Here is a 72,089-nt window from a genome sequence, read left to right as displayed (position 1 = left end):
AAAGTCAACTGGCCTAGGGTTGAGGATGATAGCAACCCTAAATCTATAAATAGGCTCATTTAACACTTGTTATGAACAACTTTTCATATTATTAGTTTCCTTTGTAAAATTTTGTTTTCAGTCTATTTTTCTTTCTCTTTGGGTCTAGACTTGTTTTCAATTCTTTTCATTTGTGTTCTTTGAAGAACTTGATTTGTAAACACAATCAAACATTTGAGGATTTCAGCACTTTATATATATCAAATACAAGCAGGATTCTATAAACTCTACTCTTATTTTATTCTTTATGCATATATTCAATATCAAGTTTATAATGTTTATTAATTCCATGAGGAACTAATCCTTCTATGGGGGACTAGCGAGTGGAGGTATGATCTATTAACTATTTTATAGGGTTACTAAATAGATCAGCAGTTTGGGAAAGGAAGAACTTAAACCCTAGGCTTGACAACCCTAAGAAGTCATCAAGGTGGGAATTAACCCAAAATTGGTTTGGCCTATCCATGAACACCTTCACCCCAAGCAAGTCTGGACTGTGAGATCGGAAGATAAGTAGTTCTTGCCGACTCGTTATTTTAGTAGAAGATTAGAAGATCCTACTAGGATAATGACTAGTTAATTAATGAGGAACCTGAAGTGGCAGTTGATAGGAATTGCCGAAACGAGCTAATCATCCACACTCAGATTTGATTAAATATACCTTTCAATCTCTTGTTATTTATTTCTTTATTATTATTCTACTTTTATAAAAATCCCAAAAATCCTTTTTATTTATGTTTACGTACTATAATTAATTTAAAATAATAATTAGATCTATTAGCGTTTAGATTAGAATTAATTTAGTATTCACCTCTCTTGGGTACGATCCTCGGAGTACTCACCTACTTTTTTGTAACTCTATTACAACTTGACTCGTATTTTTGTGGACACCGCCTCAAATTCCATATATTTTTTAGTAGTATTCACACTCTAGACGTTAGTACATTCGAAAGCATTCAACGAGCTAGCAGAGGGATAGATTAGACATATGCAATTGAGACTCAAATGATTTATAATTAAGTTCCAGGTTTTTGCTTATAAACTATAAACTCATTTAGTCATGAAGTTATTCCAGTATAGTATCATGACTGAGCTCTCCCCAATGGCATACCATTTCGAAAGCAACTCGATCAATGCTCATTTAATGACTTTATCATAAGTGTGTTACCCTCATAAAATACCCTTAATCTCTTTGGGATAGTATACGTTCTCCCAATATGATCCTATTTTATCTCATGCTATCCATTACATCTTCCTTCATGAAAAGACAATCACTATCAAATAGTGATCAAGTCATCCATCACAAAGGCAAATGACCCATGGCCACATTTACTTTTCATCAACCATCTGATGCCAATGAGAGGATATCATTTACCCATGTCTCTGACTATGAATTCCACTATTGTGAATAACACTACATACTATAGAAGTCGTACACTCAACACCATCTTTCAGTTCCTTATCTGAACTCAAGCTTTTACTTACATCAATTATATGAGTTACACATACATAGTCCATCATCCACTCAGGATTTAGGTATGTCACACTATGAACGTCACAAATGAATATATCCATAAATAAATTCAGGATCTATTCTTCTTGGGTCCATCCTGATATATTGTCAGTCTAGTCAATTACATCTATGTCTCTATCTTCTAGGAGTTATCCGCTCCGATGCCTAAGATAAAGCATCTCCCCAATTGGACTTGATAGAAGACATATTAGTTTTTTAATCAGTTTGCTCATTTTCGATTAGGCTAAGGAAATGTTTAGTTTACTAATATAAGCTAATTTTCTGTATTACGATCCGACCACGTAATACCACTTAGTATTAGTTTAAACATTAGACAACCAATAAGCAACATTTTCTTCCATTTTTCTTTACGTACAAAAACCATATAAGGAAAATTATAAAAATTATTACAAGTTTACTAACGAATATACTACACTCAGGGCACCAGATCCAACAGCTTCGATAATAGAAAGTGATATCTTACATTCAAGTCCACCGTCTGGGTTGGGTATGAGGTGCCACATTCCTCAATTTGCTTAACCATGTTTGTACTATGATTTAGTGCTTAAATGGACTTTAATATGGTTTTAAAATTATTTTAGAATTATTACATTATGATGTTTGAGGGATGACTTGAAGTGTTTTAGAACCAATTTCAAGGTCCCCTATATCAAGTCTCGAGACTAGGCCTCTCTAATATCGAGATTAGCATGTTAGTAGCCAAAAATCTATAGTAAACCACCTACTCTTGAGGCTTCGGATCTATGTGTTTAGACTTAAGCTCTAAGTTTTGAAACATTGTACTTATGCAACATGCATTTTTGGTCGTTTTAATCCCGAAGACCGCTTTTATGTTTTAAGCATGTCTAAACACCTTAAAAACAATTTAAAATGATTTTTTAATTTGTACCTAAAGCTTTTTAAATATTGAAAATCATTTTAAAGAATTGTACTAAAGTGTCAAATTGGTGTTTTACTAAAAAGAAATTTGAAAAGGGGGTGTTACAGTTAGTCAAGCTTGCATTATGGTGGAACAAATAAGGGAAAGTTTTGATATCAAGGATAGGGAAAATAGTGTACGATACTCAAATTAACACAATGTCACTTATAAACTCCTAACATAGTTCTTATAGTGTGTATATTTCCTTGGGGAAAAAATGAATTGTGGGATATGGGGTTGTTTTTATCATTAAGGACAACAGTGAAACAATTATGGCACAAGCAAGCTTTTCAACTATGCACATTGACAAGTTGTATTCCAAGTTCTACGTCTTGAGAGAGGCACTTCTAGTTGCAAGGATGAAGAACATGACTTGGAATTTTCTTCTTAACAGTAGTATACACCAATCCAAGAATTTTAGTTAGGAAATTTCTTTGGAGGAAGCTTGCTCGCTTTGCACCCTCATCGAATGCTGCTTAGTTCTTGGGGGGAAACTTCAATTCTTTTGTTGCTCAAGATGAGTGAAAGAGAGGAGCAGAGAGGAGGTGCAGAGTTAGTGGCTTGTTTAGAAGCTTTATTTTTTATATGGGTCTACATGATATCGATTATATAGGACCATCTTTTACTTGGGCTTGAGGATCACTTCAGTAGTGGTTTGACCAATGAATTTGTAATGATCAATTATTGCTAGTTTTCACTAAGTCACATGTTCAACACTTCGAAAGAATTGGATCGAATCATAGGCCAATGTTATTGCACCTATACCTTACATTGCAACTGCTTGGGAGAAAACCCTTTTGATTTACATGCTAAATGTATGTGTTTGATGAGGCTTGTGGTTGTTTATGTTAGTAAATATGATGGATGGCATGTATATTTAATGTATGAAATATGATTAATGTGTATGACAATAAATGTGGTGCAAATGTGTAACTTGAAAGTAAGTTAGCAAAGATGATAAACAAATATGAAATTGGTGTGGAATGCCATATGAAAGCATGATAGATTGAATAGGTGATATGTTGACATTACAAAGTCATAATTTAACCATGAATATCTATGCTTTGAATAATCAAATGTGTCATGTTGCATGCCACGAAGTGGGTCTACATGTCTGAGAGTTTAAGAGTGGAAAATGGCTTGGAAAATAGCGTAGAAATTGTCCACACGGTTAGACACGTAGGCATGTGTCTAGGCCATGTGTGACACACGATTTGCCCCACGGACGTGTGAACCGGCTATGTGTCCCCTGCACCCTAATTATGCAAAATAGAATGCCCAGTAGTAAACACACAGGCAAAGACACGGCTATGTGTCTCAACCATGTGAGGGACACGATTCAGGACATAGGCATGTACCCAGGCCGTGTAACACCCTTCGCCCGTATCCCTCGCCGGAACAGGGTTCGAGGTGCCACCAGATTTAAACTCAACCATTTATATAAAACCAGGCTGTAAAAAAATTTTGATCAATTTTAAACTTTTCATACACGCGTATATTATCCTTTAATCGGGCTTACAAGGCCCCAAAACATTCATGAGGTATTATTAAATATTTACCAATATCTTAGTCTTGTATCATTTACTTACTCAACAATGACTCACAATTCAAATTCTAAATATAAATGTTATTAACCACATCACAGGAGATAATAACATACAAGCATATGAATAATCAAACTACCTTAATAACAAGCCAAAGTCTTTGGCTTAATCATAATATTACATACTCAACTTTACAACCCTATACATGCCATAGACTCGAAACACTAAGATTTACTTATGCAGATAGCGTAGACTCGACTATGTGATAATATCTCTGACAGCCTCCAACCCGAGCTAACCTAGAAACCCTAGGGAATATGGGAAAGAAAAGGGGAGTAAGCTTTACACTTAGTAAGTTCATAAGAAAACAATAAGCAACTCATTAACAAGTTTTATCAAAGTTTACAACATAATCACAAATTCACTACAAGTTGACTTCCTGAGCAATAGTCACTAAATTATTTATAACTGGAGCTACTAAACTCCAAATCAATTTCTGTTAATTTTCTTTGAAAATAGACTCATATATCTTCTATCCATAAAATTTTCAGAATTTTTAGTTTGGCCAATCAATACCAGATTTTTCTTAAATTTTCCCCTGCTTCACTATTTGACTAATCTGACCACTCTTCAGTACGAATCAAATTTCTCATTGTACAGAATTCAAAATATGTTCTCGTTGATTTCATTTGAAAATATACTCATTAAGGAGTCTAATAATATAAATTTTATCTTATAACCATTTTTTTTACAAATTATAATGATTTTCTAAAAACAGAACAGGAGACCCCAAAGTCATTTGACTCTGTCTCACACCACTTCAAATATCTCATTATCAGAAATTCTTTTGCTTACACGGTTTCTTTTATAAGAAACTAGACTCATTAAGATTTAATTACATAATTTATTCAGCTTCTAAATCAACTCCCACAATTTATGGTGATTTTCCAAATTCACATTGCTGCTGCTGTCCCAAGCAGATCTATTACAAATTTACTCTTTCACACATTCTTTGCATTCAAATTATTTAATCATGTATATCACCAATCAATTTCATCACATATCTATAATTTCACTTAAGCATAATCTCAATACAATACATCATGCTCAATGATTCGCACACAACCGTTCAAATTAGTAATTATAAGATGGTTTCGCACATAGCCCACCCTTATCGATAATTTACGATGGTTTTACCCTTACTCACATTTATGACATAGGCATTTAAATACTTCAGTGTCAACTTTAATTCAACCGAATTCAACCATTGTACCATTTCATAACCACAGTTACTTTCGTCATTCATATCTAAATGGTATTTCACATAATTCATATAACCTTTCACCATGACCGAATACACACATACACATATGACATCTTCACCTATGCTTCTCATTTCACATTCATGATTCAATTCTAATCGATCTAACATGTATAAGTATATATCACATACCTAGCCAACTTAATGTATTGAACGAATTCAATTGCCGATTTAACACAAGGTCTCATAGTCTTAGACTTTTATCAAATCACCGACATTTAGCCTGCTAGGTTTTAAACCCGAATTCATCACCGGCACGAAACCTGCTAGACTTTAAGTCTAAACTCATTCACCGGCATTTCGCCTGCTAGGCTTGAAGCCCGATATCATTTCACCGGCATTATAGCCTGCTAGGCCCAAAGCCCGATATTATCTCACCGGCATTATAGCCTGCTAGGCCCGAAGCCCGATAATATTATTCACCAGCTTAAAGCTTACTAGGCTGAGGCCCGAATATCACATTTCGATAAACAATTCACCTGTTCTTTCATACTTTCATAACTTATACTTCAATTGGATATACCAAATCAATATCATTTAAATCATAGCCATCATTCAATCATAAATTACATACAAAAATTTTCATAACTATTCACATGCGTACCTTATTACGAATTAATAACAATTTAACTCATACTTGGCTTTACACTCATTTTTAACTTGTTCAATAACACATCAATTCTTAGTCACGAAAAATCATACCAAATGTTGCTGCTAGAATTATAACTGAATCATATCACCAAAGAATATGCCTGCTAGGCTTTTAGCCCTATGTTACAATCATTCACTACTTAGCTCATTGCTAAGAATACACATAGTATGAGTCATAACACAACTACTTTGATACACATCAATTTCATCAATCCTTTCATTTGAAAATACCTTCGGCACCTTGTCTCAATGTCTATTTCAATTCAAAAAGTATAGCCACATTCGGCTCAATTTATTTATTCAAACACACATGCAGCACATTATATTTCTATATCTATATCGGATTAATAATTTAGCCACATTTGGCTCTAATCATTTCTCCAAACATATATCCACCACATTATATTTATACATCTATATAATCAAGCATTTTACCTGACTATGTTTATTTAAATTCTAAGCATACTGAATTGAATTTAAATTACTTAAGAACTTACCTCGACAACTTCGTACAATAGTGTCGACTACTCGGCTAACTTCGCCTTTCCCAATCCAAATCTCGGTTCTTTGGGTCTTGAGCTTGAATTAAAGTAAAGCAACTATTTAATCGATCAATTGATCCACTTAACATTACCCTATAGATTATATAAAATAACACAACTTAAAATTAATTCGCATAACAGCCCCCTTTATAGAATTCAAACATTAACAATTAAGCCTTAACATCCTTAACATGTAATTACTCAACATTCTATCTATTTCACTTCATCCGAATATTCCTTACTATTTTCAAGTCCTTACAAATTAATCTAAGTTCATGCAAAATAACAAGAACCAAATTTGTCAAAGATACTCTTAACCGAATGCCATCTCTTCACATACAAGTCCCTCCAACTCATTATTTTACCATTTAGTCACTTATAATTATAGATTCATAAATTTCTCTCCTTAATTAAGACAAACAACCAAATTTGATTCAATTTCCTCTATGACCAAATGCACATACCTCAACCGAAATCAAAATTTCAACATGGGCTTTAACACTAATTAAACAAGGATCACACATCTATTAAACATTAACAAAAACTACATGAAATTTACCTTAAATGTTTAGCTTGCTACATTACCGAAATCCTCAAAGCATATTTCTTCTTTCTTTCTCTAACATTCGGCAAGAACAAGGCAAGGATGTATGGCTTTCTTTTCTTTTATTAATTTCTTATGTTTATTATAAAACATTTAATAATTATATTTCTTATATATATAAAATGCATATATTACAAATCATCATAATCATGGCCGGCCACTAACTTTAAATTGGAAAGGATCCACAACGTTTTTCATGTTTCGATGCTTCGACGTTACAGATCTGATCCTTCGCACATAATAAGTCCCTCCGAGGTTGAAATTCAAGCCGATATGAGTTACGAAGAAGAACCAATTCGTATCCTAGCTCGTGAAGTGAAAGAGTTGCGAAACAAAAAGGTTCCTTTAGTAAAAGTGTTATGGCTCAAACACGGGATGGAAGAAGCTACTTGGGAACTCGAGAACTCTATGAAAGAACGATACCCAAACCTGTTTACATGTAAGATTTTCGGGGACGAAAATTTCTTAAGTGGGGGAGAGTTGTGACAGCCCTAAAGTGACCCTAGTCGGAAAGCGGTTTCGGGACCGCTAAACTGAGTCACCAAATTATTTGAATATGGTAATTATTGTCTAAAATATGTGAATATGAATGTGTGAAAGTTTTAAGCTTTGATTTAGTTAATTGCATGTGAATTTAGTTAATAGGACTTATGTGTGACACTTTTGAAATGTGATAGGTTAATCTATAAGGATCTATTAGTGCATGTAATCAAAGGGGTGGACTTGCATGTCAATTTCCCCCATTTAATTAGTAGTGGCCGGCCATGACAAAGGGTGATGGGCAAAACATGTCATAAACATGTTGTGTTAATGGTTTATGTTAGAAATGATAAAATAATAATGGTTAGTAGGATGATGAAAAAAAAAAGAAAAGGTTCTCATTTGTTTCTTCTTGACCGAAAAATCAAAGGAAGGAGGGGAAGAAAAGGTTGAGGAGGTTCGGCCATACTTGTATCTAGATTAAGGTATGTTTGATGATGTTCCATGAGATGCATGCATGTTTTAGTTGTTAGCTTGAGTTCTACCTAGCCCATGGTTTAAATCTTTGCTATGTGATGGAGATGATATTCAGCCATGGGTGTTGTCTTCTTGGGTGGTGTTTGATGTTGGTGATGATGCATGAAGATGAGCTAAGTTTCGGCTAAGGTGGATTTGTGTTGATGTCATTTGCATGCTAAATGTGAAGCTTTATAATGATACATGTGATAGTGGATTGATGCCTCTTGGATTTTCTTTTTAGAATTTTTTTTGAGATAGACATTAGGTTCTTTGTTTAACCCATGACCAAAATTGAAATGGTATGGTGTCTTGATGCATTCGGCCATAGTAGGAAATATGGTTGTTGTTCATGTTATTTGCATGAGAAATGGTAGTAAGGTGAAGTGCAAATATTAGTATTTGATTGTGTACATATGTGTATTAGCCGAGTTTTGAACTTGAAACAAAATGGTATGTAGTTAATACAAGTAACCATATTTGTAGGAAGTATTAAGCATATAATTGGCCTCAACATAGACATGCATATTCGGCCACATGAGATAGATTGGTGTTGCATGTATTCGGTTAGGGGCAAGCATATTGATGCTTTTATCTTGACTTAGAAAATCGACTCAAGGAGAATTTGTTAAAGTGCTTAGTTAATTGATATTAGATTAATGATGTGTGTATTCGGTCATGAAGGTGCACATGAGGAAATGTTAGATTAATTGTATTAAATTGCTCAATATGATTAAAAATGCGTATGACTGCTTTGTATTTGAGCTAAAGGTGGCCATATGACCTATCAACTCCTTGTCATATTCGGCCATAAGCTAGCATAATGAGACCTTAATAAGTTAAATTTGCTTGAATTAGCTCAAGAGCTTAGAGGACCAAAGTTGGACAAGGGAAAGGAAAAAGTGATCGAATAGCACCAAATCGCTTCGACAACATCCGAGGTAAGTTTTGAGTAATGAAACTTAGTTTACGATTTGATTAAGTCATGACGTATAGTCATGACAAAAATACGGTGATATAATGATTCTACTTGAATTATATGTTGAATTAATTAGTCTATATGTATGATGGGTAGCCGTATGTGCATAGAGATCATGTCATAAAGCAAATCAAAATCGTGCTCTTTGTATGTGGCTATTGAGCCGAAATTAGTAAGTGCGATAAGTGTCTTGTGTTTGAGCTTTGGTAATGAAAATGAAATATGGATGTGTCATGATTATTGATATATGTGCATGGTTATTCGAATGATATCCGGGCTAAGTCCCGAAGGCTTTTATGCTAGTGACTATATTCGGACTAAGATCCAAGGCATTTGTGCGAAGTTGCTATATTCGGGCTAAGACCAAGGCATTTGTGCTAGCGATTATATCCGGCTAAGTCCCAAGGCATTTATGCTAGTGACCATATCTCGGCTAAGACCAAGGCCTTATGCGAGTGGTTATATCCGGCTAAATCCCGAAGATACTTGGGTTTGGGAATGAGCGATCTTGCTATAATAATTTCAATTAATACGCTCGTAAAATCCCAACGATGAGGTATGTTTCAGTATGTGCATTGAGATAATTGATTCCTTCTAAATAGTATTTGCTCAATCGACTAACAAGCTTCCACTTTTAGACAAGTTGATTCCTTACGTATGAATATAAAGGTTGGAAATGTGAAGTAGGTATGATTGTGAGAATATGTGTATATGAAATTATTCGTTTAGTCGTATGAATGCTATACTTGATTGTGCATGATTTCATTGCTCGAAACTTACTAAGCATTAAATGCTTACTCCGTTCTTTGAATCTCTTTTATAGATTTTGGTTTGTCGGTTATCGACTTTGGATCGTCGAAGTCAAGTCGTCCACACTATCAAAGCCCTTTTTTGGTACACTTTTGGTTGAACTCGAAAATGGCATGTATAGGACTACCCTTTTTGTTGTTGGTCACGCACCTTTGGTTTTGTATAAATTTGGATAGCCATGCGAAAATGGCTTATATACACTTTGAGCATAGCATTATAATCATTTTGTATGTTGTTCATTGAGAGGTATGGAATGTTGGTAACGATTAGCCATTGGAATGGTTAATCATGATCATTTTGGTGCTTTGTATGACAAATTCTAGTTGATTCATGGAAAACCATGAAATAGATAAAGTTTACCTTAAAAGCAGATGTTGACAAAGAAGAAGGTGCGGATTTGAAAAATCACTAAAAATAGTGGGAATGGAATTAAATAGTGAATAAATTATGTAATTGAACCTAATTGATTCTGCTTTCATATGGAAGAAACAAAACGATCATATGAGTAGTACTTTAATAGATATTTAAGTTTTCATGGAATAGGGCCAGAGTGATTTTTGGATCCCCTGATCTGACTTTAGAAATTCACTATAAATTAACCAGAGATAATTAGAGGTCATGCCATATATGTATAGATTCCTTTTCGAGTCTAGTTTCGTTAGAAACAAATGGCATAAGTAATGAAGACCTGGACAGGAAGATATATAAGTTGTAATGCATGAAGGTCAGAGCAGTCGAACCCCGAAACAGGGGAGACTTTAAATAATAAACTGTACTAATTGGCCGACCAAAAATTCTAGAAAACAATTTGTAGATGGATATATGAGTCTAGTTCCAGGGAAAATTTACGAAACTGATTTTCGAGTTTTGGAACTCAAGATATGATTTTAAGGTGACAAGGACGCAATTAGCCACTAGTCCGGAAATTTTAAAATGGATTGTAAAATAAGGGAATTAGGTCTGTTAACCCCTCGTGTCCGACTCCGGCAACGGCCTCGGGTACGGGGTGTTACAACGACTACAAAAGAGAGACCTTCGAGAAATGTTGGTACTGGGGCAAGTTGAAAAAATGTAACGAGGGATACAGCTGTGAGATCCAATGCTAGAGTTCCGGCTAGAGCCTATGCCATATGTGCGCGTGAGGATGCATCTTCTCCCGATGTGATCACTGGTACTTTTTCTCTTTATGATACTACTATTATTGCCTTGATTGAACCTGGTTCTACTCAATTGTATGTGTGCATAAAATTGGTATCTAGCATGAATATGCCTATTGAGTCTACGGTATTTATGATTAAGGTGTAAAACCTGTTAGGCAAGCATGTTTTAGTTTATAAGGTATGTAAGAAACACCCTTTGATGATTAGAGGTTATTGTTTTCCGGTTGACTTGATATTGTTACCGTTTGATGAATTTGATGTTATATTAGGTATGGATTGGTTGATATTTCATGATGCTGTAGTAAATTGTAGGCAGAAAGTTATAGAATTGAAATGTGAAAATGGTGAAACTCTTCGGGTTGAATCAAATGAGTCAGATAGGATGCCAATTGTGATTTCTTCGATGTCTGTTCAAAAATGTATGAGAAAAGGATGTGAAGCTTATTTGGCTTATGTATTGAGTACAAAAGATTCTAAATTGAAGGTTGAATTAGTGTTTGTTATATGTGAGTATCCAGATGTGTTCCCGGAAGAGTTTCCTGGATTATCTTCTATTAGGGAAGTTGAGTTTGGTATTGAGTTACTCCCTGGTACTGCATCTATCTCGATTGCTCCATATAGGATGGCCCCAACTGAGTTGAAAGAATTGAAGTCACAGTTGCAAGAATTGACCGATAAGGGTTTTGTGAGACTGAGCTTTTCACCGTGGGCCGCTCTGGTATTATTCGTGAAAAAGAAAGATGGATCTATGAGATTGTGTATAGACTACCGACAGCTCAATAAGGTAACAATCAAGAACAAGTATCCTTTGCCAAGGATTGATGACCTGTTTGATCAATTGAAAGGAGCGACATGGTTTTCTACAATAGACTTGAGGTCCAACCACTATCAGTTGCGAGTTAAAGAGTCGGATGTGCCTAAAACTGCTTTTAGAACTAGGTATGGCCACTATGAATTTCTTGTTATGCCATTGGGTTGACGGACGCACCTATTGTGTTTATGGATTTAATGAATCGAATATTTTGGCCATATTTAGACAAGTTTGTTGTTGTGTTTATTGATGATATCCTGATTTATTTGAGAGATGAGACAGAACATATCGAGCATTTGAAAACGGTTTTGCAAACTTTGAGAGATAATAAATTGTATGCTAATTTTAGTAAAAACGAGTTTTGGCTTCGAGAAGTTGGATTCTTAGGCCACATTGTCTTAAGCGATGGTATTAGAGTTGACCCGAGTAAGATTTCTGCTATTATAGAATGGAAACCGCCAAGGAATTTATCCGAGGTTAAAAGCTTTTTGGGCATAGATGTTTACTACCGATGGTTTGTTAAAGGATTTTCCATGATTGCTACTCCGATGATAAGGTTGTTGCAGAAAGATGTCAAGTTTGAAGAGACAGAAAAATGCCAACAGAGTTTTGAAAAATTAAAGGCATTGTTGACTGAGGCTCCAGTTTTAGTACAACCCTAGTCAAGTAAAGAATTTGTGATTTATAGTGATGCTTTCTCAAATGGTTTGGGATGTGCACTTATGCAAGAGGGTAAAGTCGTAGCTTATGCTTCGAGACAGCTGAAGCCTCACCAGACGAACTATCCTACACATGACTTAGAGTTGGCTGTCATAGTGTTTGCTTTGAATATTTGGTGACATTTTTTATTTCGTGAGAAATGTCATGTCTATACCGATCACAAAAGTCTTAAGTACTTGATGACTCAAAAGGATTTGAACTTACAACAACGAGGATGGTTGGAACTGTTAAAAGATTATGAGCTTGTGATTGATTATCATCCAGGTAAGGCAAATATGGTCACCGACGCTTTTAGTAGGAAGTCATTGTTTGTCTTAAGGGCTATGAATACACGACTAACTTGGTCCGATGATGGTTTGATTCTAGCTGAACTGAGAGCTAGACCGACTTTCTTCAATAGATTTGTGATGCTCAGAAAGTTGATAAAGAGTTGCAAGCTATGAGAATTTAGTGTGAGTCCAGCAGTGAACCAGATTTTCTGAGTGATTCTGATGGTTGTTTGAGATTTTGTGGTAGGATTTGTGTTCCAAAGGACAGTGCGTTGATTCGGAATATTTTATATGAGGCACACAATGGTTGTTTGTCACTTCACTCGGGCCGCATAAAAATGTATAATGACTTGAAGAAAATGTATTAGTAGAATGGTATGAAAAGAGATATCTCAGAGTTTGTATCGAAATGCTTAGTTTGTCAACAAGTAAAGGCTGAACATCAAGCAGATTTAGGTTTAATTCAGCCCATGATGGTTCCCGAGTGGAAATGGGACCAGATTGCTATGGATTTTGTGACAGGTTTGCCCTTAACTTTGAGAAACAAAGATGTCATATGGGTTATTTTCAATAGACTGACTAAATCAGCTCACTTTATTTCGGTACATACCGATTACTCACTTGATAAGTTAGTTGAATTGTACATTGGTAAAATTGTTAGACTTCATGGAATACATATATCGATTATTTCAGATAGGGACCCGAGATTCACATCGCGGTTTTGGAAAAAGTTAAAAGAAGTTTTAGGTAAAAAGTTTAATTTTAGTACCGCTTTCCATCCGCAAACCGATGGTCAATCAAAGAGAGTAATACAGATACTTGAAGACATGCTCCGATGTTGTGTTTTAGAATTTCAAGGCAGTTGGGAAAAGTACTTGTCGTTGGTAGAGTTTGCCTACAACAACAGTTATCAGAAGAGTTTTAAAATGGCGCCCTATGAGGCATTATATGGATGTAAGTGTCGAACTCCTCTGTATTGGACTGAACTCATTGAAAATCAGATTCACAGGGTTGACTTAGTCAAAGAAATCGAAGAGAAACTGAAGATAATTCGTGATTGTTTGAAAGCTGCATTAGATAGACAGAAGTCCTATGCAGATTTGAAACGGAAAGAGATTGAGCTTCAAGTCGGTAATAAGGTATTTTTAAAAGTGTCTCTGTTGAAAAAGGTTTTGAGATTTGGTAGAAAAGGAAAGTTGAGTCCTCGTTTTATAGGGCGGTATGAGATCACCGAGAGAATAGGGCTAGTTGTTTATCGATTAGCCTTACCATCCGAGTTGGAAAAGATTCACGATGTGTTCCATGTTTCTATGTTACGTCGTTACCGTTCTGACCCTTCACACGTGATTTCACCTATAGAGGTGGAAATACGACCGGATATGACTTATGGTGAGGAACCGGTTAAAATTTTAGCTCGGAAGGTCAAACAATTAAGAAATAAAAGTATTTCCCTAGTAAAATTGTTATGGCAATGACATGGGGTTGAATAGGCCACATGGGAACCCAAGGAAACAAAGAGAAGCCAATACCCAAACATTTTTACTGGTAAGATTTTTGGGGACAAAAATCCCTAAAGGGGGAGAGTTGTAACATCTTGAATTAGGGTCTAGTTAGAATAATGGTTTTGAGACCATAAATCTAAAATAGAAATAATTATTTTATGATTATTTGATGATCATGATATGATTACATGTTTGTGTGAAATTTTCATGAAGAAATTCTATGCCTAAGGTGCCCAATTTGACTTTGGGGACTAAATTGAATAAGTTGAAAAACTTGTGTTCTAGAAACTTCAAGTTTGAAATTGCATTGGATTATTAATTAGAGGTTCTTAAATAGAAATTTGACCAAGTTCTAAAATTTTGGACAAAAATGGCCATGAATAGGAAAATTTTGAAAGAAAGGCTTAAAGGGCATTTTACTTATTTGGTTAATAAAAGAATAAAAAGGGAAAAATCAAGTCAAAATTTTGTCCTTCTTCCTCCTTGTGTGCTGAAATTTGCAAGGGTTCCATAGCTAGGGTTTTTAACTTTTCAAGCTTGATTGTAAGTGCTCTCAATCATCGTTTTTAATGTTCTTTGCATTTTTAAAGTTGTCATCAACCGATCTAGCTATTTCTACCATTATTTTGAGCTAAGTTTCATGTTCAAAAACTTACCCATGTGTGGTATGCATGTATTTTGGTGTTTAATGGAGGAATATGAAAGTTTGATGTATGATAAACATCTTTTACTAAGTGATTTTTAGTGAAAACACCTAAAAAGGACTTTTTTGAAAAATGTGTAAAAATGAGCAGTAAAAATGTGAAATAAAGGAAAATGTGGGCTGATATGAACATGGTATAGGTTCGGCTAGGCTTGGGTAATCAAGAAAATGCATGCATTTTATTTTATTAGCCTAGGGACTAAAGTGTAAATAAGTAAAATGTTAAGGGTAAAAAGGTAATTTTACTAAAGTATGAATTATGGGTCAATTCAAATAATGTATGTATTGAACAAGTTAAATTTGGCATTATAGATCAAGAAAAACGTGATTCGGGTCTTGATCGGGGGAAAAATGAAGTTTATGAGTGTTATGCTCGTTTCTATCATTTTATATCGAGGTAAGTTCAGATGCAAATTATGCAACATGTACCATACTTTAAATGCTTTAATGTTGCATGTATGGTAAGTACATATATAATTAATGTAACGTTGTACCATGTGTTTAATGCCTAAATTTATTATGTATTATGCTTTGATTATTCCATAAGTATGTGATTGGAGCTATGAGTATTGAAATCGACGTTACGAAAAAGTTCAACAGAAATGTGGTATCGAAGAATCCTGTTTGAACCTTAGGAATAGTTTAGGATACAAGTGACATGTCACTAGGAACTATGTGATTTGAGCTCATGAGTTGTGGTCTGAGTTTATGATATATGTGACACATGTTATGGCATTCTGGGTATTGGTCTTGTATGTTCTACTGGTGGCTGGGTAGTCTGGCATGTGTTGCGGATACCTAACAGCTTGTGTGAGCAGCTCGTGTAGCTACATCCTAACCATCAGCTTGTGTGAGAAAACCCGTGAGTAGCTCGAAAGCAAGAAACATGTGATATGTGATATGAGGTAGCGTTGGCTACATATGGGGCACTTAGGTACGAGATTCCAATGTATCCGATGGTATTCCAAGTGTTCAACGTGTAGTTCAAAGAGAAGTTCCATGGGTAATCTTAATGAATATGTCAAAGATGAGAAAGTAAGTAATATGTGCAATTTGGTACAAGTATGTACATAAACCTATGATTAAAGGTCTCGGTTTGCTATAAACATGTGGTAAGAATGCATATGAGAAAGTTATACTTATGAGACTTGATGATAGTTATGAAACTTTACCTCATGTTAATTGTATGATTTATGTTACTTATTAATTTACATGTGAAGTTACTAAGCTTTAAAGCTTACCCCCCTTTTTCCTTTCCTTTTTTTATAGTATCGCCAAGCTAGCTCGGGGATCGGAGGACGTCAGAGTTTTCGATCACACTATCAATTGAAAATTTTGGTATAGCTAGTCTCAACATTTTAAGTATGGCATGTATAGGGACTTGGTCTTTTTGTTATGTGTCATATTGATTAGCCAAATGTGATGGCTCATGATGGTATTATGATTCATTTTGTATATGGCCTTGAGAGGTGGCTCATATTGAGTATTTGGGTTGTAACCCTAATTATTTGTGCATGCATACAAATGTGTTATGCTTGATGTGGTTGCTTGATAGATGTTTGGTGAAGTGTGATTTACATGCTAAATGTATGTGTTTGATGAGGCTTGTGGTTGTTTATGTTAGTGAATATGATGGATGGCATGTATATTTAATGTATGAAATATGATTAATGTGTATGACAATAAATGTGGTGCAAATGTGTAACTTGAAAGTAGGTTAGTGAAGATGATAAACAAGTATGAAATTGGTGTGGAATGCCATACGAAAGCATGATAGATTGAATATGTGATATATTGACATTACAAAGTCATAATTTAACCATGAATATCTATGCTTTGAATAATCAAATATGCCATGTTGCATTCCACGAAGTGAGTCTAAGTGTGTGAGAGTTTAAGGGTGGCAAATGGCTTGGAAAATAGCCTAGAAATTGTCCACACGATTAGACACGCGGGCATGTGTCTAGGCCGTGTGTGACACACGGTCTACCCCACGGGCGTGTGATTCAGGCGTGTGTCCCCTGCACCCTAATTATGCAAAACAGAATGCCCAGTAGTAAACACACAGGCAAAGACACAACCGTGTGTTTCAGCTATGTGAGGGACACGGCCTCAAGACATGGGCGTGTGCCCAGGCTATGTGAAGTCTACACTTGATTTTTTGGAATTTAATTCGTCACACGGCCTAAGCACACGGGCGTATGACTTGGCCATGTGACCTTATTTTGTTGATGACATCATAAATAGAGAGTTACACAGGCTGAGGACACGGGCGTGTCCCAAGCCACACGTGCGTGTGTGACCACAAGACCTACCCACACGGGTGTGCGACTCCAAAGTAGGAAAATTTTCTAAGTTTTCCCAAAGTTCTAAAAGTTCTCGGTTTAGTGCCGAACTGTCTCCTATGTATGTTTCGTGCCTCGTAGGCCCGTATAAGGGATGATATACATGTGATTGGATGATTTTAATTTTGACCAAATTTTATGGACTGATTTTGTATGAATGTTTATGTTTAAGTCCGGTAATACCTCGAACCCTATCCCAGCGTCGGATACGGGTAAGGGGTGTTACAAGGAGGACCATTGAAGATGTGATTAATGTGAATGAAAGATGGACCTGCACAAATTAATTCATGCAGACGGCAAGACCATGCAATTAGGTCATGAGCTTGATAATTTGACCCAGTAAAAGATGTGCTAAAAAATGGACATGTCTACTTCAATATTGGAATGAGAAACCATCCAACAAGAGAGAATTAAAGCTTAGTTTCGGCACAGTAGTGACTCTCTGAGCAGTTGATTAGACAATATTTTTTCATTACATTATTTTTATATGAACATTTTACCTAAATAATTCCAGCTCTATTCATTCAACAACAGAAATACTCTTGCTTTTCTCTATAATTTGCCACAGCTTTTTATTTTCCACATCAATTCTTTGTTTTTATAATTTGATTTCATTAATTCATTATACAAAACACCTTATTCAACTTGCAAGTATTTCTGGCTATTTAGTACAATCAATAGGATTATAATAACTTACTAAATTTCTTACCAATTTCCGATCCCTATGGAGACAATACTTACTTATCACTTTATTACTTGAATAACATGTACACTTGCACAATTGCATTAGTTATTTACATGCAACAAGTTTTTGGCGTCGTTACCGGGGATCAGTAACGTTGTTGAAAAGTTGATTTGTTATTATACCTGTTATTTTTGTTAGGGTAGTTAATTAGTATTTTATTTTATTTTTCAGGTTTGTATTAGTGCATGAGAAGAAGTATTCAAGAGGATACAGAACATTGTTTTGATCTTTAAATTGAAAGGACATTAAGGTGAAGAAGAAAATATTTAAGAGAAATGGAGAGAATTAGAAATGATCAAATCATGGAAGATCCAGTACTTCAGAATAAAAGGAATGCTAGTATTCCTCGAATCATCAATGACAGAGACAGACCCATCAGAGAACATTTAGTGCCTATTTTGGATGATCTAAATCCAGGAATTGTTAGGCCACATATTCAAGCTCAACACTTTGAATTGAAACTAGTTATGTTTCAGATACTGCAAATGGTAGGGCAGTTTAGTGGCTTACCTACTGAAGATCCAAGATTGCACTTGAAACTTTTTCTTAAAGTTTGTGACTCGTTCAAGTAGCAGGGAGTCCCTGAAGATACCCTTAGATTAAAATTGTTCCCTTATTCATCGCGAGATCGTGCTAGATCATGGTTGAATGCGTTACCATTAGGTACGATAACATCTAGAAATGAACTGTGTTAGAGATTTCTGCTTAGGTACAATCCTCCCAACATAAATGCCAAGCTTAGGAATGACATTACATTGTTTAGGCAATTGGAAGATGAAACATTACACAAAGCATGGAAGCGTTTCAAGGAACTAATTAGAAAATGCCAGATGCATGGTTTTTAGCATTGGACATAGATGGAAATGTTCTACAATAGATTAAATGCTCATACATGAATGGTGGTGGATGCACCCACTAATGGGATGTTGCTTGACAAATCTTACAATGAAGTATACAAAATTTTGGAAAGAATAGCAAAAAATGATTATCAATACCCCACTACCAGAGTTGGTACTGGTAGAAGAGCTGCTGGAGTAATAGGACTTGATGCGATTACATCCTTAACAGCACTGGTATCATCTTTAAAAAATATGATTAAAACTCTAAAAATTCCCTCTGTAGTATAGGAGATGAAGGTTGCCGAACTAGCATGCGTATACTGTGGAGAAGATCATGGTTTTTATGAATACCCATCCAATCCAACCTCTGCCTATTACATGGGGAATTTTAATAGTAGCAACAACAATCCCTACTCCAAAACATACAATCCAGGGTGGAAACAACATCCAAATTTCAACTGGAGTAATCAAGGAATAGGAAATGCCAATAATGTAATTGAAAAAATGTGGTTGGTGTACCACCTAGATATAGTCAACCAATGTTGCGGCAAAATGTGCAACAAAGTTCGCCATCTTCCACATCAACTACGGAAGCTCTATTAAAGGAGTATATGGCTAAGAATTATGCGATTATTCAAAGCCAAGAAGCTTTCTTAAGAGCTCTGTAGAATCAAGTGGGACAAATTGCCACTACATTAAGTTTTAGAAACAATGAGCATTGCCCAGTGACACAGAAAGTTCTCGATCTCAAGGAAAGGAACAGTGCAAAGCCATTACACTTTAAAGTTGTACTTAGCTACCAGGAGTTGTGAATGACACCATTATTGAAGAAGGAATTTCAACTTTTCCAAATGAAATGAATTCAAAATTAGTAGGGGAGTAAGCTACAAAGGAAAAAAGCAACCAAAAAAATGTTGAAGCAGATGTGTAACACCCCTAACTTGTATTCATCACGGGAATAGGGTTACAAGGTATTACCGATCAACCACAACATAAATCATACATTTGTGCAATCATAATTAAAATCCATTCATCACAATAATTTTGTCCCTTATAAGGTTCTATGAGACCGTAAAACATGCTTAGAAGAGGTTTGCGACTTAAACCGATAACTTTTGCAAACTTTGGGAAACATAGAAAATTTTCAAACATTCTAGGGTCACACGCCCGTGTGAACAGGCCGTGTACCTCACATGGTCACCAGACACACCCATGCCGTAGGCCATGTGAAAACAGGGCATACATTCTGACTTGTACTACACGGCTGAGGACACACTCGTGTACCAGCCCTTATGCTACACACAGGCAGTTGACACGCCCGTGTGTCTAGGCCGTGTCAAACCTATAGTGTATACTGACTTAACTTTGAAGGGCTACCCCAGGGGACACACGACCATGTACCAAGGCCATGTGCCACACACGGTCGAGCCTCACGCCCGTGTGCTCAGCCGTGTGGAGTGAATATAGGCTTGGTTTAAGTCACATTTCTCACCCTTCTCATGCATACCTAAACACAACATTTTTGCACCATTTCAATACATTAATAGTCAGCCAAAACATGTTATTTTATGCACCAAAAATGTCAGACCAATTCCCTGCATTTCATCAACTCAAATCATAACCATTTTCTATATAAAACACATACCAAAACTAGCATGATTCATTTCTCATTTTACACCTATTCCATCACATACCAAAACACATATCACATTCATTAATTTAACCTATTTCAAATATGTATTTTATCATCATCAATTACACACAAAGCTTGACTTATAATTTATCTATTAACCATTCACTTATTAAGTCCAAATTCATGTTTTTCATAAGTAAATACTCATCATATACCAAATGACCAAATGTTCATCTTGAACATCACCAACCATACCAAATTATGCCATTACACAAGGCAAATTACACATCAAACATAAGTCATTATTAAGCCATATAAAATGACCAAATACATCACCAAAACCTTTATCAAAAAGACTCAAGCCTATACATGACATATAACCAAGTCACAAATGTATAAATACCAAAATCAAAATCGAATAGTGTGATGCGATCTCTGCTGACTTCCAACCCAAGCGAACGTCCGAATCACTATAAAACATAGAAAAGATAACACAAAGTAAGCTATAAAGCTTAGTAAGCTCGTATGATAATAAACTCAACTTATTGAATAAACACATATTAAACATTTTCATAATTTACAATGTCTTCATATGCTTTCACCTTTATAACATGAATTCATTTACATAGTTAACCAAGAGTTTCACTTGTTTACTCATATCATTGCTCATATAGATCTATCACATTCTCAATAATTCATTCACATTTACATATACATAAACAAATATGTATAGAATTAACTTGATTCATTTCAATTTCCAACACATCTTATTTAGTAAATACGAATCATATTATATATATCATCAAATAATGGTATTTCACACCATATATGCAATATGTATATTTAATTAACACAACTTCAACTCATATCTCACATATCATTCAAATCATACCTCATTATAGCCAAATAAACACATTTTGGTATGAAACATACTTATACATAGATCTTTTTCATTTCAGATACATGATACATTATAACTCACCACTTTCATTTGATTCTCACCTAAGTTTTGTATGTAACTGTATTAATTATTTTGATCGTACTTTCATTCTTGCCTTGACTATGCCTGTTGAATCATTCGATATTTTGCACACTAAGTGTCATTCTCAATATTTCACACACTAAGTGCCATATTTGATGTCCCGCACACTAAGTGTTGTACATAGCTGAAGCTATCTCAAATCGCACACTAAGTGCCAAATTTAGCCGAAGCTATACCGAACCGCACACTCAGTGCCATATTTAGCCGATATGTCATCAAACACAAAAATAGTCATGTATATACAATTTATACAATATCAAAGCATTAAAAGCATAAAAATAACAATGCTTATTGCATACGAACTTACCTCATTCGCTGAAATGACGAATTAGGTCGACTAATCCGATACTTTGTTTTCTCCTGTTCTAGATCCAAATCTCATTTTTCTCAATCTATATAATAAAAATTTTTACTTATTTAATAATTAATTCATTCAATTTAACACAATTTAAACATTTTGGCAAAATTAAATTTTTGCCCCTATATTACACATTTTTGCAATTTAGTCCTTATAACATAAAATTTCAAATTCATGCAATTAAGGAGAAGCCCATGCTAGCCGAATTTTACTCATACTACTAGCAACCCATATTTTTAGTTTTTTCACACTTTTACCACACAATTTAACATATTTCACAATTTAGTCCAAAATTGACATTGTTACTAAAATTCACTTAACAAAAATCATTAATCTAACATCAAATATTTATTTTCTATCAATCAACATCAAGATACTCAAACATTCAACAATGGCATCATCCAAATACTTTAACAGTTTTGAAATAAGAGGTATGGGCTAGCTAGATTACAAAGTAACGATCTCAAAAACATAAAAATCATCAAAAACGGAGCAAAATCGGCATTACATGCTTGGACAATAGGTGGCCAAACCTTGAAGTTCATCCATGGCTATTTTTTTCTTTCTTCATTTGGTTGAAAAAGATGAAGACAAAGGTTTTTCTTTTGTTTGCTTTAATATTATAACCTTTATTAACAAATTACAACTTTAACCTTAATAAAAAATAATAATTACAACCAAATGCCAAACCACATCATCCATTATATAATAAATGGTCCACTTATTTCATAAGGACCCTAACCTTTAAGTTCCATAGCTTTTAGACACTTTAACTAATCGAACACAACTTCTACGCGATTTAGTCCTTTTTACTGAATTAACCACTCAAACGATAAAATTTCCTTACGAAATTTTCACACAATAATTCTATCATGCTGTAAACCAAAATAAAATATTAAATTAAATATTTTGACTTTATATTGTGGTCCCGAAAATACTATTTCGATTAACCCTAAAAACAGGCTGTTACAAAATGCAACTTGTATTTTTGATAAAAATGTCACGGTTGTAACAGCCTGATTTTGGGCCTAGTCAAAACAGTGGTTTCGGAACCAAAAATTCGAGGTCAATAAATTATTTTAGTATTATTTTATGTATTATAGCATGATTATATGAGTGCATGAAAATTTTGGTGAATTAATTTTAGCGTTTGTAAGCTTAATTGCGAAAAAGTACTAAATCGCATAAAGGGCAAAAGTTTTATTTTACTACCCAAATATGTTAAATAGCTAGAGAAACAAAATTGGAGGTCTTTAAAGTGAAAATAGGTCATTTCAGGAGAGATGGCTGGCCATGGAGACAAGGATATTAAAATGGTCAAAGGTTAGGTGGTCTAATTTGTAATAAAATAAAACAAAAAGAAAAAGGATATCATCTTTTTATTTTTCTCTTTCTTCTCCACCAAATTTTACCCAAGAAAATGGCCATGAAAGCTTGAAAATTTCAGCAACTTCTAACCCTCACAAGTAAGTGATTTTGATGACTTTTCTTGATGATTTTTACACTTTTGAGACCCTTGTAGGATGAGCTAGCTAATGGGGGAACTATTTTGCAAAATGATTGAAAGTCTAGGGTTTTTCCATGAAAGCATTTATGTTGTTTTTTGAATTTTTATAGAAGAAAATGAGTCTTGGTTGTGTAATAATCAACTTTTGTGAAAGGATTTTCATGAAAACACCTAATATGGACTACTTTGTAAAGTTTGTTAAATGGATGGGAATTGTGTGAAATAATTGGAATTATGAGATTCTTTTAGTATAAAAAGAATTTTTATAGGCTTGGGTAGTGAGGAAATTCGATAAAAATTGATTTACGAGCCTAGGGGTAAAATCGTAAAATTATGAAAGCTAGGGGCAAAATGGTCATTTTGCCAAAATGAGATGTATAAAATGTATTGATTAATGTAATGATTAAATGAGTGAATTTAATCATTTAGATCAAGAAAATCAAGATTTGGGCTTAAATCGGAAAGTACAAGGTTATGGATATGGACTAAAATAGAGTAATTAGTCGAAATTGACATTTGAGGTAAGTTTGTATGATAATAATAGTGCAATGTTATGTTTGAATTATAATTCTTTACTATTATTGCATATATTGTATGATTTAATATATATTGGAAAAGTTGATGAAATGGTGTATATGATGTGGATATATGACATGGAAGAATATTACATGAAAGGCAAGAAAATAATGATCCGTGACAAGTGATATATGCAATATGTGATATATGTTATATAAATTCTTAAAAGCTTATTTGCTATTTGAGTTATGTCTTATTATGCTATGAATGGGCAATTGATACTATGGATAGTGAGATCGACATTTCGAGTAAGTTCGACAGAGATAGGGTATCGAAAAATCCCGTCTGAACCTTAGGAATAGTCTAGGATACAAGTGACATGTCACTAGGAATTTAGAAATCTGAACTTGTTGAGTTAGTCCAAGTTCGTGATATATATGAGGCATTTAAGCTCATTGAGTTGGTCCGAGTTCACTATGGATGCTAGCATCCGAACTTGTTGAATTGGTCCGAGTTCATAATGGATGCGATACATGTAATTGGGTTCCGGGTAATGGTCTTGTGTGTCCCGCCAGTGGCTAGGTAATCATTAAATCGGTTGGATACTGACAGCTTGTGTGAGTAGCCCGTGTGGATACACCATGACCGATAGCTTTTATGAGCAAACTCGTAAGTAGCTCCATTGTGAGCGTTACATGTTATGAGGTAGCTTTGGTTACATATGTATATGTGGTACTTATGTGCAAGTTTTTCACATATCCAATAGTATTTCGAGGGTTCAACGGGTAATGTAATAGATGTGATGAAAATCCCAAGGAGGGCATGTTAAAAGGTATGGTTATATGACATATTACGATGAGTGCAAGTATGTACACTAAGCTTATGGTTATTTAGATTTTGAAATGTTGAGACATCGGAGAGCTAAGATGTATGAATTATGATTATAAACTTTGTTGCAATATCATGTTAAATTATATTTTGCATTTGAACATGGAATTCATGAAATGGTGAGTTCATGATTGGTCGAAAGTGAACTTATGATAGTTATCATTATATTGCACTAAAACAGTGTCGGACAGCAGTAGTTGGATGAATTTGAAAATCCACCAAAAATTGTGGAAATTGAGTTAGAAGCTGAATAAAATATGAAATTAAAGCCTCATGAGTCTAGTTTTGTACAGAAGAAATGGTGTAAGAAAAAGAGTTTCAAATTATGAAATATTTAAATTGTGGTGAGACAGAGTTAGAATGATTTCGAAATCCCCTATTTCGATTTGAGAAAATCGTTGGAAATTGTACAAAAATATTTATGGGTTATAATTTTAGTCTATTTTAAAGATAAATGGACGGGAACATCATCCGAGTCTCGTATTATGAGATAATTATTTTTAGTGACGAGGGCTCGGAACTATCCGACAATGAAAAAAGGGTAAATTTAAGGAATAAACTGTACTTATTGGCTAGACTAAAAATTCTGAAAATTTTATGGTGAGAAGATATGTGAGTCTAGTTTCAGGGAAAATTAGTGGATCTTAATTTTGAGTTCTGTAGCTTCAGATATAAATTATTTAGTAACTATGACTTGGGAAAACAGCTTGGCTGGAACATAAGTAAAAATGCAAATATGGTTGTATTACCTTGAAAAGCATGTTGGAATATTGTTTATTATTTTCATATGGACTTACTAAGCTTTAAGCTTACCCCTCTTTTCCATTTCTTTAGTTTTTTCAGGTTAGCTCGGGGTTGGAGATCGTCGAAGGCAGCATCATACTATTAAGTCACTACCTTTGGAATAATGAAGCATATGTTAGAAATTTTCGTGTGAGTGGCATGTATAGGGATCTAGTTTCATGGTATGTGTTATTATGATTTTGGCCAAATGTATTGGCTCATATTAACTTATATGTATATGGCCATGAGATGTGGCTCATATTGGTTTCGATTTGTAAATCTAGCTATTCATGTTATGTCTAATGTTTATGATGTGATTATGTTTGGTTGCCATGCATGGTTGGTAATATGACATGTGTGTTGGATGTATGCTCTATGACCAATTGAGGTGGTCATGGGAATGTAGTAATTGCACGTTATAAAAGCAATGTGATAATGGTTGAACATGAGTGCTGGATGGATAAGTGGATAACCATAGTATAATGGTAAAAGTGATCATCAAAAATGACAAGTCTTATGAATGTGGATTGAGGAATCTAGACTTGATATTGCATGAGTAGATGCATTGCTTGTAAGAGGACATGTTCATGTTATGAATATATCTTATTAAAGAGTGTTTAATCACTAAAATGATGCGATGATTTGTGGTTTTAATATGTATAAGGTTGTAAGGGTTTATGACTAACATCAAGGCTTGGAAAATAGCACAAGTGTTGGCCACACAGGCTGCGACACGACCGTGTGCCTCAATCGTGTGAGGGACACGACCTGGAGACATGGGCGTGTGGTTTGATTTGCATGCTGACGTTATAAACAGAGAGTTACACGGCCTGAGGACAAGGGCGTGTCCCTATGTCCACACGGGCGTGTGACCTTGTTTCTTGGGAAAATTTTCTAAGTTTTCCTGAAACTTCTCAGAGCTCTCGGTTTAGTCCCAAATCAATCCCGATGTATGTATTTGGCTTCGTAGAACCAATTAAGGGACGACATGCATGTGTTTGAAAAGTTTGAATTAAAAGAAATTTTATGGCTTGATTTTTGCATGTATATGTATGTTTAAGTCTAGTAATACCTCGTACCTTGTCCTAGAAATTTGACACGAGTAAGGGGTGTTACAACGGTAGAAGAGGACGACTCAATAATCGATCATGAAAAGACCTTAGAACCAACTAAAAAGTATACAGCACCTGAAAATGGTCAGTAGAAAAAGGTTGTGGTAGAATCAGATCATGTTACCAACACAAGTGCCATAGCAAAACAATATCAAGAACTTGAAAGATGACCACCTCCACCATTTCCTCAACTAATTGATGTGCAGAAAGGAAAACTAACTATGAGGGTGAATGATCAATAGGTTACATTCAACATATTTGATACCCTAAAATGTGTTGATGAGAGTTAAGATTGCCAGGCCATTGGTTTGCTAGAAGTGGTAGTGGAAGAAAAGTTTGTAAGACATTTGCCATAGCAAAATCTTCTATCTCCAACAGCCCATTTGAGCAGTAAATGCTCAACTCACTCGGTCAGTTGCAGAAGCAACTTAATCTCTTTGAGACTTAGCAACTCCAAATTGCTACGGAATTGGAAAAAGCGTAAAAGAAATAATCTTTTCTATCTTTCTTTTCTTTAATTTCTTTATTTTAATTTTGATTCTAATTATTTTTATCTTTAAGTACTTAACATAATTTTCATTTCTAATTTATTACCTTATTAATGAGATCACAGAACCTGATAAAGAAGGGGAGGATGAAAATGAAAGGGGCAAGGATGAAGCTGAAGCTGATGAGCCTGCACCTACCACACACACTGCCACTAAGGAAAAGGAACAAAAAGGACTAGAAGGAGATGAGAAGAAGATGGAATCAATGAACATTGAATCTAACCAGGAAAGAGAAGAAGTGAACCATATTCCTGCACCAACTGAACCTGCTATTGCACCTAAATCAACTACACCCATACCAAAGCAAGATCATGAGATTAATGAACTAATTGATGATCTCACAGAATCAAATGATAAGGATGAAGAGGTGCAATCAATATGCTGAAAAGGAAGCAGCATTACAAGTGCGTTGCTCAAAAAACAACTCGCCCATATTAAAGTAACACCAAAATTTTCCCAAGCTTTCGTCTTTATTTTCATTTGCATATTTTTCTTTATATACCATGTGTTTTCCATGCATTCATAATTGTTGTCATTCCATTGTATATATATATGTTTGTTTTTTAATTTTGGAATTTTAAATTGTTCATGCATTAAGGACAATGCATCCCTTAGGTTTGGGGTGTGTTGTGTTATGTATATAGTCTGTATTAGATATATGTTTTAATATTTGTTCATTTTTTCATTCATTTTTCCATGACATACAAATGTCATATAACTACCAGACTATGACAAGTATATTGCTATCTACGATGTTCAATGAGGATAATAACTCTTCGATAAATTTAGAAAATTGTGATAGTTGATTAGGTATGTTTAGCTTATGATAGTTGTTTGAAAATTGATCCCTAAAAGTAGAATGCCCTAATTATAATTGAAATTGGTCTATAGTAGGTTTCTTTTAATACACTTAAAAATTCTTGACCCTAATATCAATAAATTAGCAATGTGTAATAATAAATATCACAGCAAAGCTGAGGGTAAATCAATAAGAAAATTAAAAAGACGCTATGAAGAACTCCAATATTTGAAATTATTGAGTAGGTCAGTAATACTCTATTTTCTATATTGTACTATTGATCAGAAAAGCAAGATCAAATAAGAGTGAGTAAAAAAAAGAAAAAGAAAAAAGAGAGAAAACAGTTTAAGGGCACTCCACTGTAGTAGTAGGCTGAGTAGCTAAGGGGGTAGTTATTTGTTCCATCTATCTTTTTTCTCAAAAGCCTTAGCTTCATGAGTAAATTACATTCAAATTGTGGCATGATGCAATATCTAGCAATCTAATGTATGCTCCATTAAGATTGTCAAGTAAAGAAATCATGTGACAAAATGAATTCCCTAGGAAAATATATATAATTAATGTATGCAATGATAGAATAATTATGAGAAGAGACACTGAGTTTTAGTGGAAATATAAAATAAGTACATTAGAGGGTCTTGCTATAGTCAGAATTGCATGAATATTTAAGAAATTTTATTTTCAGGTAATATTTTTTGCACTTCGTATGCTAAACAAACCTATAAATTTTGAACCAGATTTCTGAGATAGAAGACTACTGATTGCGTGATTTCGTGATAGGTTTTAAATATTTATAATTAATCGTTCTTGAAACTAACTATTATCGCGATATAGGCAAGTGTACCTATCGAACAGTAGTATAGTTTTAGCATGACCAGATTGTCGAACCCAAAGGAACTAAAAAGTACTAGTAATGACTGTCTTTTTATTATCTAGCCTAAGAATAAAGAGGTTTTTGTTTTAACTAACTAATTATCTAAACTAAGAATTCTCAGAGAATAGAATTGGGGAATTGCTTTTGGGAAAATCGATTAAATTAAGACAATACCTAAGGAAAAATCCACCTAGACTTTACTTGTTATTCTGGCTCCGAATCAGACGATTTATTCATTCAACTTGTTCCGTAGAGATCCCTAAGTTATGTTATTATCCCTATTCAAGACTAATAACCTCTAATCCCTAGATTGAATAATTAAGACCTTTCTTTAATTAACACCCTAGGGTTGCATTAACTCGATCTATGGATCCAATTATTAGGTTTCACCCTAATCCGGCAAAATCTTGTCACCCTATGTCTAGGCGCACAAACAACTCCTCTTAATTATGACAAATGTACTCTTAGACAGGGTCTATTCCTCCTCTGAATAAGAGCTTATCTTGAATCAGTATCTTGGGATATCAAAACAAGAATTAAGAACACATAATTAAGAACAAGTTAAATATTTATCATACAATTCAGAAAATAATAACAAGATCCGTCTTAGGTTTCCTTCACTTTAGGTATTTAGGGGCTTTAGTTCATAACTAAATGAGAAGACATCTTAGAATAATAAAGAATACAAAACATAAAGAAAACCCAAAACTCCTAAAGGGGAAATTGAGGAGAGATATTCAGTCTTGATGGTGAATCCGGCTTCTAAGATGGATCAATCAGCTTCTTTGGAGTAATTCCTTACTCCCTATTCTGTGTCCCCCTTTTCTTCCTCCTCTAGGGTGAATTTATAGGCTTTGAAAAGCCTAGGAGCCCTCAAAATTAGCCTTTTTTGAATTGGACTCAACTTGGGCTCAGTAGGGACACACCCGTGTGCGATTACTTCAAGCCATGCTCGAGCCTGCCAAATTGACACAGCCGTGTGGTCTACCCATGTGAGGAGGTCTAGGCCATGTTGATTTCGTAATTTGACCAATTTTCTCCGTTTTTGGCCCGTTTCTCGTTCCTTTCGCTCTTCTATGCTCTCCTAAGTATAAAACATGAAATTAAAGCATTAGGAGCATCGAATTCACCAATTCTAATGGGAAATCATCCATAAAATGCGTTAAACATGGGGTAAAAATATATATAAATTACAGTTTATCAAATACCCCCACACTTAAGCATTTGCTTGTCCTATCAAAATAAATTCTTCTCAACTTATAATTTCTATCTATAATATCTCAAAATAAGTTTCAAACATTCCAAGTTGAGCATTTTATCCTGAAAACATAGGTGTCTCTCCTCATTTACGTAATTACCTTTGATTCGAAATATCACAGAGTTTCACATCCTCACTAAAGATTCACTCAAATCACTCGAGGTGTTTTAAGGATAATAAATAAAGCACTCAATAGTCAATAATGAAAAGTCATTACCATAGGCTTGCATGAAAATCAAATCTCCACCACTTAATTGATGAAACATCAATCAAAAGGTCTTTAGAGGGTTGTAATGAGGTTTGGTTAGGGGGTGTGGTCACAAACTGAAAAAAAAGGTTAGAATCGAGATTAAATTGAAAAATTGCCTAACTAGAAAAAGAGTTAACCATCACTTGCGTACAACAGAGCTTCTTCTCAGAATATGGAATTACTAATGTGTATACATAGTTTTTTTTTTTAAGAACAAGTTAAATAACATAGACTAACTATTAAGGACAAGACATAGCTAAGCAATTTATTCAACTCAAATCTCGACAAAAATAAGGATTAATTTAAGGGATTTCAACGATAATGTGTTAAGGGTTAATATTAGGGTCATACAAGAAATGGCTTGTTAGGCTCAAGGGCGTTTACTAGGGGTTAATCGTGGAGATAGCCTTTTCATGGCATGAGTGGGTTAATCCTAAGTGCCTTAATCATTTTGACATATCAAATCAAATGGTGTGGTCTCGACATGCATAATCAAGCAAGTTCTAGAATAATAGTTCAATACTGACGCACTCAAAGTAATAATAAAAGTGAGCATGAAAGAATTAATAGATGCTAAAAAGGCTCAAAAATCTCACAAAAATTATGGCTTTTTGATGTTTAAAACTTGTGAATTCTAGCTCAAAGTAATACCTAAACTTTGGGGAAACAACCTAAGATTTTAATTTCTTAAAAATCAACTTATCATGCTTGATTCTCTAATGTTTTGAGGTTTAAACAATCAATGCATAAATGCCTATGTTTTAATTCAAGATATATCAATCAAAATCATAAATCAATCAAAATTTATCCTAAATACGATATGAGAGCTTTTCAAGAGAACAAGGCAGTCATTCAGGGATTTTTCTGATAGTGAAATAAATACCCCCCACACTTAAGATGTACATTGCCCTCAATGTACAAAGATAGATATTAGAATATAAAAATAAGATAGGGAGAGATGTGAAACTTCCTGTATGATGAATTCCTCGAATTAGATTTTTAGAGAGTAATCGGTGCGAGAGTGGAGGAGGATACTCCGGTGGTGGTAGAGGTTCATTAGTCCATAAGTCCTGTGCCAAAAGAATATTATATCTAGTGGTAGCTATGGTCGTGGTCGATCAGGACATGGCAGTCGTGGAGAACCTTTTCCAGTGGAGTTTTTAGTTCCTATGCGATGATGAGCTTAAGAGCTCCATATAACTGTGATAAAATCAAGAACTTTTTAGGGGAGATTAGAAAGAATAATTACTCATAAAGAAATAACTGAACTTGATAATTAAAAATAAAATTCTAAATCTAATAAAAATAAAAAGTAGTTTTAATAAAAATTAAAAACATAAAATAATAAATAAATATTTTTAAACATCTTCATCGCTGGATGGTTTGCGAGGTGGTACTAGTGATGAGATGTGGAGGTGCTGACAAATCTGTTGTAGAGTAGCATCAATGTTGTCAAATCATTGAAAACACTGCTGCTCGAATCGAGTGAGGCGCTCAGAGATGTCAGCATATGAAGTCGCCGCATGAACTGGACGAGAGGGTGGTGGTGGCTGAGTCGGCGGGTCCTCATGGTGTGGAGGAACATCATCAGGAATGCCCTCATAGGCCTCATCCTCGGTAGATTGGGTGGGACGATATTGAGGAGGGTAGGTTCCTCGGTGCCTCTCGATCATCCTCATGCTAAGCATGCTTGAGATGCCTTGTGGAGACATCTGGCCGATGAGGGTAAGGGATGATTCTTGGGCCGCGGTGCTGAGGAGCCCGAAGTGTCGAGCCAACCGAGTAACATAGGGGCCAATGGAGATAACCCCTTTCCTATGTAGCTCCGTCTGGTGCTGAATCACAAGGGCGATGAAATAGGAAAGGTTAATGACGTGCCCATGCGACATGCACCATAAAAAGTAGGCATCGTGAGTGTTGACGACGCCAGTGCTCTCTCGTCTCCACATTATCGTGTGAGCCAAAATGGCATGTAGGTACCTCAAGGATGGTGGGAGAACTGATGCCTTGAAGCGGCTAGGAGTGTAGGAGGCTGCACCAGGGGCCAAAGTGTGCCAACACTTCGAGGGAGAGAAGTGTATGTGGCGAGTGAGAGCATGTAGTTCATTCTCCTCCTTAAACTCCACCGTATATAAGCCCAGTACAGCACCAAACTCTGGGACGCTTAGCTGGCGGATTAATCTGCCTAGGCAAAATTGGACTGTGCCGGGATTATCGTAGTTTTTCATTATGGTCTGAAGATAGAACATAGAGCATAGTTCCATCGTGAGCTCGGGGTATGTTGGCTCGATAATCCTAAGGAACAGCTCCCAAGGGTCAGTGGTTAGGAGGGCCCGAATCGCATCAGCCAACTGAACTTGTTCTACGGTAGCCCAGTCAATGTAACAGCCCGCAATTAAAGGTCGGGCCTGAAGTATTTGGAAAAGTTCTTCCTGGGGCCCACGAGGGAACTGCAGGAGAGGGTGACGAATTTCCGCAGTTGGACCCGTAGAAGATGACGCTCCCTTCCGTTTCCTTGAAGCAGGTACGGCAGTTTTCTTTCCTCGTGAAGATGACATGGTACCTGCAATCAAAACCATTAATTCATCTTGAGGAATGATCAAAGTAAAATGAAGACAAATTTTAAAGAACAATCATAATTTCAGCAACTACTAAGACTAACAAGTTACTCAAAGCAATCAATTGTATGGCATAAAAATGGCAACGAATTTCATGGAATGCAACATGTGTGACGGATGAAAAATGTTAACACTAAAGGCATGAGTATGTCAATTGTTCTAATCATGAATATTTATTTCTAACTAATCAAATAAAGTAGAGAAATCATATAAAGAGTAAGAATTTGAACATGAATATGATAATAACTTGTTCTATGAATAAAATGTGAGTGATAGAAAGATGAAAATAATCATGAAAAATGCATAGTACTATGATAACTAACATGAAAAATGAGTGCAATTAAAGGGGAAAAAAATAAACAAATGCTAGAAAAGGGAGAATAAGCGGCAAAAATGGAGTTTGATGCGGCGCATGGGCGTGGCGGGGAGGTCGTGTAGACTTGTAGCGTCTAGGGTTAGGGTTTTTTGGGTGGGGAAGACAATTAATAGTGCAGGATTTTTATAGATTTTAGGGCACACGGCCAGGTAACACGCTCGTGTTCCCCAATTTTAGCCCGTGTGATTCGCGAATTTTGAATTTGGGTGCGTCTGGCATTTAGTACACGCCCGTGTTCCTTGGGCGTGTGGGTGCACATGACCGTGTCGAACGGCCGTGTCTGGTGTTGTTCGCTTTTCCCACGCCCGTGTATAAAGACCCACGCCCGTGTCAATCTAACAGGTTCGATCACGGATGCTAGACATGGGCGTGTCGCACACCCGTCCTATTTTAATAGGTTCGCCCACGGTTCTTCCACAGGGGTGTGCCTCACACCCGTGTTATTTTGGCAGGCTCGACCACAGTCATGTCATACGGCCGTGGCATTTTATTGTAGCCCGTGTTTAGGAAAATTCTTGCCCTATTTTCACACGGCCATAAGCACGCCAGTGGTCTTGGCCGTGTCTCTGTGGAAATCCTGTATTCAAGAGCTCTGTTAGTAAGTTAAATGATGAAGACTAAATTTTAAAGAAGTTAATATAGTTAATGCTCGGGTTGCTTTCCGAGAAGCGCTTATTTATAGTCTAAGCTCGACTTACCTCTTCGTTGAATGATCATGGTGGTTTGAGGAGTTTATACTCCTTATTCCTACTATCAATCTCATCAAAATAAGGTTTTAAACGGGTGTTGTTTACCTTAAAAGTACCGAACTTGGGATGACTCACCTCGACTATACCAAATGGGAAAATACTGAGTACCGTAAGAGGGATTTCTTCATTCGGTGTGATAGTGACAATGTGGGGATCTGCAGCATCTAATAGGACTCTATCTCTAACCTTAAGTTGTTTTGGAAAGGTATTGAGCTCATTCTGTCGTAGATTCGATTTGTCAGGTGTTCTCGGTTTATGCGTCCGCCATTCATCTAGCTCCTCGATTTGTAGCCTTCGAACTTCATGAATAGGTCATCTACTATTACTTGAGAATGGCTCATGTACTTCCTCCAGACTCATTTCCTACAAAGAAGGTTGCACCATATTGTCAGTTTTAGTAGAATGGTTTAGACAATCACCTTCAATTTCCAATGTGTTGTCGGAATTGCGAGCTTGAAGGGTGATTGTTTCGTCTCCCACACAGAATGTGAGTTCACCTGTGCCAACATCAATGATCGTTTTAGCAATTGCTAAAAAAGGCTTTCCTAGAATTAAAGGAGTGTTGCTATCTTCCTCTATGTCTAGAACAATGAAGTCAACGGGAAATATAAATTTATCGATTTTAACTAGCACATCTTCAATAATACCCCTAGGGAATCTTATAGTTTTATCTGCTAATTGAATGCTCATCCTAGTCTGTTTGGGTTTCCTGAGACCTAGTTGCTTAAACATTTTGTAAGGCATGACGTTGATACTAGCCCCTAAATCAGCTAATGCATTATTAACATCTAAACTACCAATTAAGTAAGGAATCGTAAAACTCCATGGATCTTTTAGTTTATTCTATAGCTTATTTTGTAGAATAGCTGAGCACACTGCGTTTAGCTCCACATGCGACGCCTCGTCCAACTTCTGTCTATTTGCTAAAAGCTCCTTTAAAAATTTCATTGCATTGGGCATCTGCGATAGGGCTTCAATAAATGGTAAGTTAATATGTAATTTTTTTTAAGAGTTTAAGGAATTTACCAAATTGTTCATCTGAGCGGTCTTTCCTTGTCGCGTTAGGGTATGGAACACGAGGTTTATATTCGACAATTACTGATTTGTTTTTATTATGACCTACCTCACCTTGACCTTTGCTGACCACAATGTCTTGCCTCGGTTCTGGGTCAGGCTCAACGACTCCTTCGTCATCTTGAATATTAATTGCGTTGAGTTGTTCCCTTGGGGTGGGTTCAATATTACTTGGCAAGCTACCTTGTAGTTGTTCGGAGATTAGTTTGGAAAGCTGGCCTATCTGAGTTTCGAGCCCTTGGATTGACGCTTGTTGATTTTTGAGTGCTGTCTCGATGTTTTGGAAACAGGTTTCTAACACAGATATAAACTTTGAGAGCATCTCTTCAAGGTTTGGCTTATTTTCCTATTGATAGGGTGGTTGTTGAAAACCCGGAGGATGTTGTGGTCTTTGATGTCCTTGACCGCCCCATGAGAAATTGGGATGGTTCCTCCAACCTGCATTATCAGTGTTACTTTATGGGTTATTTTGGGATCAAGAGTTATTGTTACCCATATATTGGACTTGTTCCTTCTTGATGCTAAGGTTGAAGGGTTGATACTCTGTGCATGCTCCTCCTCCATTCGTCTCGCATCTCATTACTGGATGTACCTGAGTAGAACCAGGTAAACCATCAATCTTTTTATTTAGAAGTTCTACCTGATTTGACAACATGGTAACTGAATCGATGTTATAAACGCCTGCTGTTTTAGTTGGCTTAGTCCTCATGACTTGCCACTGATAGTTATTCAGTGACATCTCCTCTATAAACTCATAGGCATCTTCAGGTGTTTTATTATTGATGGTTCCGCCAGCAGTTGCGTCAACCATTTGTCGAGTCGAAGGATTCAGGCCATTATGGAAAGTTTGAACCTGTAGCCAAAGCGGTAACCTATGGTAAGAGCACCTTCTTAGTAAGTGTTTGTATCTCTCACATGCATCGTAACGAGTTTCTAAGTCCATCTGTACAAACGAAGAGATATCATTACGTAATTTAGCCGTTTTAGTCGGTAGAAAATATTTTAATATAAATTTTTCGGTCATTTGTTCCCAAGTAGTGATTGACCCTCGTGGTAATGAGTTCAACCACTGTTTAGCTTTGTTTCTCAATGAAAAAGGGAATAACTGAAGACGAATGGCATCATCAAAAACACCATTAATTTTAAATGTATCGCATAATTCTAAGAAGTTTACTAAGTGAGCGTTGGGATCCTCTCCTGCAAACCATCAAACTGAACAAATTGCTATATCATTTGAATAGTGTTAGGTTTTAGTTCAAAAGTATTTGCAGCTCTAGCAGGTCTAACTATGCTCGATTCAGTTCCTATTAAAGAAGGTTTAGCATAATCATACATAGTGCGTGGAGCAGGATTTTGATTAATCAAAATTGCAAGAGGTAGCTAATTGTCTTAGTTTAAAGCCATCTCTTCGGTTGGAGGTTGAGTATCACCCTCTTGCTCGTTCCCTGTGTATCTTAAGCTTTGCCTTATTTCTCTTTGATTTCTGCGAACTTTGCGATCGATTTCTTCATAAAAAAGTAGTAGTCCTGACGGGTTTCTTCTAGTCATAAACTATAAAACCTGCCAAGAGAAAGAAAAAAAAAGTAAATTAATAAATAATAAATAATAATAAAATAAAATAAAATTTCAAGAAAGATAAATGGCTAAAGTAATAAAAATTGAGCATTCCTAATATTTTTAGTTCCCCGGTAACGGCGCCAAAAACTTGATCACGTGATTTCGTGATAGGTTTTAAATATTTATAATTTGTCGTTCTTGAAACTAACTATTATCGCGATATAGGAAAGTGTACCTATCGAATAGTAGTATAGTTTTAGCAAGACCAGATTGTCGAACCCAAAGGAACTAAAAAGTACTAGTAATGACTGTCTTTTTATTATCTAGCCTAAGAATAAAGAGGTTTTTGTTTTAACTAACTAATTATCTAAACTAAGAATTCGCAGAGAATAGAATTGGGGAATTGCTTTTGGGAAAATCGATTGAATTAAGACAATACCTAAGGAAAAATCCACCTAGACTTTACTTGTTATTCTGGCTCCGAATCGGACGATTTATTCATTCAACTTGTTCCGTAAAGATCCCTAAGTTATGTTATTATCCCTATTCAAGACTAATAACCTCTAATCCCTAGATTGAATAATTGAGACCTTTCTCTAATTAACACCCTAGGGTTGCATTAACTCGATCTATGGATCCCCTTATTAAGTTTCACCCTAATCCGGCAAAATCTTGTCACCCTATGTCGAGGCGGGTAAACAACTCCGCTTAAGTATGACAAATGTACTCTTAGACATGGTCTATTCCTCCTCTGAATAAGAGCTTATCTTGAATCAGTATCCTGGGATATCAAAACAAGAATTAAGAACACATAATTAAGAACAAGTCAAATATTTATCATTCAGAAAATAATAACAAGATTTGTCTTAGGTTTCATTCCCCTTAGGTATTTAGGGGCTTTAGTTCATATCTAAATAAGAAGACATCTTAGAATAATAAAGAATACAAAACATAAAGAAAACCCAAAACTCCTGAAGGGGAAATTGAGGAGAGATCTTCAGTCTTGATGGTGAATCCGGCTTCTGAGATGGATCAATCGACTTCCTTGGAGTAATTCTTTACTCTCTATTCTGTGTCCCCCCTTTCTTCCTCCTCTAGGGTGTATTTATAGGCTTTGAAAAGCTTAAGAGCCCTCAAAATTAGCCTTTTCTGAATTGGACTCAACTTGGGCTCGGCAGGGACACGCCCGTGTAACACGCCTGTGTACGATTACTTCAGGCCGTGCTCGAGCCTGGCAGATTGACACGGCCGTGTGGTCTGCCCGTGTGAGGAGGTCCAGGCCGTGTTGATTTCGTACTTTGGCCCATTTTCTCCGTTTTTGGCCCGTTTCTCGTTCCTTTCGCTCTCCTATGCTCTCCTATGTATAAAACATGAAATTAAAGCATTAGGAGCATTGAATTCACCAATTCTAATGGGAAATCATCCATAAAATGCGTTAAACATGGGGTAAAAATATGTATAAATTACGGTTTATCAACTGCTAAGAATAGAGTTATAAAATATACTTCAGATAATTTAGCAATATATGGGGTAATTATAGTGTTATGGTAAATTCATGCATTCATGCATACTTACACATATTCTGCTTGAGGACAAGCAAGATTTCAGGTTTGAGGGTGTGATAACTCTTGAAAAGAGTTATATTTCGAGCCTCTAAACTTGATTAAATGCATGTACTTAAGTAGATATATTTGCATTTTTAGGTTTTTTTTTTTAGATCATTGCATAATAATGCTTGGATTGTGCCTTGAATGTCATTTTTTGTTACTTTTTCTGTTGGGAGAAAGAGAATCGGCTATTGTATGCAGAAGGTATAGAAAAGATGAAGAAATGGAAAAGAAAAGGAGGAAGTGAATGAAGGAAGTGAAATATTGCCACGGAAAAATTTTGGATGGAATGCTAACAGAAATGTCATGGAAATTCCAGGCTAATGTTGACGCAACACTCAATTCTCGTCACTCTCAATCAGCTATCAGTGTACCAGATAAATCCACCTAAAAAAGAGGGAGAAATGTGTGTGCTAAAAGAGGGGGACCTACCCTATAAAAGAGGAAAAAGAAAAGAAAGGGGAGGAAGATTTTTTGGAGAGAGGAATTAGAGACGATTTTAGGGATTAGTCTTCTCTCCAGAAAAATCTGCTGGAGAATTCCAGCAAAAGAAAGGAGTAGTAGTTTAAGAGAAAAGAATACAGATGTGAAAAATGAGGAGAGATAGCTATCCTGGATTCATGTACAATCTGAATATCAAAGAGAAGTTGGAGTGTGGTAAGAATTCCTGCATTTCTACCTTTACTTTCCTGATATCTGTGATTCAAACTTATTTGAGAATGTTGATGAATGATTTTATTTTGATGTTAACTTTTCAACCCATGAACTAAATCTTTTCTAGGTTGGAGTTATTTGGGTAAATGTTTTATCATCTTTAATACCCATGATTTGAGATTGTCTATGTCACTGTTTCATTCAATTTATGCTTATTTTAAATACATGCATGCAAGCTCTAGGCATAGTTGATTGTGTGATGTATTCTTAGATGTATTTTTAATTTCAAAAAGCTTAAATATACTAGATCTTGAATAGTTTGTTGCAAGCGAATACTCGACAGAATATTCTAGCACTCTAGACATAGATGTTCCGAGTTGTACAGAGAAGAACATTCATTGTAGTTATTAACCTAGATTTTTGTAGACATACAGTAACTTAGATTTCTAGCTTAAGATCTAGCTATCGAAAGAGGCAGGTTACAATAGTGACTCTCTGAGCAGTTGATTAGACAATATTTTTCCATGGCATTATTTTGATATGAACACTTCACCTCAATAAATCTAGCCCTATTCATTCAACAACAGGAAGACTCTTGCTTTTCTATGTAATTTGCCACAACATTTTATTTGCCATATCAATTCTTTGTTTTTAACATTTGATTTCATTAGATCATTATACAAACACCTTATTCAACTTGCAAGTATTTCTTGCTATTTAGTATAGTCAATAGGATTATAATAACTTAATCAATTTTTTACTAATTTTTTATCCATGTGGAGACGATACTTACTTATCACTTTATTACTTGAATGGCGTGTACACTTGTACAAATGTATTAGTTATTTACATGCAACAATAGCCACCAATCTCCTTGCCATCCTTTAGCCACAAAAGCTTTGTCAAAAGCATTCTTTGGCCGACCACCTTAGGAATTCCTTAGCAAAAGAAGCATCGAGCAGGATCGAGGAGCGCATCAATTAGAATAGATCCAAAAGGTTACTGAACTAAATCAGTCAGAATATATCTGAAAGGCTATTGAACTGAATAGAGTTTACTTTTTCCTCTTGTTATTTATTTTAATTATGTTTGCTTTGAGTTTATTATTTTTGACATCAACAATGTTATTTTAAATCCTATTTGCTAGGATGATTATGTTAATTCAATAAGATCTATTTTACTCATGGTTAACATGTTTAGGCCTCAGTTAATCATGTTTTCAATTAATATCATGATGTATTTCATTCATATGTGATTGGGTGTACTCAGATTAGCAGAGCGTTCCTAACTAGATGTCAGCTAGTAGACACATAATTTAAAAGTGCAATGCTCAATTTAGATCCTTAAACCCGACTAAGTTGAGGTTCATAATATATTTAGTTGCTCTCTTATCTTACATAGTTTTTAGGTTTATGTAATTAAACTATTGCAAACGTAAATGTCCCTGTGACCTTACATAAATGCTAAGAATCCCTTAGTTAATTTGATCAATAAAATGCATATTTAACTAAGTAAAAGACTCTGGAAGGACTTAATTTGGCTTCCAAACTCATGAAAGATCGAGTTGTCGTGGAAGTATTTTTGAACACTATTAAGCTTGATAAAGTAAATTGAATTGATTAATATAATTATCCTAGCCCGTTTAATGTTGATTGCTTTTGTTGCTAAAGCCATTCATTCATACTTTTAGGTAAATTGCATCTAGATTAGAATTGTATAGGGATCGATCTTTGCATCTAGTTAATTTTACTTAGTTTAACAATCACCATCCAAATTATTGAGTTTTTACATCAAATTGTTAATTATAATTTTGCAATTAATCGGTTAAGCTTATAAAGTCCCTATAGAGACGATAACTTATTTTACTTATTTTTTACTTGAACGATTGTGTACACTTGCACAAAATCTCGTTACACTAAGAAGAGACGCGAAAGATTAACCTTGTCAATTGGAAAGTGATGTGTCAACCCGTTGAATTAGGAGGCATAGGATTTAAACAAATGGAGATGTAAAATGGAGCGTTTCTTATGAACTTAAGATTCGATTTGGTAAGTCAATTGGATTAGCTTTGGGTTAAGTGTTGCAAACGAAGTATAAATGGTATGGCATTATTCCACAAATGCTTTATACAAAGAATTATTCTCCTCTTTGGAGAGGGATTGCAAATGAATGGAATGAGGTTTGAAATGGGTTAATTTGGAAGGTAATTGATAATACTCTGAAATGACATATTTTTATGTATTAATTACATATTTATTTTGAGTATGATCCAACTAATTTGAGCTATTTATGTTTTTTTATCTGGTAGGGATTAAATTGAAAGCAAAAGGAATTTTGAGGGTAAAAAGCATGAATTTGAAGACAAAATGGGCCAACATGCAAAATAGAAAAGAAATGGTGCCAAAAATACAAAGTGTGAAAGATTTGGGGGCAAAAAATTCAAAGAAAAGATTTATAAACATAAGACTCTATTTAAATTTGAATTTTATAAATATTATTGTTAGGATTATTATTTAGATTTAATTTCAACTTTTAACTTTATTTATCTTTATTTATCTTTTAGAATTTAAATAGGAACAAACTAGGTTTTATAAGTACTATAAATAGGGGATAGAGTGACACAAATTGTCCTCATCTTTTCTGTAAAACCTCCGTCTCCCTAAGGCTCTTGGCTTTTGTTCCTTTTATTTATTCAATAAAATTCAATTTTATTAAACTTATTTCTTTTTCCCAAAAAGCATCAGCCACTAAAATCATCTACCCAAAGGTTGTCGAGATTCCCCAAAAAGGGTTCATGTCAATGAATATTCATCGTTTCTCCGCACGACGAGACTGACACTTCCATCCATGTCCATTCAAAAGTGATCTTTTCACCTTGTGCAAAGGCGGCCGCTTTGTATGTTTTGGGAAGGTTGCGCAGTCGGTTTGTTACCTTATTACGCCAGTGGTTGTCGAGCCCAAGAGACAAAATGGTATGGCATTCACCATTGAAAAGTGATGATCTAGTGTAAGACTGTCACATAAAAGTGACGGTTGGCTAGATTCAGGTTCCTCTATATCGTAAATCTAAAATCTAAGTGGAGCTAGTGGTTGTAGGTGTCCTCTTCCACTATAACTGGCTTATTCTATCATGAGAAGGATCATCTAAAAGCCTAGGATTGAACCTCAGGAGGATCAAGATAATCAGAGGCTGGAATCTCTCAATCCAATAATCTCTTTTCTCGACTCTGTTTATTTTTACAATTTCAATTTCAATTTACACAATCTCAATTCGTCTATATTTTTAGTTCTGTATTTTTTTTATTTTATTTCTAGGTACACTATTTTTCTTAGGCACAACTCTACCCGAGATCTCGAGGAACAAGAATTTGTGCAAATCCAGTCCCTAAGGATTTGACCCTAATTCCCTTATACTATTCTTTTCATTATTTTATAGGGAGAGGATATTTTTGGGTCTCTCAACGATGCATCAAATTTTGGTACCGTTTTCAGGGACTGGTAACATAATAATATTGTTTCTTTTGTTTTTTATGACCAGATCTACTCCAGGTATTCTTATGTTTGATTCAGAAATAGAGAAGACTACAAAAGCTAATCGCAACGAAACAAAGCTACGTAAAAAGCAGTCAAATGTGGTAGGAACTTAGAGTAACCCACCGCCAGAGATAAAAGCAGGCGACAAAGTTGAGTCTAGGGTTAACGAAAACCCTACTCAAACACTAGAGAATGAAAGACTAGGAGTCGGTCCACCAGAAGAAGTGCTTAACACTAGGGTTAACGAAAACCCGAATCTAGCACATCAACTATGGCTCAAATAATTCGACAATTGGCCGAAGCTCCTACAGAACAACCGCCGTTATGTATTGTATATCCTACTATGGATACTAATTTTGAACTGAAGTCAGGATTAATCTAATTACTGCCAACTTTTCGCATCTTACAAAATGAAAATCCACACAAACATCTAAAAGAATTTCATATGGTTTATCTTAGTATGAAACCTTAGGGCGTAACTGAGGATCAAATCAAATTGCATACTTTCCCTTTCTCCCTAGCAGATTCTGCTAGGGAATGGTTTTTTTACCTACCTCCTAGATCTATTACAACTTGGACTAATCTTTCTTGTTTGTTTCTTAACAATTTTTTCCAGCATCTGTGTAGCTGAGTTAAGAAGGGAGATCATACAAGGCAAAAAGATGTGGAGTCTCTTTATGACTATTGGGAACGATTCAAGAAGTTGTGTGCAAGTTGCCCACAACATGGGATAACAGAACATTCTCAGCTCCAATACTTCTATGAGGACTTAAAGCCCATAGAGATGAATATGGTAGATGCCACCAGTGGAGGAGCATTGGTCAACATGACTTCTCAACTGGCGAGGGACTTGATATCCACGATGGCTGCAAATACTCAGCAATTCCAAGCCAATCCTGAGCCCACCAGAAGGGTTCACCAGCTAAGTATTTCAGCTTTAGAAGATAAATTTGATCGACTTACTAATATCGTGAATTCTCTTTTTGAGGTAAAAACAAGACCAACCCAACTGTAACAGCCAATTTTTCAGTAAAATTGGAACGTTGGTTTCGAGAACACAAATACAATCTGAAAATAACGTTTATTTTTATTTTATTATAGGGTTTGTATTATGACAGACATGTCATGTGAAAATTTTGATACGAAAATTTTATCGATTAAGTGTTTAATTACGAGAAGAACTAAATCGCATAAAATGCGAAAGTTAAACTCTAGTAGCTATAATGATTAAATAGCTATGGAATTCAAAACTAGAGGTCCTTATATGGTATATAGACCATTAAAAAAATGTATGTAGATTTTTGGTGACTCATCTTCTCCAACCTAAAATACATGGAAACCATAGAAGAGAGAGAATAAACTTTCATGGCTTAATTGGGTAAGTTTCTTTGTCTCGTTTTTAGTAATTTTGATATTTTTAAACTAGGATAGCTTAATCTATCTAATTGGGGGATAAATTTGAAAATTTATCAAGGTATGAAATTTGGGTCATGGATGAATATGCTGACAATTAGAAATTTGTGGTAGAAAATGAAAGGTTGTTGATAGATAAACAACTTTTACAAAGCGATTTTTTATGAAAACATGATTTAGGGACTAAAATGTAAAGTTGTGAAATTTGATAAAAATTTTGAATTTTTATGAATACATGTGCTGTAAATTTTGTGATGGGATTTTGGTTAGGCTTGGAATAGGGAGTAAATTGCACAAGTTTTATTTTCTGAGCCTAAGGACGAAATTAGAATTAATGGAAAAGTTAAAGGCAAAATGGTAATTTTTCCTAAGACGTAAATTGAGTCCAGATGAGTATGAAATATGAGAAATTCAGTATTAAAGCTATTTATATAGATCTAGACAACTCACATTCAAGGTTAGATCGAGGAAAAGAAAAAGTTTCAGATTAGTAGATTTTATACGCGAACCAGAGTGGAGTTAAGTTCGTGTAACTTAAATCAAGCATGTAATTATGTTAAATTAAATGTTGTGATTATATGAAATGTGATTATCATTTATGTGATTTACTTGGATGTTACAATATGAGAAATTAATACATGCTTGAAAATGGTGAAAAAGGGCTATGTCCTGATTGAATATTGAATTCCGATGAACATATGTGCTTTCTCGAAATGAATGACGTCCCGCATTTGTTGCTGACGGGAATTAGCTCAGACGAGTAATCCTATAGACCTCATTATAGGAAGGGTTTAGCCCGGACAGGTAATCCTGATACGATATCTCTCGAGTATATGTTACATAAAGGATTTAGCTTGGACTGGTAATCCTAATTGAGCTCTTCTGAGCATATGTTATATAAAGGATTTAGCCTGGACTGGTAATCCTGTTATACGTCATGTGGCTTGAGAGTGTGTTCTTTGATTAAGTGCCCTAATGGGTACTCTTGAAAAAGAATTGACGGATTATTAAATCGTACACCTCAAATGTACAAGTTGAACATCCATTGAGATTTCAATGATTCAACGGACACAACTCTCGACATGGTATGAGTATTATTAGATGAAATGATAATGTCTTGAAAGAATATTTCATGATGAGTTCATCTATCCTTACTTAATGTATATGAAGATTTTGTGACTAACATGTTTGATTGAATATATGTGTTTAGGCAGTTACGCCAAATGGATGGAAAACATGATATTGTAGGCTTAGATTTAATAAATGGGATTGGTAAGTTTAGCTTTCGTTATACGAACTTACTAAATGTTTACTCTGTTTTATTTTCCCCTGCTTTATAGTGCTCAAAAGCTTGCAAAGGCTGGAGATCATTGGAGCACCATCACACTATCTACTAGCTATTTTGGGTATTTATAGTAAAAATCATTTTGTTATAATAGCATGTATAGGCTAACTTGGCCATAGATGGCTTATTTTTATGGTTTGTAATCTAGCCATTGGAATTTTTAATAATGGTTATTTTGATGTACTTGTAATGTCATACTATGGTAGTTACATACATGTTAATGGTTGTTCAACTTATGCCTAACATATGAAATATACCAAGGTAAGATTATAAACATGTATGCATGCAATCATATGCCTTGTTGAATGATGGAATTTTCTTAATTTAAATGCTTGAAATGGTTGGTATTGGATGTGAGTTTTAAGTACAGGCCTTTGGTGTTATTTTAGGGTGAGAAATGAAGCTAGAAATGGCTTTATTTTGTCCACATGGGCAAACACACGGTGTGTGTCTAGACCATGCATGACACGCGGCTGAGTACATGAGCATGTAGTTAGGCCGTGTGTCTCATGTACCTTAATTTTGAGAAACATGATGCTTAGAATTGAGCACACAGGCAGAAACATGGGCGGAGACACGGGCGTGTGTCTCAGCCGTGTGTGCTACACGGCCTAGAACACGAGCGTGTGTCTTGGCCGTGTGAAAGCTGCACCTAATTTTGAATTGAATTAATTAACCATATGGCCTAGCACACGGGCGTGTGGCATGGCCGTGTGCACAAGTCAAAGAGTTACAAAAGTTTGAACACGGCCTACAGCACGGGCATGTCTTAGGGTCACACGGGTGTGTTCGTTGGACCACACGAGCGTGTGAGCCCCGTACCTTGGAAAATTTTTTAATTTCGCAAAAAATTCTTAGAGTTCCTAATAAGTCACAACTCGATACTAGTGCTCGTATTGAGCCTCGAGAGTCCAATTAAGGGATGTTTTGAATAATCTCGGTTAATGAATAGTAATTTGCATAAATCATTTGTAAAACATTATAAAACTTTTTATAATGTTCTGAAACCCTGTTTCAACGACGGATACGGGTTAGGGGTGTTACACCAACCATGCGGAATTTGTGCAACACCTAAACATACAACTGATGCATGTCCTAGTTTGTATGATGATACTATAGCCAATTTGGATGTTATGGGGAATTTTCCTGAGCGACCACAAAGGTCATATGACCTCTATGCTAATACCTATAACCTAGGATGGAAAGACCATCCTAACTTGAGTTATGGGGTCAACGAACGGTATAATCAGCCATACCAAAATCAGTTTCCACAATAGCCACAAGATTCAAGTACCTCTCTAAAAACCATGGTTAATAAATTAGCAGCTAATAAGCTTGATTTTAAACAGAAACCCGAGGCATCTATAAGAGACTTGGTTACATCAATTGAGAAAATGAAATCACAAGGGAAGTTACCGTTACAAACGGAACCTAACCCAAGACAACATGTAAATGCAGTGACATTGCAAAGTGGAAATGTAACACTCCCTAACCCTTTTCCAACATCGGAATAGGATTACGAATCATTACCAGTCACTAAATTTTAAACACGAATAATACAAGAATATTTATTATACAGTTTAGTAATTCGTCTTACTGACCCTTTAATGGACCCTCGAGGCCCAAAATAGAAGTTAGTAACAAATCGGGACCCAATCATAAATTCTTAAAGTCTTCTGAAAAATTTCAAAATTTTCCTTTTAAACAGTACCCACACGTCCGTGTGGTCTAGGAGACACGCCCGTGTGTCTCCATGATATGCTTGTTTTGATATACCGTGTGGCTTACACGGCCAGGACATACCAGTGTCCTTTACCCGTGTAACTCTTTGACTTATTGCTCATGAATAAATTAGTTTCACACGGCAAAGACACATGCCCGTGTGCTTAGCCCATGTTGATTTATTTTTGATTCGAATCTAATGCAGTTTTTACACGGCCAGGGCCCATGCCCGTGTGCTATGGCCATGTGCCTCACACCGCTGAGACACATGCCTGTGTCTCTGCCCATGTGGCTATTCCCTGGCATTATGTTTACAACATTTAAGGTGCAGGGGATACACGGCCTAACCACATGCCCATGTGTAAGCCGTGTGTCTCACACAGTCTAATCACACGCCCATGTGTCAGGCCGTGTGGACTCAAAATGAGCCTTTCAATTCAAGTTTACCAACCCTACAAATTTTAAACCACAAGCAACTAAATTCCAATATTCCAACAATTCAATTCATGAATTTATATATCTCTATTTATAACTAACTAATAATATAAAGTTCTAACATATTTATGTTTATAACAATCTAACATAAATTATCTAATTGATTCATCTAAATATCATTCAACAAAATTAACTAAACTATGAAGTAAACTATATTCCAGACATATGTAATTATATGGAACAACCAAAACCACCATTTTTCATTAATATTTACACATCAAAATGACAACAAATAGCAACCTAGGTACGTGCCATTTTCAAAAGAGAAAATACGTCACCACGTATTTGAGTTCGGGATCGCCTTGAATGCTGAGTCGTTAGTTACTTTCGTACCTAACCTGTGCACAGAAACAAACCGTACACTGAGTATGCACTCACTGGTATTTTTATAAACCAACACTTAAATCAATTATTAATTCATATGCATTCGGACTATAAAATTTCATTTTTTATAACAATAAATATATTCATAACTCATTCTCAAGAAAATATTTAATTCTATTCATAATCAATGAATAACAACCAGTTGTTCAGCACATTAATATAATCAATTAGTAACCATCAGTTATTCAGTACAGTAGCTTACCCCTATTAACATAACTCGGACCTAGACGGATACACGAATCCAACCAACACACCAGTACGGCACTCAGTGCCTCATTGGCTTTACTGAAGTAAACAGTAACAGTGCAGTACTCAATACCTCATCGGATTAAATCAAAGTAACAGTATCAATACGACACTTATAGTGCCTCATTGATTCAAAGTTGAAGTATTCCCGAACACTTCCAATCCTATGGCATGCCAACTATATCCAACTTAGCCCAACACTGTTAATAGGGTATTCAATTCACTTTCAATTTTCAAATAATAATCAATTCACACTTTGATTCAATATTTTCAATATATATTTCAATACAATACAAAAAAAAAATAACAACTCTTACCTCCATTTCACTTACCATATACATTATATAATAAAAGACAATAATTAATTATTAAGTTCGGTTTATAGAAATACAAACCGTAATTCTCGGATTACTCTTCGTCAACCTTCTCTTTTCCTTTCTTTGTTTATGTCTCCGATACTACATTAGCTACGAAAATTAAAAAAATTTACACTATTAATACAACATTAATTCACAATAAATAATTGAATTTCTATTTAATTCAAACCTTAATTTCAATTTGATCCTAATTAACTCATTTACTTTTTCACTCAATTCATACTTCATTTCTATTCAATTTCCTATCATATTCACCCTAACCATCAAATATTCATGGTAAAACCCTAATCTCAAGTTTCTTTCAATTTAGTCCCTCTAACATAAAACTTACAGCTTCTTTTACAATTTAATCCCTTAATCAATTCTAAATTAAAATTCATTCAATTAAATCCCTAATTCAACAATTTGTTCAACATGAACCATGTTTAAAAACCTATGAACCTCCAAAACCTCAACTTTATTTCAACAAAACTTTGTTCTAAAGCTTTTAAAACTTCAAAATTAAGTAAAAATGGCTTAATTGACTTACCAAATTAAACTTTAAATCCTAAAACCTCAGTTTTTCCTTTTCTTTTTCTTTTCTTCTTTTTTTCTCCTTTTTCGTTTTTTTCTCTGTTCCTTTTTCTATTTTGTTTCTTTATTTTCTTTCATCTATTTTATGTTTTATTATATTATATTATTATATTAATATATTATTATATTAATATATTATTACATTATATACTTAAATACTAAGTATAAATATATGTATACTATACATACACATGGAACTATATTTTCCACACATTTGTCACTATTTCCCTTATGGATTATTTACTAATTTAGTCATTTAAATTTTCTTGATTCAATTATTCAACTTTTACAAGATATTCAATCTAGTCCGTATACTAAATTAATTTCAATTCAAGTTAATTCACTTAACCAAAATCTAATTAATCACTCAACTAACATTCGTAAATATTTTTAATAAATATTTACGAACCCGATTTACAAAAACAGTAATCCAAAAACACAATTTCCAATACTCATAAATTTCAGGTCATTACATTTCTCCCCCTAATAAATTTCGTCCTCAAAATTTACCTAAAAAGAGATGGGGCTACTAGGATCTTATTGTATCCTCCGATTCCCATGTTGCTTCTTCAATATTATAACTTCTCCATAATACTTTCACTAAGGGAACCCGATTATTACGTAATTCCTTTACCTCTTGAGCTAATATTTTAACCGGTTCCTCTTCATATGACAAACCAGGTCGGATTTCAATATCCTCTATAGAAATAATATAAGAAGGATATGATCGATATCTTTTGAGCATAGAAACATGAAAAACATCATGAATCTTTTGTACTTCTGGAGGCAAAGCCAAACAGTATGCTACCGGTCCAATTCTTTCTATAATTTCATATGGCCCAATGAAATGAGGACTTAGTTTTCCTTTTCGACCAAATCTCATGATTTTTTTCCAAGGTGAAAATTTTAAAAATACCTTATCGCCAACCGAATACTCAATGTCCCGACGTTTCAGATCTGCATACGATTTTTGTATGTCAAAAGCTACCTTTAACCTTTCTCAAATCTTTTTAATAGTATCTTCCATTTCTTGAATCAATTCTGGTCCAATTATTTTCTTTTCATTCAATTCTGTCCAACACACTGGTGACCGACATCTGCTACCGTATAAAGCTTCATATGGAGTAATTTGAATACTTGATTGGAAACTATTATAATATACAAATTCAGCTAACGACAGATAACCTTCCCAACCTGATTCAAAATCAATAATACATCGAAGCATGTCTTCTAAAATCTGAATAACTGTCTCTAACTGACCATCAGTCTGTGGATGGAATGCTGTACTAAAATGGAGTCGAGTACTAAGAGATTCATGCAACTACCTCCAAAACCTAGATGTAAACCGTGGATTTCGGTCAGAGATTATCGATACAGGAATACCATGCAATCTCATGATTTCTCGGATGTATGTTTCTGCAAGTTTCTGAAGTAACCAATCCGTTCTGACTGCTATAAAATGAGCTGACTTTGTAAGCCGATCAACAATCACCAAAATAGCATTTTCTTACTTACTGATAATGGTAATCCCGTTACGAAATCCATTGTAATACAGTCTCATTTCTATTCAGGAATGTTAATAGGCTGAAGTAAACCAGTTGGAACCTGATGCTCTGCTTTGACTCACTGGCATGTCAAACATTTAGCCACAAATTCTACTGTATCCCTCTTCATACCTGGCCACCAATACAATTCTCGTAAATCACGGTACATTTTTGTTCCTCCGAGATGTAATGCAAAAGGACTATTATGTGCTTCTTGAAGTATCCACTCTTTTAATTCTGAAACATTTGGAACACAGATCCGATTATGAAATCTCAAACAATCATGCTCATCAATACTAAAATTCCCTGTTATGCCACTCTGAACCATTTCTTTTCTCTTAATTAACTTATCATCTTCTAACTGAGCTGACTTGAGTCATTCAAACATCACCGGTTTAATTCTTAATTCAGCCAATAAACCTCCATCATCACTAATATTGAGCTATGCAACCATTGCTCACAACTCAATTACTGCCTTCCTATTCAATGCACCAGCTACCACTTTAGCCTTACCCGGATGATAGTCAATAACACAATCATAATCTTTTAGAAGTTCTATCCACTGACGTTGTCTCAAATTCAACTCTTTTTATGATAGAAGATACTTAAGACATTTATGGCCTGTGTAAATATAACATTTCTCACCATATATATAGTATCTCCAAATTTTCAATGCAAAAATTACAGCAGCTAATTCCAGATCATGTGTCGGGTAATTACGCTCGAGCGGTTTCAATTGTCGAGAAGCATAAGCTATCACTTTCCCACTTTGTATCAGTACACACCCGAGACCATTTAAAGAAGCATCACTATACACAATAAAATCTCTCCCCGATTCTAGTAAAGTCAAAACTGGTGCCTCTGTCAACTTCTGCTTCAATTTCACAAAGCTTTCTTGACATTGACCATTCTAGACAAACTGAACATTCTTTTGCAATAACTTCGTCATCGGTAAAGCTATTTTTGAAAATCCATTTATGAACCTTCGATAGTACCCAGCCAATCCAAGAAAACTACGTACCTCTGACACATTTTTGGGAGTTTTCCATTGAACTATTGCTTCAATCTTCTTTGGATCCACTCTAATTCCATCTGTTGTTATCACATTACCAAGAAATACCATTCTCCCGTAATGTTTGTAAAACAATTCGAAGATGTTGTTCATATTCAGATTCAGACTTTGAATATACCAAAATGTCATCAATAAAAAATACCATGAACTGATCCAAGTACGACTGAAAAATTCGGTTCATAAGATCCATAAAAGCAGTTGGGGCATTTGTTAACCCAACTGGCATCACTAAGAATTCATAATGCCCATACCATGTTCGGAACACCGTCTTTGGTACATCACTTTCCTTTACCTTTAACTAATAATAGCCCGATCTTAAATCAATCTTCAAAAACACAGAAGGTCCTTTCAATTGATCAAATAAATCATCAATGCGAGGTAACAGATATTTATTTTTGATAGACACCTTATTTAACTGTCGATAATCAATACATAACCGTATCGAATCGTCTTTCTTTTTAACAAATAACACTGGAGCTCCCCACGGTGATGTACTAGGTTGTATAAAACCTTGATCCAATAAATCTTGTAGTTGTACCTTCAACTCCTTCAATTCAGTAGGTGAAATATGATATGGAGGTATCGACACTAGATCTATACCCGGGTATACTTTGATCACAAATTTAACTTCCCGATCAGGAGTTAATCCATGTAATTCTTTAGGAAATATATCAGGAAATTCACATACAGCCCGAATTTTACTACATTTACTCTTCACTGAATCAAAATTAATAACATATGCTAAGAAAGCAGTACAACCTTGATAAAGAAGTTTATTGGCTTTGATTGCTGAAATAATATGGACTGACCCACTAGTCTAAATTTTATTTACTTCAATCTGATCACCACTCTCATTCTAAACAGTGAACTTTTTTTGTAGCAATCTAAAATTACTCCATGTTCCGATAACCAATCCATGCCCAGTATAATATCAAAATCTCCAAATGACATAATTAATAAATCAACAGGAAAAATTCTATCTTGAATCACTAACGAACATCTTCGACATATTCGATTTACTAACATTGTTTGCCCCAGAAGACTAGACACCTCTACTGTTACGCTAGACAGTTCAGGTTTTAATTTCCTGACTCAACTAGTTTTGCGTTAACATAAGAATGTGACGATCCCGGATCTATTAAAGCATAAACAGGTTCTAAATGCAATAGAAACATACCTGTCACCACATCATGTGCATCTCTTTCTTCACGAATTCTTACAACATATGCTCGGGCTAGGGCTCTTGCTTTCGATTTTTGAGTAACAACTTTACTTGTTCTTCTAGCATCTCGTCTAGTAACTGAGCCACCTCTACCTAACGCTCGACCTCTGGAAGCAGATTCAGATCTCTATGATACTTCTGCTGCTATACTTTTCATCTTTGGGCAATCCTTTACAAAACGATCAGTGAACCCACAACGGAAACAACCTCTAGTTAATTTCCAACACTTACCCTGATGTTTATTCCCACAGTATTGACATTCAGAAATTTTAGTATTCTGAGATGGCCCTCTAATGCTACTAGTGGAAACTGTCGTCTACCTCCCACGTTTCTGTCACTTCTATCTGATCTAAAACCAAATCTCCAACTGCCTTGAAATTCTTTTGATCTCTTAGGTTGTGGATTACAACTTGTAGCTCCAGAACGCTTTCTAAGTGAACGAGAAATTTTAGGCTTTTTATCTAATCCCAACACTTGTTCAACCATTTTGGCTCTCTCAATTACATCAGTAAATTTAGTAATTCGTAAATACACCAATTGTAGTCGTAATTCATCACGTAATCCTCGTAGAAATCATTTGCATCTGTCAGCTTCAGTCGATACAAATTCAGTTTCATATCTACTCAATATCAAAAATTCCCGTTCGTAATTCACTATGGAGATCTCACCTTCTTTCAACATTAAGAACTCTAGCTTCCTATCTTTCATATATAATTCTCTCAAATATTTCTTTTGAAATTCTCTTAGAAAAAATTCCCAACTTATTTGTTCCTCTAATACATGTTGAGTTACCGATTCCCGCCATACGTACGGTTCTCCTTGTAGCAAAGAAATGACACACAATAAGCTTTCCTGTGGGGTACATTCAAGTTGCTTCAGGATTCTCTTTGCAGTTTCAATCCAGTTTTTAGCTACAGACAGGTCAACTCCATTTGAACCCAAAAATTCGGTAGCACCATACTTCCTCAACTCTTTAATCGGGGCTCGTCAGGTAGTAGAGGTAGAGGTTATAGCAGGTATGGTTCCCACTGCTCGTTGAAGAGCATCAACTATTACTCTAAGTACCTCTGAATTATCTCTTTCTCTAGTATCACTCCTTCCAACATTTGGCAGTTGATTACTTACGGGATTTACACTTGGTGTTGCAGACTCTGATTCATTCATATCATATGATTCATCATCTTCACTATACACTTCTCGAACTGTATCTTCAATGTTTTCATCAGACATCTTTAACTATAAAACAGATACATTAATTCAATATATATATATTAGCATCCAATCCCGACTCAAATTTAACTCAATAATGGCATGTACCTCTAAACTGATTTTTGTACTCAGTTTAATCCTAGAATCGACTAAACCTGAATAGCTCTGATACCACTAATTGTAACACTCCCTAACCCTTTTTCAACACCGGAATAGGATTATAGAGCATTACCAGTCACTATAGTTTAAACACGAATAATACAAGAATATTTATTATACAGTTCAGTAATTTGTCTTACTGACCCTTTAATGGACCCTCGAAGCCCAAAATAGAAGTTAGTAACAAACCAGAACCCGATCGAAAATTCTTAAAGTTTTCTGTAAAATTTCAAAAATTTCCTTTTAAACAGTACCCACACGCTCGTGTGTCTCCATGATACACTTGTGTTGACATACTGTGTGGCTCACACGGCCAGGACATACCCATGTCCTTTACCCGTGTAACTCTTTAACTTATTACTCATGAATATATTAGTTTCACACGCCCATGTGCTTAGCCCATGTAATTTTATTTTTTATTTGAATCTAATACAGTTTTCCCACGGCCAAGGCACATTCCCGTGTGTTGTAGCCGTGTGCCTCACACGACTAAGACACATGCTCGTGTCTCTGCCCGTATGGCTATTCCTGGGCATTATGTTTACAACATTTAAGGTGCAAGGGACACACGGTCTAACCATATGCCCGTGTATAAGTCATGTGTCCCACATGGTTTGATCACACACTTGTGTGCCAGGCCGTGTGGACTCAAAATGAGCCTTTCAATTCAAGTTTACCAACCCTGCAAATTTTAAACCACAAGCAACTAAGTTCCAATATTCCAACCAATTCAATTCATGAATTTATACATCTCTATTTATAACTAACTAATAATATAAAGTTCTAACATATTTATGTTTATAACAATCTAACATAAATTGTCTAATTGATTCATCTAAATATCATTCAACAAAATTAACTAGACTATGAAGTAAACTATATTTAAGACATATGTAATTATATGGAACAACCAAAACCACCATTTTTCATTAATATTTACGCATCAAAATGACAACAAATAGCAACCTAGGTATATGTCATTTTTAAAAGAGAAAATACATCACCACGTATTTGAGTTCGGGATCGGCTTGGATGTTGAGTCATTAGTTACTTTCATACCTAACCTACGTATGGAAACAAACCGTACGCTGAGTATGCGTATTTCTATAAACCAACCTTTAAATCAATTATTAATTCATATGCATTCAGACTATAAAATTTCATTTTTTATAACAATAAATATATTCATAACTCATTCTCAAGAAAATATTCAATTCTATTCATAATCAATGAATAACAATCAGTTGCTCAGCACATTAATATAATCAATCAGTAACCATCAGTTATTCAGTACAGTAGCTTACCCCTATTAACATCAGTCGGACCTAGACGGATACACGGATCCAACCAACACACCAGTACACCACTCAGTGCCTCATCAGCTTTGCCGAAGTAAACAGTAATAGTACGGTACTCGATACCTTATCAGATTAAACCGAAGTAACAATATCAATACGACACTTATAGTGCCTCATCGACTCAAAGTCGAAGTATTCCCAAACACTTCCAATCCTATGTCATGCCAACTATATCCAACTTAGCCCGACATTGTTAATAGGATATTTAATTCACTTTCAATTTTCAAATAATAATCAATTTACACTTCAATTCAATATTCTCAATATATATTTCGATACAATACAAAAAAAATAACAACTCTTGCCTTCGTTTCACTTACCATATACATTATATAATAAAAAATAATAATTAATTATTAAGTTCGGTTTATAGAAATACAAACCGTAATTCTCGGATTACTCTTCGTCAACCTTCTCTTTTCCTTTCTTTGTCGATGTCTCCGGTACTACATTAGCTACGGAAATTAAAAAATTTTACATTATTAATACAGCATTAATTCACAATAAATAATTGAATTTCTATTTAATTCAAACCTTAATTTCAATTTGATCCTAATTAACTCATTTACTTTTTTCACTCAATTCATAATTCATTTCTATTCAACTTCCTATCATATTCACCCTAACCATCAAATATTCATGGTAAAACCCTAATCTCAAGTTTCTTTCAATTTAGTCCCTCTAACATAAAACTTATAGATTTTTTTACAATATAATCCCTTAATCAATTCTAAATTGAAATTCATTCAATTAAATCCCTAATTCAACAATTTGTTCAACATGAACCATGTTTAAAAACCTATGAACCTCCAAAGCCTCAACTTTATTTCAACAAAACTTTGTTCTAAAGCTTTTAAAACATCAAAATTAAGTAAAAATGGCTTAATTGACTTACCAAATTAAACTTCAAATCCTAAAACCTCAATTTTTCCTTTTCTTTTTCTATTCTTCTTTCTTTATCCTTTTTCATTTCTTTCTCTGCTCCTTTTTCTATTTTGTTTCTTTATTTTCTTTCATTTATTTTATGTTTTATTATATTATATTATTATATTAATATATTATTATATTATATATTTAAATACTAAGTATAAATATATGTATATTATACATACACATGGAACTATATTTTCCACACATTTATCACTATTTCCTTATGAATTATTTACTAATTTAGTCCATTAAATTTTCTTGATTCAATTATTCAACTTTTACACGCATTCAATCTAGTCCTTATACTAAATTAATCTCAATTCAAGCTAATTCACTCAACTAAAATCTAATTAATCACTCAACTAACATTAGTAAATATTTCTAATAAATATTTACGAACCTGATTTACGAAAACAGTAATCCAGAAACACAATTTCCAATACCCATAAATTTCGGGTCATTACAGGAAAAGTACTGGAAGCAAATCCTGACAAGAATCTTGATCAGGATTCTGCCTAGAAAAAGCAGGAGAACGATGAACAAAACCTCCATTGCCCATGATTCAACCTTCATTTCCAAGACGATTGAACCAACATTGAAGAGGTAAGGAGGAAAAAGAGATCCTCGAAACATTCAGAAATGCCAAGATCAACATATTGTTGCTACATGCCATCAAACAAATTTCACGATATGCCAAGTTCCTTAAGGATCTTTACACCAACAAAGTGTTGGTGAAAATGCATCTACAGTGTTGCAGCGAAGGATGCCAGTTAAATGTAAAGATTGGGGCATGTTTGTAATACCATGCAACATAGGCCACTTAGGAATTAAAAAAGCTATGTGTGATTTAGAGGCCTCCATAAATGTAATGCATTTTTCTATTTATGAATCATTTAATGCGGGCTTTTTGAGAAAAACAGGTGTTATCATTCAATTAGTAGACAGGTCTATTGTGCATCCCTAAGGAGTCCTTGAGGACGTATTAGTGAAAGTCAACGGACTTATCTTTCCTACAGACTTTTATGTGATAAAAATGAAAGAGGATAACACTCCTAGATCTTCAAACATCTTGTTGGGGTGACCTTTCCTTAGTACTGCAAATACTAAGATTGACGTGCATAGCGAAATCCTCACGATAGAGTTTGACGGGGAGATAGTGAAGTTTAATGTTTATGGCGCTATTAGTCATCCTAGTAAAATTTTAAACGTAAACCATGTCAAGATAATTGACTCATTAGTAGAAGAAACTTTAGAGTCACCTTATGAAGATAAACTTAAAATATTGTTTGATGATAATTTCAATTCAGGATCTATTTGTAAATCTGTTAATGAATTATTGGCTCCTATGGAGACTAACCTTCTACCTTTCTACCTTCTGTTGTGTAGGCACCAGATTTGGAATTTAAACCACTTCTTAAGCATCTCAAATGTGTATTTTTAAAGAATGATAAGACCTTTTCCAACTTAAAAGGGATTAACCCCTTAATAGGCACACATTAGATTTTCTTAGAGGAAAAAACAAAAGCAAAGAAAAAGGCGCAAGGACGATTAAACCCAAATTTGGTAGATGTGGTAAAAAAAAAAGAGAATTTCCAAACCCATACGAATAAAAGAATTCAGCTGGAACAGCCCCAATACTAGTTGAAGTGTTAAGCTAACGACATTAAACAAGAGTTTGTTAGGAGGCAACCCAATTTTATTTGTAGTTTTTTTTTTATATTTTTTTATTTTTTTATTTTATTGCATGTTAATAAATTTTATTCTGTCTTCTTATATCCAGGAAAATCGATGAGAAGAAATATTAAAATTGGAACGATATCTTGAAGAAATGGTTATGTTTTAGCAAACCCCAATATTTTACCCTAATCCAGGTAGGGATAGCACATCCCTGCTTTATACTCACCCAAAAATACGCCCAAACAAACACCCTACAGCCAAACACCCTTCCTTTTACACTTTTAAACCCTAATTTTTCACTCATATTCACGCAAAACTCCCTCAAGCCGTCGTTAGTCCTCTCCCTCACCCCTACCGACGATTTTCAAATCACCATGGCTAGGAATATGAGCCGCACCGCAGCCTTCCACTCCTTCCTCTCCTCTACTCGATGCCAAACCTTTCCCTCCCTGCAGCGATGCTTAAACAACAGTGACTACATGGGGAGTTTTTTTCTTCTTCTTTTTCCTTTTTCTTTCACATCGAGGATAATGTGTTTTCAATAGGGAGAGGCATTCCTCATTATTTCTGTCATTTTGTCTACTACTTTTACTATTGTGTTATTACTGCTGCTATCTTGTGCTCGTTTCTGCCCACATTTATTTTTTAGAATATCCTGCCCCTTTTCATGCCCAAGATTTTAACTAGGAATTGTCCACTGTTTGACCTGGGAGCATGATTCTTGTCTACTAAGTTAGTTATGATTTTGCTACATTGATTTCCTCTCCATTGTTTTATTTCTATTAGACTAAAATAATTATGATTAATAAAATTAATCTTATCTTGCTTATAGTAAAATTGATTTAAGTCTAAATGCAAAGAGGACGTTTAATATAATTGTATGCTAAATTCATGTTCATTACTGTTACGGAGTTGCCGAAACTTATTTTTGATACTTGATTGTTTTTCCTAGTCCTCCAAAATTAAAATTCTGTTTCATGATAATAATAAATTTTGATGCCTCCATGGTTATGAATGCAGCTTAAAATGTGACTGACTGAGTAACTACTTCACATCAAAAGGTTGTATGGCGTGTTAGGTAAAACTCCGCTAACCGGAATTAAACAAAAAAATTTAGGAATATGTTGGGATGAGTAATCAGGATGGGGTGCTTGGCTATCATCTCTCTTCGCGTCAAAAGGTTCAATATATTCTTAAGAAAAAAAAACATGTATAATAAATTAGGAGTATGTTAGGCTGAGTAACTGGGGTGGGGTGCTTGGTTGTCATCTCTCTTCGTGTCAAAAGGTTCAATATATTCTTAAGAAAAGAAAAACGAAGTAAAAAATAATAATAAGGAATTGAATTTGGGGACTAATGGTGGAAACAAATAGGGTGTTTTGGTAAGTTTAGTAAATTACCTAATTTTCATAAAATAATCCAAGTCAATTTTGATTCTTGTGTGTTTAAATTGGAATACCTTTTCAGTTTTACTTAAAGCAAACTAAAGGTTCTTTTTATTTTCATATGCATTATGCCTAATTTTTATAAAATTTTGGAGTGATACTTCTTTCATGGTAAAATCTAAATTACACAGTGGATAGTAACCATACTTAAGGACAAGCATGGACTAAGTAGGGGGAATTTGATAATATTCTGAAATGACATATTTTTATTTATTAATTACATATTTATTTTGACTATGATCCTACTAATTTGAGCTATTTATGGTTTTTTATCTGGTAAGGATTAAATTGAAGGTAAAAGAAAAATTTAAGGGCAAAAAGCATGAATTTGAAGACAAAATGGGACATCATGCAAAATAGGAAAGATGTGCCAAAAATACTAAGTGTGAAAGACTTGGGAAAAAAAATTTAAAAAGAGATTTATAAACATAAGACTCTATTTAAATTTAAATTTTATTAAGATTATTTTAGGATTATTATTTAGATTTAATTTCAACTTTTATCTTTATTTATCTTTTAGAATTTAAATAGGAACAAACTAGGTTTTATAAGTACTATAAATAGGGGATGGAGTGACACAAATTGTGCTTATCTTTTTTGTAAAATCTATGTCTCCCTAAAGTCCTTGGCTTTTGTTCCTTTTATTTATTCAATAAAATTCAATTTTATTAAACTTATTTTTTTTTCGCAAAAAGCATGAGCCACTAAACTGATCTAGCCAAAGGTTGTCGAGATTCCCCAAAAAGGGATCATAAGGCTTAGAATCCGCACGTAGCCTTCTCAACAAATATTCATCGTTTCTCCGCACTACGAGACTGATGCTTCTATCCATGTCCCTTAAAAAGTGATATTTTCATCTTGTGCAAAGGTGGCTGCTTTGTATGTTTTGGGAAGGTTGCACAATCAGTTCATTAGCTTACTGCATCAGTAATTGTCGAGCCAAAGAGAAAAAATGGCGTGGCATTCGCCATTAAGAAGTGATGATCTAACCCAACATTTTATAATTAAATCTAACCCAGTTCATATTTTTCTATTTCTCAAAATAGGCATTACTTATTAATTTAATTAATTTTTCAAATTAAATAACTTTCTCAACACAATTCTAATTCCATAAAAATCATGGCAACTTTACCGTAAAATAATCAATGAGAAAATATATTTAATTTCTACATTTAACAAATTCACAATGACCAATTAAATTAATTCCATTTTTAACTTCAATTAATTAAATAATAATTCGAAAAACTTAAATTAATTCTCAGGTCATTTTCATACTTAGTGAGAAACTAAATTCATTTCTGAATGTAACCTATTTCTCTAACTTTATCATTTCTATTCATTTAATTTAACATGCAATTCATTTCTGGTTTCAACGAGCTAGCAGAGGGACTGATTGGACATATGTGATTAGGGCTCAAATGATTTATAATTAAGTTTTAGCTTTTCACCTATTAATTTTAAGCTCATTTAGTTACGAAGTCATTCCACTATAGTATCGTAACTGAGCTCTCCCCAATTACATACCATTACGAAAGCTACTTGTCAATGCTCGTCCAATGACATTGTTATAAGTGTGTTACCCTCATAGGATATCATTAATCTCTTTGGGATAAATTTGTTCTCCCAATATGATCTTATTTTATCTCATGGTAATCATTACATCTTCCTTCATGAAAAGTCAGTTACTATCATGTAGTAATTAAGTCATTCATCACAAAGATAAACGACCTGTGACCACATTTACTCTTCATCTATCATGTAATGCCAATGAGAGGATATCATTTACCCATGTCTGGGGCTATGAATTCCACTATTGTGAATGATGCTACATACTACAGAATTTGTATACCTAATGCACCAGCTTTTAGTTCCTTATCTATTTGAACTCAAGTTTTTACTTACTTCAAAGTATACGAGTCATGCATACATAATCCATCATCCACTCAGGATTAAGGTATGCCACATTATGAATGTTAGAGGTGAATAAATCTACAAATAGATTTAGGATCTATTCTTCTTGGATCTTGTCTGATGTATTGTTAGTCCAGTCAGTCACATCTATGCCTCTATCTTCTGGAGTCATCCGCTTTGATGCCCAAGACATCTATGCCTCTATCTTCTAGAGTCATCCGCTCCAATGCCCAAGACAAAACATCTCTTCAATTGGACTTGATAGATAGTATATTCGTTTTCCAATCAATTTGCTCATTTCCTATTAGACTAAGGACATGTTTAAGTTTATCTATTAATATAAGTTGGTTTTCCATATTACGATCCAACCACATAATATCGCTTAGTATTAGTTATACAATCAGTAAGTTAATATTTGCTTTTATTTTGTTTTACATAGAAAAATCATATGAGAACAGTATACAAAGGATATTAATATAATTCATAAATAATTTTTATTAACTAATCTATTTGAAAAAATTACAAGTGTACAAACGAATATATTACACTTAGGACACTAGATCCAACAATACTTATAGTGCATATCGTAAATGCAAATGGGTGTTGGAAATGGGACATTTTTGTACATATGCTACCTCATTCGGTGTTGGCAAAAATTGATAGTAAACGGCCACCTCTTACATGGGATGTTAATTATTTCCCCCAATTGGCAATGGAATAAAGGGGGGGCTTCTCATCAAGATCGACTTATGATGTTCTAATGCATAATAATGTGGTACAAGCTTATCGAAAATGGAGCCTTTGGACTCATAAGGGTCCACAACGAGTAAAAATGTTTCTATAGCTCGCGTCGACTGATAAGTTGTTAACCAATGTGAATCGGGTAAAGAGACATTTGACGGATGATGGAATGTGTCAACTATGCAATGAAGAAGAGGAGGATATTCACCATGTGCTTCAGTAGTGTTTTCCGGCAACCTTCCTTTAGCATGGCATTATTAATCCTGGTAATTTGCTAGTGTTTTTAACCATGAATATTACAGATTGGATTTTCACAAATATATTGGCTCTATCATGTTTTTCTGAGTTGGATAGCAATTGAGATATCAAATTAGGCTTTCTAGTATGGTTGTTATGGTAGAGGCGCAGTAGGAAACTAGTTAACCAAGATTTTGTTGAGTGTGAATCCATTTTGTAGCAAGCTAATCGGTTAACCATTGAGACCAGTAAAGCGAGAGCTGATGAAGTGCTTGTTAGTAATGCAAAGCAGAGAGTTCGATCCCTTATTTACTAGACAAAGCCAAGAGGGGTGGATCAAGGTTAATATAGATTGGACAAGGAATAGTGGCACAAGTGCGGCTATGGCTGAGGGTGTTATTCGGGGTAATAATTGTGATTGACTAGTGGGCTTTACTATAATTACTGAGATGTGTTCGATTATGGAAGCAAAACTTTGTAGAGCCTTGGAGTGATTGCAGCAGACTTGGCATATAGGGGCAAGTAAAGTGATCTTAGTTTATTTGTAATCTCTCTTATTAAAGAGAAAGAAGATAACCATGGTGCTAATGTGTTGGTGAGAGCCATAAAGAGACTTTTAAGGTCGGATTGGGAGGTTGGAGTTGTTCATGTTTACCGTGAGGAGAACAAAGTTGTTGATGCAATGCTGGCAATTGGTGTCCACATGTTTGCACAAGTTCCACAAGTTCCGAATGAAGTTTGTCGTCTAGTTAAGGATGATCTTAATAGTGCTAATACGCCTAGAATTATAGTAATTTAATCAACTTTTATTCTTTTTCTTATAAAAATATCTTTTTCTTTTTTGTTATAGTTAAAGATGATTTTAAAAATATCTTCTTCTTTTTGTTATATAGTTGCCGGGTATTTCTTTAATTTCAAAATGTTAAACCATAAAATTTTATAGAAAATTTTAATACTGTTTGGCAGTTAAGCTTGAATTTTAAATTAAAAATATAAAAAAAAAACTAAATTTCTAAAAATAAAATATGACTAAATTTTAAAAATATAAAAAGAAAATAAAAACTTGAAATATATTTCAACATTCAAATTTTAGTCTAAATTTTGAATGTTGAAATAATTAACCCAAACAAGAGTTCCAAAACCATACTAGTTTATTTAAATTGAATACAAAATTAATCTTTGTAATACAAATAAGCAAAAAGAGCTCTCCTGGGACTTAACTATTTTCGAAAAAAAAAAAAACAAAACAAAACCGAGCATAACTATTAGCAAAACCTGAATAGCAAAATCTATTACTAAAAGCTAATGAGTACAATTTGCAAACACTTGTGACCATAATGGCAAGGAGTAGGTCAACGACAACAAGCGCTTTCTTCTTCCTCTGCCTTTACTCTTCGTTTTATCTCACCGCTTCAACAACTCCTCTCTTCCCCAAAGACGCCCTCCCCACCAAATCTGGCTACCTTCCGGTCAACCACGCCACTGGTTCTGCTATTTTTTATGCCTTCTATGAAGCTCAAACCCCCACTTCCCCTCACTCCAAAACCCCACTTCTCATTTGGCTCCAAGGTGGCCCTGGATGCTCCTCCATGATTGGCAACTTGTTTGAGCTCGGACCATGGCGTGTTGTTTCTTCTCACATGAAAAACGCTCATAATTTGACTCTTGAGCGCAATCCAGGTTCTTGGAACCGCTTTTTTGGTCTTCTTTTTCTCGATAATCCTATTGGAACAGGGTTTAGCATTGCATCGACGCCGCAAGAAATTCCCAGAGACCAACTTTCTGTTGCCAAGCATTTGTTTGCTGCTATCACTGATTTTACCTCATTAGATCCGTTGTTTAAGGATCGTCCTATTTATATTACTGGTGAGAGTTATGCAGGAAAGTATGTTCCTGCAATTGGGTACTATATTTTGAAAAAAAATCCCCAGTTGCCGGTTTCACGAAGAGTGAACTTCAGGGGTGTCGCTATAGGTGATGGACTAACGGATCCGGTCACCCAGGTGACAACTCATGCAGACAATGCTTACTATTGTGGTTTAGTCAACGAGAGGCAAAAGGGTGAACTTGAGGAAGCACAAAGGGAGGCTGTTGAGTTGGTTAAGATGGGGAACTGGAGTGAGGCAACAAATGCTAGAAGCAAGGTCTTAAGCAGGCTGCAAAACATGACTGGTTTGGCAACTTTGTATGACTTCACAAAGAAAATCCCTTACCAGACAGAATTTGCTGTCAGATTTCTTAACATAGCTGAAGTAAAAAGAGCATTAGGAGTGAATGAATCCATGGTTTTCGAGGAGTGCAGCGATGTTGTTGGGGATGTATTGCATGAAGATGTGATGAAGAGCGTGAAGTACATGGTGGAGTTCTTGGTGAAGAACAGCAAGGTACTGTTGTATCAAGGGCTATATGATTTAAGGGATGGTGTGGTATCAACAGAGGCATGGGTGAAGACCATGAAATGGGAAGGGATTGAGAAGTTCAAGATGGCTGATAGAGTGATTTGGAAAGTAAACGGAGAGCTTGCAGGGTACCTGCAAAAATGGGCGAGCTTGACCAATGTTGTAGTTTCAGGAGCAGGGCATCTTTTGCCTGCTGACCAAGCTTTGAATTCTCAGGCTATGATTGAGGATTGGGTTTTGGAGAAGGGCCAATTTGGTGGAAAGCAAAGAGGATCATCGACAAAATTCAGGGCAACACTCTAAAATGTTATTGCTCTTAAACTTGTTCTTTATCTGTAAGTTTCAAGCTATGTAATCTATGCTATTCAATAAAAAGAAATCCACGACCCCTTTTTGTCACATGAAGCCAAAGGCTCTTAACATTATTAACTAATCAATAAAATACCTCTTAACATGATATACGGTTCCAAAGGAGAAGGGAGCAAAACCTATGCTCTCTCTATCAGGCTAAATGTATAACGGTCAGTCTCTTGAGACTACTCAGTTTCTAGGATTACCTGATTTGGTCTTCATCGTCTTAATAATCCTGCTGGAACAAGGTTTAGATGGACTTAGACCCAGGAAGATCCAAGTTACCCTGAGACTTACTAAGCAATTTTTGGGTTTCTATTATAAGTTTCAGCATCGTCCATAGTATTGGTGAAAACAATGAATTCCATAGACATTGTCGTTATTGAGGAATGGTTTTGGAGAATGGGCAGTTTGGTAGACAGCCAAACGCTTCATAAACGAAATGTGGAAATTTTATTCCATCTGAACTAGGCAGAGACTAGAAATCTTAAACCAATTGGGATTTATTAGCAATTAAACAGATTAATGATCCTCATCAAACGGCTCGATGAGATTATATAATCAAGTAACAGCCGCCTCAAGCAACCCACGCCTTCATTGCTAGAATTAACAATAAAATTAAATTAAACATCGAGGGTGAACCCATTTATTATATAGATTTTGCCAAACAAAACTTAAAAAGGAAAACAGCTTAAAAGTTCTCCGTAACAAATTAAAACCATATTTGGGTTATAAACATTGAAAAGGGAGACATTGAAGAAATGGGGTATTCATGTAATGGCTTTTGGAGGCGGGAATATGGTGAAAAGCATCTCTGATGGGGAACTTGAAAGGTGGGAAACTGGTAAAAGAAGACCAAAGATCCCATCCCAACGACTAAAACCCACCAGAGAAAAAAGAACACAAAACCCGTACTATGATGCCATATATAAAGGGTTTGATGTACAGGGCTGATTAAAAGGCAGGGCAGCCTGCAGAGAACCCACAGGTATTTTAAGAGCCACTAAAATACTGCTCTCCCCCATTTGCCTCAGCCCTTTCTCCCTTCGCAACCATAAAGTTTTCTACACAAAAAGAACAGAAGAAAAAAAAAAGTTTGTTCACCTGACCCGAGTGCTTAGGGTTGCCGATACGGCTGAATAAAACCCTACATCACCATACTTGGTCCATTTATAGAGCTAATGATCACGTGATCCTCACGTGCCTTTTTTTTGGTATTGTTGTTTTTAGGCTTAATTCACTCTTTGGTCCTTAGAGTATACTCATTTTTTCACTTTAATACCTAAATTTTTTTGTTACAATTTGGTACCAAAAGTATGGTTTTGTTATGGTTTTTGGTCCAATTTTTGAACCCACGTTAAAAAAAATTCTAGTGGTTGAGTTAACTAACGAAAGAACACCACATGGTGTTTATTTTGTAAAAGTTAGGGGTGAGCATTCAATTGAATCGAGTTGAATCGAGTTAAAAAATTTCGAGTTAATCAAGTTGACGAGCCTTATTTTATCATCCTAACTCGATTTGAATTTTTTTCGAATCGAGTCGAGTGAAAAAAAACTAGAGTCGAGTCTAAACAAGTGAAATTTTTCGAGTTAAATTTAAAAAATTAAATAGTTCAAATTAAAATCTTGTTACAATATAACTAATTTCATGTTATTAACATGATAAACTTAAATCATTAATTAACTTGTTTAGGTCCCCAAAATTATTATTCTAGAAAATTTTTAACTTTCTTTATATATATTTTATAATTTTTTGACATTTTTATATTTTCTAAAAATATAAATTTTGAAATTTTATAAATATTTTAATTTTAAAATATATTTTGAGGTGTTTGGATAGCTCAAAATTACTAAAGATGAATTAATTTTGAAAGAAAATATCCAATTTGAACTTGAGGAAAATTTTGAATGTGAAGCTAAATGGGAAGGAAGGAGATGAGTTGTTTAAAGAAGTAAGGAAGATAAACAATTCTTTTTTAATATTAAGGAAAATTTTCTTTTAAAGACTCCCTATTTTCCCTTGTTTTTCAAATCAGTCATTAGTTTAATTAAAACACATTTTTCTCAATTATTTTCAAATTCGGTTTTATTTTTAAAATTCATTTTAAGTTATTTAATAATCGACCACCTAATCAAAATTTTCACCACCTAATTTTAGACCCAATAATCATTTTAATATTTTATTATTACCATTATTATTTATTTATTTATTTTATCATATTTTAATTTCTATGATATTAAACCTAATTTTTCTCTCAAGCCCACAACCTAATACCCAATTCTTGTAACACCCCAAAACCCGAGACCATCGCCGGTGTCGGACCCGAGGGTTAACAAACCAAGTTCACATGTTTTTGCCCACCAATTTGACATTTCCAGTCAGGCTGGAAAACTGCGTCACTGTCGCCTTAAAAATCATATCTCGAGTTTCAAAACTCGGAAACTGGTTTCGTAAATTTTCCCTGAATTTAGACTCATATATCCATCCATGGATTTATTTCTAGGATTTTTGGTCGGGCCAATTGGTACAGTTTATTAGTTAAAGTTACCCTGTTACAGGGATCGACTGCTCCGACCTTCGCGCGGTATAACTTGAATATCTCTCTGTACAGGGCTTTAATTCTGGTTTCGTTTGTTTCTAATGAAACTAGACTCAAAATGGAATCTGTACATATAAGATATATCTCCTAATTCTTTTGGATAATTTATAGTGAATTTTTAAAGTTGCGACAGGGAACCCAGAAACCATTCTGGCCCTGTCTCACAATAGCTTTAATATCTCTTAACCTGTAACTCCTATGACCGTTTCATTTCTTCCATATGAAAATAGACTCATCAAGGTTCATTTACATAGCTTATTCACTATCTAATTCCATTCCTATGAATTTTGGTGATTTTTCACATTCACGCCACTGCAGCTGGCAGCATCTGTTTTAAGATAGGACTCACCTATTTGGTGGTCTCCATGATTCAACTAGCCTTACCATACATAGGTTCATATATGATCATTTTAACTGTGCCAATGGCTGATCATATGACCAACATTCTCATTTCCAAGCCATAGCCACATCATGACACAAAATATATACATACAACCCACAATTAGTCTAAGTTCATACTTCCTTTTCGAGCCATTTTCGCACGGCCGTACATACTTACATTACAACATATTTAACAAACAAGGGTAGTCCTATACATGCCATCTCAAGTTCAAACAAAAATTTATACCAAAATGGAGGCTTGATAGTGTGGATGACTTCGACTTCAACGATCCCAAATCCGATTGCCTCGGCGAAATCTAGAAAACTAAGAGCCAAAGCAACGGGTAAGCATTTTTTATGCTTAGTAAGTCTCAAGGAATATAATGAACTATAATTTACAGCAATACATTCACATAGCCAAATGCATCATTTCATTAATACACATTCTTACTTCATACTTCATCATTGTATAAGTTCGCAAAGCATCAATCAATTCAATAACTGAAATTCATTAGTCGATTGAGCGAATGTTGCTCAAACACGCCGACTTTCCAATGCACATATAACGTACCTTATCCTTTGGGCTGTCCGAGTGTACTAATTAAATTCATTTCAGCAACCAACACTCACCTCCAGCCCAAGATTCTTCGGAATATAACCGGATATAATCACGTGCACAAATGCCTTCGGGTCTTAGCCCGGATAGAATAACTCGCACGAATGCCTTCGGGCCTTAGCCCGGATATAACCACTAGCACAATTGCCTTCGGTCTTAACCGGATATAATTTCCAGCATAATTGTCTTCGGCTTAGCCCGATATCATTCAATTTCTCATGCACACATACATCAATAATCATTGGACATACATATTTCATTTTCATTACTAAGGCTCAAACACAATTAATATCATTAGCACATTCGCCGGGACTTAGCCCGGTGGAATTCAAATACTCATACACACATAATCAATAATCATACACATCCATACTTCATCTCACATAATTCAAGTAAGGTCACTTCTTGAGGACTTACCTCGGATGTTGTCGAACGGCTTTTTCGGCTATTCGATCACCTTTTCCTTCCCCTTGTCCAATTGTGGCCCTCTTGGCTCTTGAGCTAATTCAAACAAATTCAATTTATTAAAACCTCATTGTGCTTGCTTATGGCCGAATATGACAAGGATTTTAGATGGTCATATGGCCACTCTTTAGCTTGAATACACAATGGTCATGCACATTTTATACTACATCAAGCAATTCAATACAATTTGTTTGAACATCAAGGAAATGCTAAGGCCTTCAATGGGCTACCCAAGGCGAATATTCATGTACTTGTTGAGGTCAAAATTTGCACTTAATACCTCACAAAACAGCATGCAATCTACTAATTAATGCTTGCACATTGTGGCCCAAAACTTATAATATAGCATCAAGCACTTATATGTGTGCTAGGCGAATTGTGCTTGCAATTTCACAAGCATTCTTCCACATTTTCTTCTTTAAATCAATATATTCATCACTTAGTTCATAACCAAACAAAATGTGCAATCATATATATGCATATATGAGCATGGCGAATTTTCAAAGTGTCCATAGCCATCCAAAACACAAACTTTTAACTAACATGCAAGAAGCATGAATCATGCTCAAGAATGCATCATGGCCAAGTATGACAATCATGCTCCTTTTCAACTTTAATCATGATAAAACAAAGAGAAAACTCAAAATCTTACTCATGAGTAGAAAATCCATCATTGCATGCATCATCATCAAGCTTCACACTTAGCATGCAATGGCTTTATCACTATAACAACTTTGGCCAAATACCATTTCCATGGCATACCAAAGATTTGAGCCATGGCTAACATGCACATCAAGTTAGCAACCAAAACATGCATGAAACTCCCAACACAACCTCATACATACCTTAATCTTGATGCAAACTTAGCCAAATCTCCTTCTAGATCTCTTCCAAACCAAGCATGAAGCAAAAATCCTCCTTCTTCCTTAGTTTTGGCTCAAAGAAAGGATGAACAAAATTTTTTCTTTCCTTCTCTACAACTCACGGCAATGGGGTATGCCACTCTCTCACACACATTTTTTTTTTTTTCTTTTCTTACCCATGCTTATTTGTTTACTATTTCTCCCTAATGCCCAACAAAACATGTTTCATGACATGTTTGACCCATATTTCTTTGTCATGGCGGCCATTACTTGTAAAAGGGGAATTTGACATGCAAGTCCATTATTTTGCATGCATGCTTTAATTAGTCATCACCTATTTTCCTATCGTACTTTCAAAGTTCACTACTAAGTCCTTTCTTATAATTTAGCACCTAATTAATAAAAATCGAGACACGAAATATTTACGCATACCAATTCCACATACAATAAGTACGGAATATAACACTTAATTATTCTTGTGACTCGGTTTCGTGGTCCCAAACCACTCTCCGACTAGGGTCACATTCGGTGTCACAACTCTCCCCACTCAAGAGATTTTCGTCCCAAAAGCTTACCGGTAAATAGGTTCGGATATCGCTCTCTCATTGAGTTCTCGGTCTCCCAAGTAGCTTCTTCTATCCCGTGCTTGAGCCATAACACTTTCACTAGCGGAACCCGCTTGTTTCGCAACTCTTTCACTTCTCGTGATAGGATACGAATTGGTTCTTCCTCATAACTCATATTAGCTTGAATTTCAATTTCGATGGACTAATCACGTGCGATGGATCGGATCTATAACGTCAAGCATCGAAACGTGGAAGACATCGTGAACCTTTTGAGTTCGGGGCAAAATCAAACGATATGCCACCGGACCGACTCGCCTCGATATCTCATATGGCCCAATGAACCTCGGGCTCAACTTGCCCTTATGGCCAACTCGAGTATTTTTTCCAAGGCGATACCTTGAGGAACACTTTATCACCCACCGATACTCGATATCCTTACGCTTCATATCCGCGTCGACTTCGACGATCGAAGGCTATCTTCAAACTTTCACGGATTACTTTCACTTTCGCTCGCATCCCTAATCAAATCCACCCGAAAATCTTGCTTTCACCAAGCTCACCAAAACAATGGTGTACGGCATTTACGCCTGCACAAAGCCTCGTAGGTGCCATCTTAATACTCGATTGAAAGTCGTTGTTGTGTTTAATTCAATCAACGGCAAATACCGCTCCCATGAACCACTAAACTCGAGGACGCAACATCTTAACATATCCTCAAGTATCTGAATTACCCGCTTTCGGATTGACCATCGGTTTGGGGTGGAAGGCGGTCTTGAAATGCAACTTGGTACCCAAAGCTTCTTGCAACTTTTTCCAAAACCGCGAGGTAAATCTCGGATCTCTATCCGACACGATAGAAATAGGCACCCGTGTAATTTCACAACCGAGAAACGTACAATTCCGCTAATTTGTCCATTGAAAATCCAGACGACGGGGACAAAGTGGGCCGACTTAGTCAATCGATCTACCACGACCCAAACCGCATCCTTCTTACTTGTCGACAATGGCGGTCCGGATA

General features: G+C 35.1%; 1 protein-coding gene and 1 non-coding gene across 2 annotated transcripts; one reads left to right on the top strand and one right to left on the bottom strand.

The window, feature by feature from the left end:
- Positions 1-18,928: 18,928 nt before the first annotated feature.
- On the bottom strand, positions 18,929-19,035 carry LOC128291115 (small nucleolar RNA R71). Its single transcript, XR_008280891.1, has one exon. It is a non-coding gene; the product is annotated as a small nucleolar RNA R71 (small nucleolar RNA).
- A 45,005-nt stretch (positions 19,036-64,040) lies between these two features.
- On the top strand, positions 64,041-65,628 carry LOC108464474 (serine carboxypeptidase-like 50). Its single transcript, XM_017764794.2, has one exon. The coding sequence runs from the start codon at positions 64,168-64,170 to the stop codon at positions 65,530-65,532; it is 1,365 nt and encodes a 454-aa protein (XP_017620283.1). The 5' UTR covers positions 64,041-64,167; the 3' UTR covers positions 65,533-65,628.
- Positions 65,629-72,089: the final 6,461 nt, after the last annotated feature.

This window comes from Gossypium arboreum, chromosome 3 (assembly GCF_025698485.1).
Source record: "Gossypium arboreum isolate Shixiya-1 chromosome 3, ASM2569848v2, whole genome shotgun sequence".
Taxonomy (NCBI): Eukaryota; Viridiplantae; Streptophyta; class Magnoliopsida; order Malvales; family Malvaceae; genus Gossypium; species Gossypium arboreum.
The sequence above is the reverse complement of the archived record's forward strand: the minus strand, read 5'-3'. Positions and strand labels throughout refer to the sequence as shown.

What these genes read in the sequence shown, in the direction of transcription:
- LOC108464474 (XM_017764794.2), top strand. Translation starts at nt 64,168, where the DNA reads ATGGCAAGGAGTAGGTCAACGACAACAAGCGCTTTCTTCTTCCTCTGC.